The following is a 72089-nucleotide window of genomic DNA, read 5'->3' as shown; positions in this document are numbered from 1 at the left end:
AATAAAATTTAAACAAACGACAGGCTGATGAATAGACATCATGAATAAATATAGTCATACCTTGGTTATTGAACTTAATCCATTCCAGGAGTCTGTTCAACTCCCGAAACCTTTCAAAAACCAAGGCGCAACTTCCAATTGGCTTCAGGAGCTTCCTGCACTCAAGCGAAAGCCATGTCAGATGTTCAGCTTCCGAAAAATGTTCACAAACTGGAACACTTACTTTCGGGTTTGTGGCGTTCAGGAGCCGATTGGTTCGGCAACTAAGCCATTCGATAACCAAGGTACGACTGTACAGTATAGTAAAAGTAAGCAGGTCCTTAACAATTCATAACATCTAACTATAAAATACAAAAAGACAATAGTAATAATGCACCTCCAAAATCAAATCTTGACCCTTAACAAAAGTCCCTCACCCTGATAGTCTCTAAGCAACCCAAGCAGCATGCCCACTCCCCAATTCATAGTGAGATGATGCTTGCTACCTTCAATGGTAACAGTTTTTGAAGCTGGAATTTTGAGGATGGCATGTTCCCCACCTCGCCCCACCCCCACCCCCAGCTAGGTGGAGAACATGCCAGTGAAGCAAGGAAGCTTGCAACACTCACCTCACTTACTAAAGAGCACATCTATGTGTGGGTCTGGAACATGAGCCTTCTTGTACTTGTTCAGACCCCTTTGAGGACATGAGGGTGACAGTTAGGAATTGGGAAGAGAATGAACATAGTTGTTATTTCCACCTGAGGTCTCCCCTTGATATGCTATAGAGTGCTAGAGGGCTCAGGGTTGTGGTGGTTGAAGAGAGAGAGAGGGTTCCTGGAAAGTGGAAAAGGGAAACGAAATAGGTGGCTTTACCCCATCCTTTCTCCTGAAACAGCCCTGAACGGAGCGCAAATTGTGAGGTTCTTTTTTCATCTTCTGCCTAACACAGAGGTCCCAACTTGAATAAAATATTGCGGGCAGCATGGACAGGTAAGCCCTGCTCTGGATAATCAACCACAAGATAAACACACCATTTGAATGGCAATATCTATCAACTTGGGGGGCGGGAACGGGGCCCCTCAAATGTTTTATTGAGCGGGCCAAAAGGACTCCTTTTATTGGGTGGGCCCAGTTGACACCTATAAGAGTCCCCAAATCCTAATTCTCCCATTCAAGATACTTGTCAAAAGCTTGGGGGCGGGTGAAGAGGCCAACTACTTTCCTCTCCACCCTCCACCTCCTGTCTGCTTTCCCAATGCCGTTTGCAACTCAGTGTCCCATATACCACGGAAGCTCCTACCTCCTTGCCAGGCTAATTGTTTGTTTTTTTAAAAAAATTTACTTATCAACTTCTACCTACCTGGCACGTCGCTCACATATGCAGTCCTTTTATTTTGGGGTGGCCCCATTTTGGTTCTAAATGGATATACACTCAACCACTCAAGTTTGATATTAGAAGGGAACACTGATTCATACTGCTGAGATGCTTCACCAGAAGTAGAGCACAGAAAATTAAAAAAGCCACAGGCTATTGAGAGAATGGGAACATTTTTTTTTTCAAAAAACAACCACCAGCAACACAAAGTGCTTTCCACGTTCCAGAGAGTAAAGCAGTCACAAACCATTTGCATAGTAAAATAGATTCAGAGAGACAATGGTGTAGATTTGCCACAGCATGGGAGCAATGACTAAGTCACCTAACCTGGATAAAATTGGGGTTCTGCTGTGCATCATGAATCAGAGGTTGTGTGTGTGTGTGTGTGTGTGTGTGCGTGTGCGTGTTTAGGTTTGTTCAAAAGTCACACTCACCACATTTTTATGAACTAATTTTGCAGATTCTGATATGTTGTGCCAGATTTCAAGTAAAGTAATCTTTACCCTCGATGGCAGGTGGAGATGGGAACCTTTTCCTGTCAAACAGTAGCATTCCCTTGTAGGCAAACCTTCCAAGCTTCTGGTGGGCAGTACAGTGGTACCTCGGGTTACATACGCTTCAGGTTACATATGCTTCAGGTTACAGACTCCGCTAACCCAGAAATAGTACCTCGGGTTAAGAACTTTGCTTCAGGATGAGAACAGAAATTGTGCTCCGGCGGCGCGGCAGCAGCAGGAGGCCCCATTAGCTAAAGTGGTGCTTCAGGTTAAGAACAGTTTCAGGTTAAGAATGGACATCCGGAACGAATTAAATACTTAACCCGAGGTACCACTGTACCTGTAAGAAAAACACTAGGGCCTAATTTGAATAGTAGAGTGCTTGATATCTGGTGGGTGGGGCTTGTGTGTTCTTCTCTGGAATCAGCCTCTCCCTTCAGTGTGTTCCATTAAGAATGTCAGTTAAGAGGGACCAACGGTCTCTTCCTGTTTCTTGCCTCAGTCTTGACTTATGTTGTTGTATTTAGTTTCTCTCAGTCATTATGCTATTTTGTTACAGTTTTCTCTCAGTTTATTATTAAACATTGTTTACATTTACATGACCCACTTATTTTTCTCAAAGAAACTCTGCTCAAAGAATGGTGGAATATCCTAAACTTGGGTGCAAAAGCACTCAAAGGCATGGAGCAAGATTTGGGGAGGACATGACCTCAGGCGAGTCATGGTCTGGGGAGAGCCCTGAAGGCCAGAATAAGAGATCTGGGGGCTGCAGTTGGCTCCAAGGCTCCAGTTTCCCTATCTCTGTCCTGTGGTATGGTCTGCAGGCAGATGAGACTACCACCTTTCTGAAGCTAATCAGACCTGGGTCTGGTCAGTGGCTGGAAGGGTGTAAGGATGGAAGAATCTCTCATTTCCAGTTGTCCCTATTTCTCATTTTCCCAATCTTAAATGAAGTTCTGTATGATTCTGCAGCAATTTTCAGATTAAAAAAACCAAAACCAAATGAAAATTCTTCAGCATTTCAGTTTGAATTTTTCTCCTGAGAACATTTTTATCTGCAGTTTCGACTAATGTGTACATTTTTGCAAGCAATATCTCCTTATATAATGCATTTTTATGCTATTTCCATCCACTCATTCATTTTTTGTACACATTTCCCCTAATATGTGCATTTTTGTGTGTGTAAATACAGTTTGGTTGGAGAACTGTATTGTAAAATTTGGATGAGTTCAGATTTTGAAGGATGGATGTGTTTCAGTTTTCATATTGTTCCTTAAAATCTGGATTTCATAAACTCAGCTTTAAATCAATTGAATTTCTCCCACCAGGGAGATCATTTGGGTTCCTTGGTGAAAGAAAGGCAGGGTTATGAAGGACTATCTATTTGCAACCAAAAACTGTTCCTACCAATTTCAAGGTGTACCTGTGAATGAAATTATTTTCCTCTAGATATCATGTATTAATGAAACTTCAGCAGATTCCTCAGGGGATATTTAACGAGGTGGTAGATTGAGCTGTTAAAAATTCAGAATCTGAGACTTTGAAAAATATGGTTGTTGTTTTTAAAAAGTATTCAAATTGTTTACTCTGAAGCCCCCCTTTAATGTCTAATCAATTTTTGCCCTTTCTAGTTCACAGCTGTTTAGTGAGATACATGATAAAAGCACCAACAAAGGATTCTGCTGCTATTATTCTCCCTGTTGCATTTGCCTGCTATTTCCAGAGCCTTGTTTCAGGAGCTCGTATTGATCTTCTCATTGCTCAGAAAGTAAATGATGGGTGTGTGTATATAAACACACTCATTCACTCTTTTGTGCAATCGCTTCTTCACATTGTCCACACATTCAAAACAATGAAGAATCCATTCCTCCACGTTCGCTGCAAAGCAATACACCACCCACATTCTCTCCTGCTGATCTTTGGCTGATCAAACTGAACATTCATTTTACTCTTGGGCTTTCCCCAGGAACAGTGACATTTGTGGCTACATTCAAAAGGAACCACTATTCAGTGTGAAACCTGCTTGCAGTGTCAGTGCTCCATTCTGGAGCATGTGACAATGGAGCACTTCTGAGCTCAAGGCAGAGCGTGCCTTTGAGCATCCTTGACACTGTGCAAAACAGGAGCATGGGAAGCTACCTTATACTGAGTCAGACCATTGATCCCTCTATCCCAGTGTCCACACTCACTGGCAGTGGCTCGCCAAGCTTTCTGACAGTGGTCTCTCCAGTGTCTCTTCCAGGCAGTGGAGCCTGGTCCTGATAGGGCAAATGGGGCACTGCATTACCAACTTCACCCTCTACTTTCAGCCAGCCCAAACCTAACTGCCATAATGGTCATGTTCTACTGTCAGAGGCAACATGCCCAAATAAAAGCTGCTGGAAACTGCAGGGTGGAAGAGTACTGTTGTGCTCTTGTTCTGCTTGCAGGTTTTCCATGGGCATCTGGTTGGCCACTGTGAGAAAGGGATGCTGAGGCAGGTGGGTCATTGATCTGATCCAGCACGGCTCTTCTTTTCTTATGCAGGAGCTGTTAAGTGGTCCCTTGTTTTGTTTAATTGCTTTAGTAGCTAGATTTTGCTTTTGTCATCAGAGTTGGCCACATAACTGCTTGCCTATCAACCTGAAAAGCCTGTGCTCCTGAAATTGTAGGGTCAATGTGCCTGTTTCTGAGACCTTTGCTCCAATGCCGCTTCCTGAAAGAGCATGGATGAAAGAGTTCAAGCCCATGGCCCAAAGACACAAATTAGAGCATCACAGAACAACTCATTATCAGAAGAAGGCACAGGAGGGCATACACTCAATGTGATGGCTTCAACATATTTCCCCTTCCATCCGTTTAATTAGTTTACTTCTTTTGGAACAATTGAATTTATGTATTTATTCATGCATTTAACTCATGCCTCGCAGGGCTGGCTCAAGGATTTTGGTACATGATATCAAAAATCCAAATGCTATATTTTTAGGAACCCAACCCAAATTGTTTTAACTGTTTTTAATCTTGTGCTTTAATGTTGTAGCCCACTCTGGAACTGTAGGGTGGAGGGCAGGGAATAATAATAATAATAATAATAATAATAATAATAATAATAATACATATATAAACCCACTGCCAGGGCATGTACCTAGTCCTCCTCAAAAGGTATGGCACACATAAAACCATCCATTGCTCTAGGCACACTTTTCAGAAAATGTCTATGGAGAGATTAAGGTATCATCCCAACCAGCCCAACAACAACTGAAAAGTGAGCTTCAAATTATGTTGGTGCAATATATGGGGGGTGGCGGGAGATAGAATTCTTGGACGCCAACTCAAAGTTTGGGGCAACTACTCTTTGGTGAGAGAACCCCATCACAGATTTTAAAGTCACAAAATATGCAGCAAACTGAAGTGTGGAAATACAGGTTGTTAAACCTTTAAAATACACTCCATAAAGTGAGTTCCAAAATATCTCCTTAAAAAGTTTCTTTCCAAAGTTTCCCTCAGCATAGGAAAAGACCACGTTTGGTAAGTTTGCAAATTGTTTACTTACAAAGTCTCCAAAGTCAGGTTCATGTGCTTCAGAATAGTTGCGCAGACAGTAAAACTGAATTTAGTTACAAAATGATGAAAGTTCCTAAATTACTGCTTACGGAACTCAAGCTGAGAGCCATGAAGTTGTGCTGGAGCATCCTTTTTGTTGGGGATAATTCAGAGGGAAATTCCCAGGTGTCAAAAAAAGACTATTGATGTATCCTACTACTGTGGCCTGTGTTTTGTTAGCCCCAAAACGGAAAACGAGCAAGGTCCTAACCAAAGAAGAATGGCAACTTAAACTGAAGGAATATGCACAACTTGCAGATTTAAAATATAGAATAATAGAACAAAAGGAATATATGCTTAAAGAAGACTGGAAAATGTTTACTGAATATATGGGTGAAAATTGTGTTCATTTAAAAACGCTCTTAGCATTAAGATAAATTCAATGTAAATAAGTTTTGATGAATGTAACAATGGATTACTGAATGGTTTAGTTCATGTAAAATATGCAGGGATATAAGGTATGCAAAAGGAACCATGGAAAGAGAAGTCACTGATTTAAAGTTGTCTAAATGAATATTTTGAGATACACACACACACACACACACACACACCAGTCCAAACCTTTTCACATGCTGAGCTTCTTGGGTAGACAGGTGTAGAACAAAGACTTGGTTAGTTCCTTCCAACATGAGGCAAAGTTGACATAGTTAAGCCTAGTCGAACAGCTTACTCTATGGTATTAACCACTTCATGCATCAATAAGACTTAAGCATGTTGGTTATATGAGGCTGGTTATCCCACAAAACCAGCATGTATTTACTGATATTTGCAAGGAACCAATTTGACTGCTTGGCTTCACTCAGTAAATGATTCAATTATGCTGATAATACCAATATTCCTTTATTTATTTCAAGTTCTCCTTATCCTCCTACACTCAGAAGTACTCAAAGGATGGCAAACGCAAATAAATTAATAAGTACTACATGGGAAACACCTTTGATTGGCCATGAAAAACCCTCTGAGTTGAGGTGGGTGGGGATTGCCTAATATAATGCTTCATTATGAGGTGTTTTAGTTGTGACAGCTTTGTTTCGTACTGAAAAAAGTAAATTTAAAAATGGATCACACTCAAATGGGAAGTGGACTGTCAAAACGGTGGCAGGGGAGATTTTAGGGAAGTTTTTAATATTTAATACTGTATTGTTTTTAACACTCGATTGGGAACCGCCCAGAGTGGCTGGGGAAACTCAGCCAGATGGGCGGGGTATAAATAATAAATTATTATTATTATTATTATTATTATTATTATTATTATTATTATTATTATTTTCATGAAATCGGCAAAATGTCCAAGAAAACCCAGACCTATGGCATCTAGGGCGATTTTTAAATAAAAATGCTTTTAAAATCCTCCAGAGCCCAAAGACTGGATATGGATATCCTAAACGACCTCTTTGTCAAGACCTCTGGCACATCAAATATTGTACTGCTTCTGCAACCATTGGTTCACAATGTTTGTATATTATGTTTGTTATTTGCACTTCTGATCTTTTTAAAAAAAAATAATTTTGTTTATAAGTCACAAGCCTTGGAAAAAAATCTGTCCCTGATTGACTAAAGCATGGCTTGTGCTGGAAAGTTTCCTTTGTAGTCATGGTGATCTTATTTCTCTCTATGTTTTGTTACTTGTTTTTTCTGTCACCCGCAGATTGCATTAAAGCAAAGTTTAATTGAAAGGTTGAACTTGTAGGCTAAGCTTTATGCATTAAGCTAGTTGTTTAACAGTGTTCACAAATATAATCCCTGCTTGACATTTAAAAACCATTCAGGCAAAGATGTTTTTTCTTCCCCCCAGCCTTTCCCTCCCAAGAATCAGATGTTATGGCAAAAACCCATCCCAATCATATTGCAGCATAAATAATGTAGACACCTAGTTAGTCTCTCAAGCGCTAATTAAAGTAACACGTATTTAAAGAGAGCAGCAGAAGATCAATGGGAGTGAATTAAAAGGTTCCAAATGACGTCTTGAATGAGAGTGTGTTGAGTTGGCAACCTCTAACCCCAAAGAATCCATTGGTTCTTAACGCCAGTCATAGAGGATTACTGCCTTCACATCCTGCGTTGTACTTGTTGTGGCTAGAGGAAAAATCTGTTTTAAAAGGGATTGTACTTGAAATTTGGTGCTTCTGATCCAATTGAATGATTGCTTGCATCAGACCACCTACCTATTGTATCAAACAAAAGTCTCCTAGATCCTAATGTAAGCAGGACAATCCCTTACCACTCATTCATTGACTACTGAGAGCCCCGACCTCTTATGCAACCTTTCAGCTAGCACCAGCAAACATCAAGTGCACTTCTATTTAAAAAAGTACCTTCCATTCACCTCCTTTCGTTCACCTGGGGGAAAAAACAAAACCCTTTCAGTTACCACACATTTTGGGATTCTATAACTGACCAGTTCACTCTCAAAGGCAGTGTTCTTCATAGCTGCTCTCTCTGTGCTGCTGTTGTACTCTCCCTCCTGTGGGGGAGCCATGCATAGTTGTCATGGTGCTAGCCACTGATAACCTTATTCTTCATGAGGGGTAATGCGGGGTGCCTCCGCCTAGTGCATATTGCTCCTGACACACTGTGATATGGTTGACAATGGAACTGATCTGTGTGGTGCACAGAGGTTTTGGAGTATGGGAAGTGCAGTCTAGTGCATGCTCATCCTTTGAGGGTTGCAGTAGCAAGTGAGGATTGCCATGTAAATCAACATAGAGATTATCATTTATATCATGTCCTGTCATCTCAATGGATTGTCAGCCCACATGCGCAGCAAACTGCCCCCAGAATATCTATTTTGGGGTACGATTCAATAGCATACCAGCAAGTTAAAGTTGTGCAATTAAAATAGATTTGGAATTCTTGAGCAATGAACCTGCTTTCACTCCCCACCCCCAAACAAAAAAGCCAGAGCATTTGTCTGACACAACATCATCTAACCTCCCTGCAAACAGATCAGTATGAATACTCAATGAACAGGTCATCTGGAAGCCATCGGTAAAGCCCCCTCATTGTAGATTCCAATGTCTTCTTAGTGTATTTTTTAACACCACAACTTCAGTTGCATCCGGATTGCACTGCTCCAAAGGATGCAAACGATCTTTTCCCTGGTGTTTTCTTTTCATAAGCTAGTGTGCTTAAAAATATATATATATATCAAATTACTTGAGGAGATAGGATGTGTAGCTTGATTTGTCTCCACTGATGGAGTGAGCTTCCTGCAGGTAACAGGTAACAACTGCAGTATGTCTTCTGACGTTTCACCGCAACCATTAAAAAAATAAAATGGGTGCCTATTGCTTTCCCTAAACTTCCACATTGCAAAACTGCTCATCCCATTTAAAAAAAATAATTAGATCAAGCTGAGTCTTTTGTACCTGAATGGGTACAAAAATGATAGTAAGGATAGGACTCTGCATTTAGAGGATCTGCTTTCTGTTATGACATTATGTTCTGTGTTACACCAACATAGGCTGCAAAGAACATTTCACTGAAAACAGTGTCCTCCTTCTGTTTTCCAACCCACATTAATAGTCATATGCATACACAAATAGCATCAGATAAGGGCTGCCAACAGGATTTTCTGTATAATAAATTCTCAAATGTCTTTTTAGCCATATGGCACTCTAAGCAATATACGGGTCTATTCCTGTCCATCACCAAAAACAAATCTAAAGCATGGGGACAAAATGCTCTCTAGCATCTGAAGCAATAGGTGGCAGTCCCCCCCCCCTACCCACAATAACACCAGGTTCCTTTTTTAAAAAGCAAGTTTCTAGTATTTGTAGAAAGTGAGATATGAGGCCAAATGTGCAGGTTCTATTCTCAGCATTTGTTTTGTAAGGAACTAGCCTGCTCCAAATTTCCCATGTTTTTACCCAATGAATGAACTCATAACAACGCCTGACATTTAGGAAAGCAGATCTAGCCAATTAGACAAAGAGAAGACTAGAGGGGAACATCAGTCTAGACTTTTTGTTTGATTTAAAGCCATTCCGCTTGTCTTCCCTGTGGATGAGGAGTGGCGAGTGATTAGTTATTATATCAGAGATCTGAGATCCAGAGTGCATATGTTGATTTAATAATTTTTCAAATATTAATGGCATTTTACCTTCAGAAAGATAGAGTGCATCACTGAATAGTTTTTATGGTGTGCTTAAATTTTATAATATTTTATAACCCCTGTGTTCTCTAGGACATAAACAAGAAATTCTATCTAACCCTGAAAGTGGTACAATGGTCATTAAGGATGTTATTTTAGTTAACAGCAGAGTGTAAATCCAAAAATCTCCTTGAAGCTTCCTGAGAAGGCTCAGGGATGGAGGGAAGTGACATAGGAACAGGAATATCAACAACCCTGTCAAAGGCCTGGTTGATAAGGAAACAATGAAACCCAAATGGCCTAGGCAGTTAGCGGAACCCCAAGGTAATTGTGAGGGTGAAGTTACCAGTATGGAGCCATGCATGTTTTACTTCTCGTGGCCTGTAACCTTTCTTGATGTATGTAGGAGGACGTTCAGGCATGTTTTGATGTTTTATAACTCTTTGTGTTTGAGCTACTATGTAAGCTTTGTTCTTATTTTCCTCTGGGCAGACCTTCTTCTTAATTGGCAGTTCAGCTAGAACAACCATATTGAATTGAGCTCTGTCCTATTGCAATAGTATCTGATAACCTCTGGGTCCCTAACGGGGCACAGGACTTGTTTTACTTCCTTGGTTCTGCATTTTATTTAAAAGGTGGTCCCTCACTTGGGTAGAACAAGATAGTATAGAAGTAAATTCTTACTACAGTTGCTCACTGAATGATCTCAACTGTGCACTTCCAACAAATAATAAAACCAGGGAAGAGAAGGCATGGATTATGCACAGTTCCAAGAGTCAAATAGAGAGGTCCACTTTGATCCCTGGGCCTGAGGTTCCCCATGCCAAGTAGGAAGAAATTCAGATGATTTTCTGACCCTTGGCTCTGCGCACACCTATCCCACTGAGCTCCAAACTAATCTTCAGAATGGTTGCCTCTGCTCCCTTTTGCTATGTAAGAAGGCAGAGATGTCTAACCTGTATTCATCACAATCAGCACTGTTTCCATTCTACTGCAGTCTGATTTCCACCAAATACCAATTCATTTGCATCACTGTCTGCTATGTAACATAATTTGCATGTGTTGTGCAACTTTTTACATAACTTTCATAACTTACATTCATTTCCATGTAAAGAAAACATTAAAGCAATGTAAAAAAAAATACTTATGTTTTATTTGTGGACTTAAAAAAAGCAATTAAATGAACCAATGCTGACTGAATTTGCATGAATTATTTCCATTCTTGACCACAGGTAAGTGTGGGGAGTGCAGTGATTTCCCCTTCCTTTTTCATTGCTGTTGCAGTTCTCCAACATCTCCGACACCTAGTCTGTAACCTTGGAATGGGTCAGAAACTCTCTCGGTGCTGTGTGTGTTTGGTTAAAAAGCCTCCATCTGGGAGCTATTAATTTCTCCCCAAGGCTCAATTCCCCCATGAAGGTAGCCTAGCAGCCTTCATATGCTCTTAAAATTAATTAGCCTTTAAAAATCCACCTAATCATAAACCAGGGCAGAAACTGATATTGCTGAGACATCATTTCCATGGCAAACGGCTTCCTTCTCCAAGGGATCCCAAAGCTTTTTGTCTTTTTCTACAACAGGGGTATTTAACTGCTAATCAATGCAAAAGTCATCTGCCTTGGTTTAAATCCATAGTTGTAAAACTATTACAAGTTAGATAATGGATTATAGAACAGCGGAGTCTAATTTAATAGACTTGAGTAAGGAAAGGGGTCAGTCATTCTGAGAGAGAGAGAGAGAGAGAGAGAGAGAGAGAGAGAGAGAGAGAGAGAGGTGCTGTCTCAGAGGAAGAGATCCCATCTGTTATGGTCTGTACATGGTCTCCAGCCAAGAGGGGGTGCCTACAGTGGGAAATATATGCAGCACCAATGGCCAGTTGAAAAGCAGTCCATAGAGGTAGGCAAATCTGTCAATTTTCGTTTCTCTCAGTTTCCCATTTTTTCAGTCTTAAATTTAGTTTCTATACCACCTTGTGTGTGTGTTTTTAAAAGAACTCATCATGAAAAGTCATCAGCATATTTGTGTGAATTTCACCTAATAATGATATTTTTAGAAAGCAATTTTTCTAGTATAATGCATTTGTTTACATTAATGCCAGTCACACATGCATTTATATGCAGACTTTACCTTATCGTATGCATTTTTGTACACACAACTTGGCTGGAGAACTGCACTGCAAAATTCAGAGACGTGTGAATTATTCCCAGAGAAAAATCATCCAGATGCCCCAAACTCTACGGCCTCCCCAAGATACACAAAGAAGGAACACCACTCAGACCAATAGTCAGCTCCATAGGCTCACCTCTACAAAATCTCGCTAAATTTCTCGCTAAGCAACTTCAGCCCTATGCAGAATCCATCTCTTCACACGTTACAAACTCCTTCCAGTTCATAGAAACAATAAAGAAGCAAAACCTACATCCCGATGACCTACTTGTGAGCTTCGATGTTGTATCTCTCTTCACACAAGTGCCCATTAATGAAGCCTTGACAGCCATTCAAAACAAATACAATCCCCCCGAATACATCCTGGACCTGACCAACCACTGCCTAACCAACACGTACTTCATCCACAATGGACAAAGATACAAACAGATAGAAGGAGCACCTATGGGATCACCCCTCTCACCGGTCATCGCAAATCTGTACATGGAACACTTTGAAACCAATGCTTTAGACAAGTCAGAACACAAACCCAAACTTTGGCTCAGATATGTTGACGACACCTTTGTAATTTGGCCACACGGGAAAGAAAAACTAGATAGCTTCCTCACACATCTCAACAGCCTACACCCCAAAATACAATTCACTATGGAAATAGAAGCCAACAACCAGCTTCCCTTCCTTGACGTCCTAATCTACAAAAAACCTGATGGCTCCCTAGGACACACTATCTACCGGAAAAAAACACACACCAACCGCTACTTACATGCTCAATCACACCACCACCCTGCACAAATAAACTCCGTAGCCAAGACCCTCATCTCCAGAACCAAACGCCTGGCTGACAAAGACCACTTGACAACTGAGTTACAGAATCTCTCAAATGTGTTAATCGCCAATGGATACCAGCAAAACAGGGTTAAGAAGCTAATCCAAAAAGAAACACCCCCCAAAAACCAAGACACGGAAGAAAACAATGGCATGGCCCTCCTTCCTTATATCAAGGGCACTACAGATAAAATTAGCAAAATCCTCCATAAACACAATATCAAAACAGCCTTTTGCACCAACCAAAAAATAGCCAATATCCTCAGAAACCCCAAAGATAAAATCCAGTTGGAAAACCAAGGGGTCTATGAAATACCCTGCAAAGTCTGCCCAGCCACGTACATTGGACAAACAAACAGACGAATAAATGCACGTATCGCAGAACACAAGAATGCCGTCAAAAAAGAAGAAAAATCTTCCTCTCTTTTCCAACACATGAAAGAAACAGGACACGAAATTAATTTTGCAGATTCCAAATTGCTCTTTAACATGGAACATCACCACAAGAGAATAATCATGGAAGCCATCGAGATAGAGAAACACCCTCACAACATGAACAAGCGTGACGACACGTCCCGCCTGCCAGACATCTGGAAATTAGCCCTCCCCACAAAAACCGACACCAGATCCAGAGGCACACAGAACGCCACCACCAATCAACCACACCAGACCCAAACCCAGACCCTCTCCACAGATAAATTACAGACACCATCCAGTAACCAAACCATAGTGGCAACTCCGGATGCTGCACCCCCCTGCAATCCCTACACAGATCTGGCTGGCACAGGGCACAAAACCACAGCTCGCCCCTATACACGAAGCCAAGCCAAAGCACAACTAAGTGCAGTACAGCCACCTTCCCAGAAAAACTCTTCACAAATTCAAGAGGTCAAGACACGAAGGCTTTAGCAACTAATCCACACCTAATGACCCACCTAAGTGGTACTCAGAATATCACTCAAGAAATCACTCAAGATATCCCTCAAGTAATTAAGGAACAAAAGAAGAAAAGAACACTAGCCTGGGAACTTCCCCTCTGCCCAGAACTTTTGAGGCAATACACCACACCCCTCTACAGTATTTATAGGAACTCAAACACTGAGATCCCGCTCTGTTCCAGTAACAAGAAGCCGAAAGCACCAGCCTGAAGATGACGAGTGAGACCTCGTCGAAACGTCGCCTAGACACCCCAACCTTTACACGGGAAGACACCCGAGGACACCAAAACCTGCATTCCTGTACCCGTGAAAATCTACGAAAACAAATATATATATATATATATATATATATATATATTAATATATATATTATATTAATCTCTACAATCTAATACTTTATAATTGTGTTATTCTGCCACCGAGAATTGGATAAAGAGGTAAGGAATGTCAAGGAGTTGCATCATTATGAATAATAACACATATATCATAAACAGGAGTGACAAGATTAGACAATATGCAATTTGGTTTGGAGTGGTTTTTGCATGCATAAATAATATATAAGATGAATTCATCATACTTTGTTCAACAAGCATCAGATTTTTAAAAAGGGTTCTGCCAGGGACTTCATCTGAAAAATAATATGAAGAATTGAAGTTTGCATTTATCCCTGAGGGAGGTAGTGGGCAGAATACCGAGCCAATAACAGTTTCCCAGCACCAATTTGCATTCTCAGGACTGGGGTGAGAAAAACATTTGCATTTTTGTGCAGTAATTCAGAAAACACAGTGTTGGGTTAGGGCTGGAGAAGAGGAAGGTTGAACTCCCCGCTCAGCCTTCAATCCTATATACTTACCTGGGTGTAAGTCCCATTCAGCTTCTGAGTAGACATGCATTTATTTATTTATTTCATTCATGAATCTCTTCCCATGAAGCATTTTGAAGCAATTTCAGAATGAGGACAGTAAGCATATCTACAATAAAATAATTTCCTATTTAAAAATGATGTCAAATCCAATACAGATACCATCTCGAATAAAATCTCTGCTTAGAAGGCTTGTTGAAAGAGAAAGGCCTTCAACAGGTGCCAAAAAGAAACAGAGACATTACCTGTCTGATAGAGAACCACAGAATTGTAGAGTTGGAAGGGACCCTGAGGATCACCCAACCCCCTGCAATGCCGAAATATGCAACTGTCCCATATGGGAATTGAACCTGCAACCTTGGCATTATGAGCACCAAGCTCTAGCCAACTGAGCTATCCAGACTGTAATGGGAAGGAGTTCCAAGGGTAGATGCCATTACACTAAAGGCTCAATTTCAACACAGTGCAAAACATACCACCTGATAGGGTGGTATCTGCAAAAGGCCTATTCTGCATAGTGTTGGAATCCTGCAGGCCACCAGTTTCCAACTGGTTGGTCAGGACCCACAAGTAGGTTGCAGCCTGATCCAAGGTGGATCATGACAGGAGCACTACCAATGTAATGCAATGTTGTTGGCATCCGTCTGTCTCAGGAGATGATGGAGCAGTGCGCCTTTGAGGGTGAGGTCACGATGTTGGAAGGTTGCAGCTCCTGCTGTGGCTGTAGAGACTGATACAGGAGAGACATGTTTTGTTGCAGCTGGGACAGTTGAAGGTGTCCAGTTGGGCTGCTGCAGATGCACAATGATGCTGCTTCTCACTACGTTCCGCAATGCAAGAGATTCCCACATGTCAGGGTTGACGTTGCCAGCCTTCGTGTCACAATTGCAGACACAGAGTTGGCCTGGTGCTGGAAGCCAGCTGCCCGTAGAGTACTACCACCTTTCAAATATAAGGTAAAAGATTAGGACATGGGTCTCCAGATACATATTTGGGTTAAAATTGGAACCTGGGTCTGAAAAGGTTGAAGATACTCCCACAGACATGTAAATGGTGGGGTATCTTTTTCAGTTCAAGAGCCACATCCCCTCATGGGCAACTTCAGACACTCCAAGAGTCCCTATTTCCAGGGACAGTCCCGGAGTTACAGAAGCTGTCCTGGTTTCTGATTTGACCCCAGAATGTCCCACTTTTCCTTAGGACATCCCTATGTTCATCAGAGGGTATGAAGTTATGTGATCCTCGAGCCAAGGAAATAAGTAACTATACAACCTTTAGAAGACATATGGAGGCAGTTTTATAAATGTTTTTTAAAATGTTTAATGTTTTACTATGTTTTTATATATGTTAGAAGCTGCCCAGAGTGGCTGGGGCAACCCAATCAGATGGGTTGTGTGTGTGTGTGAATAAGATGTCCCTTTTTTCACTGGGATGCAGGTGGCGCTGTGGTCTAAACCACTGAGCCTCTTGGGCTTGCCGATCAGAAGGTCGGTGGTTCAAATCCCCATGACGGGGTGATTTCTCATTACTTGGTCTCAGCTCCTGCCAACCTAGCAGTTCGGAAGCACACCAAAAAGTGCAAGTAGATAAATAGGTACTGCTCCAGTGGGAAGGTAAATGGCATTTCCATAGGCTGCTCTGGTTTTGCCAGAAGTGGCTCAGTCATGCTGTCCACAAAAACTGTCTTTGGACAAACGGCGGCTCCATCAGCCTGTAAAGCAAGATGAGCACCACAACCCCAGAGTCTTCTGCAACTGGACTTAACCGTCAGGGGTCCTTTACCTTTTATTTTCATTGGAGAAATGTTGTAGGATATGCAACTTTCCAAAAGTGGGTGTGGCCGACTTCCGGGTTGACGCGATCTGGAAATGGCGGATTCCCTCCGAGCTCCGGAGGGAATCGGCTCCACTGAGGATGGGTCTTTGCCGCGCCGGCGACGCGGGGACCCTTAAAAACCGCAGGCGCGGAAGCCTGCGGACTGAAGACTCGGCGGGTGCCTTAAGCGCCCCCCCTGATTCGCAAAGAGCCTTTTTAAAGGCTGCGGAGGGGATACGGGGGTGGCGTGGCACTGAGAGTCGATCGCTACCTCGGTGGAGCGAAGCCGCGAGCCATGACCGGAGAGCGCTGACTTCCTTCCTTGAAAATTTGGACTGAAAGAATCACCCGTGAGTAAGACGGATTGGGACTTTATAAAAATTTTACCTTTAATTGGAGACGACCGGGGGGTGTGCTAAAAGGAAGTCCGCACCCCCCCCCCTTGCAGACCATCTAAGCAACGACACAAGAGATAAGCTGGAGAGCCTACCCTTGGTGGGGTGAGTTAAAAAGGACACTAACTTTCAAGATTTTGCTAAAGGAAATTCTGTGCAGGAGAGTGGAGTTTTGGAAACCTTCCTTTTGTTTTAAACAACCCCCCTCCTGGGCTCGGGAACGTCCTGCCTTTGTGCCTGCGTTAGAGCTGCGGAGTTTGACAGCTGTCAAAGCTGCCAAACGGGCGGTTTAAAGTGAGAAATTGCCATTTAAGATTTCTATGGACTAAGATGAGTTATAATTGAGCTGAAACTGTTGGAAACAAAGTAATAATAATCAGTTAAAGGATTGTTGGTGAAAAGGCAAATAAGTAACCAGATTCCCCCTAGGGGGAACTCTGTGAAACTACAATGGATACAACGGCTGTGGAAGGAAAGTTACTAGTGGAAATTGAAAGGATGTTTCAATTGGTGGGAATCTTACAGGAGCAGAGCTTGGCCATGAACAAACAACTTGAGACTATGACCTTGGGAACAGGCAACTCTGCTCTTTGTATTGAGGACCTTAATGAGAAAGAATCCACAGCCGATTGGGAAACAATATCTACAGAGCTGGAAGAGACTAAACAACAAGAAAAAGAAGAAGTAATCCTGGGAAGCAACAACCAAAAGTTGACATCTGTGGAATACAAGCAAGGAGACGCTGGGAACATATCCACCACAAGTCTGCGAGAGATACAGAAGAAGAAGGAGGAGGCCCCAAGACAAAATGGAGTACAGGAAATTAAAATAAAGAAATATGATTGGGGCCTCCGTTTGGACTTAGACTTGGAAGAGATAGACTTTGTGGAAATACTTCAGCAGCTATCTTTGAATCTTCTTGTCGGAAGAGGACATACTTTGATGGTGAAAGAACTTTTCCCAGATCTGACGACTGCTATAAAGGACTACCAACAGGACAGGCGGAGAGGAACGGAATTAGATTTGAAAGCCTCGGACGTGAGGAACCCAGGCTGAGAACTTCGAATTTGGATTTTTATTGGGAAGGGACAAAAACCGGGGATGGGAGGGAGGGAAGAAGAGACTCTTAAAAACTCTTAAGACTTTTAGGTCTGGTTAAGATGACTCTTAATTAAGATAAAATGAAAATCGATGGAAGAGAACTTAAGTCCAACTTATGAAAATTAATTTTTATTATAAAAAAGGAAATAAGATGAATAAGATTGTTAAGAGGAGAAATATCAACTTGCTGACATAATCTTGAAACTGGGATGCATGAGGGGGGATGGGGGGAAGTCAGGGAACAAGGTTATGAAATGGGGATTTGCTGATTTTATACATGTTTTTGTCTTTTGTTTTTTCTTTGTGTATGTGTTGTCTTTATAAAAGCAGAAAACCAAATAAAAATTTTATAAAAAAAAAAACAAAAGTGGGTGTGGCCAGAGGCAAAAAGCAGGAAGAGGCAGGCAGCGCATCGGACGTAATTCTTTCCTTTGCCTCCATGCACAGTTCAGATGTTCTTACACACACCTCTTTCTACTCAGCCAAGAAAGAGACATCATCCCTGTTCCAGCACAGCTTCCAGCATGGCAAAAACAGCATTCAACAAATGTGTGAAGCAAAGTGAGTGGGGAGATGTACACCCTAGGGAGAGTCCTGAGGGCTGTATAGAGATGCTGGAAAACCAGTTGTTGTTGTTCGTTTATATACCACCTTTATCTTCCAAGGAGCTCAAGGTGGTTCTCTCTCCCCTTCCCCCCAGATTTCATCCTCACAACAACCCTGTGAGGTAGATTAGGCTAAGAGATGGTGTCTGGCCCAAGGTCACTCAGTGAACTTCATGGCTCAGTGAGGATTCAAACCCTGGTCTCCTAGGTCATAGTCCAACACTCTAACCATGATGCCACACTTTGCCCCTGGGCTTGAGGTTCCCCACCCCTGGATTAGACACCCAGTTCACTTACGGACAGTAACTACCTATTGGTTTAACCGACCTCATGGTTTATTGTGAGGGTAAAATGGAAAAGCGGGATCAGGAACCTTGAGGTAAGATGTGAATCTAATTTTTAAAATATGTATAATCTAAGAGGCACAGCCTGGGTAGAGTCCCGACTTTCTAAATATGGTTGTGTTTATAGTTTCCAAATGAAACCTTAACTGAATCTGTGGCTTAATTGCGGCTCAACCCAAACAATTCCAAGAATAAAGAGTGCAGTGCATTCAACAGATTCGAGGTAATTATGTTTTCATCAGCCATGCGTAATCCTCTTTCCAATGTGCAAATGTCACATTGACCTGATGTATGCATCTGTTAGAGTGCTGCGCTGTGGTCATTTGACTCACCCACCTAACAAGCTCACCCCCCCCCCATTCCATGGATGTTTTCTTTTCTCTCCTAATATTATGATGATAAGGCTATTAATGGCTGCTAACTATGATGGCTTTGCTCTGCCTTCACGATCAGAAGCCATAATGCTTCTGAATACCAGTTGCTGGAAACCACAGGGGAGCAGAGTGCTCTTGTGAAGAGGCCATAGTTCAGTGGTAGAGCATCCATGTTGCATGCAAGGGGCCCCAGTTTCAGTCTCTGGCTTCTCTAGGAAGGGCTGGCAGACATCCCTATTTGAAACCCCACGGTCAGTCAGTATAGACAATACTGAGCAAGACAGACCAGTCATATGACTCCTATCCTTCCTATCAGGGGCAGATCTACCATGAACCGAATTGAAACTTAAGCTTCAGGGCCGCTACTCCCGGAGGGATCCCAGAAACATGACCAAATTGATTTATTTTTGTTGTATATATTTCAACAATCCCAAAGTTTGAGAGTCAATAGCACAACTGTTGTGAAGGTGTTGTGATCTGTCATGGAACAACTCCACTAAAGAGGATAATAGCAGTTACCCAGACCTCATTGCTGGCTACAAAGGGGCCTCCATAACAGTTCACCCCCCCCAAAAAAAAAATGTAGGACTGCCACTGCTTCCTATGCTTTGTACTATCCCAACCAAGGAAGAGTGGCAAGCAAAATTAATGGAATACACAGAAATTTAAATAATCATTGTAAATAACTAAATGCATTAGCAGGATTAATATAAAAGCAAGCAGTTAAAAGGTGAACTTGGGGAGAAAGTAGATAGAATTAAAAAAAAGAAACGTATCTAACTAAACCCTACATTCTAGCCTTATAAAACAGCAGGACAACACAATTACTTCTCTAATGTATTATTTATCTTTTTAAAATTTCATGATGGATTTATGAGAAAGAACACAGGGGCTTCTTGGTTTTATTAAGTAAGCTTTCAGTAATTTAACACAGTAGCATTTCATGTTTATGATGTGTCTTTAATCCTGCATAATCTTGTGTTGTTGGGCCATATCTGGATGAAGCTGCAGTTCCATAGCACAGGTAAACAAGGTGCAGCCCTCCAGATGGACTACAACTTCCATAATCACTGACCACTGGCTAGATTGGCTGCGGTTGATGGGAACTGTAGTCCACAACTTCTGGACAGACCATGTTGGCTATCCCTGTTCTATAGAGGAAACTAGAATTGGTCCAAGCAGGGGTGCCCAAACTTTTTTCAAAGAGGGCCAGATTTGATGAAGTGAACATGCGTGAGGGCCAACTGAAGATGTTGAGCTTTTTTTAGGATTGACGTTGCTGAGCTTTTTTTAGGATTTTACCCCCAGGGCATATACTGCCATGCTGGCCGGATTAGGCCCCTGAAATGGACTTTGGACTTGCCTGGTAGTGCATCAAGCTTGATCAATCTAGAGAGGGGATGAACAAGAAATTCAGTGCAGTGTGCACTTAAAATGAAATTATGCGTAAACAAAAAACATGTAAACTAGTGAAATTAAAACAGAAAAATGTATCACATTAGGGGAAACTGCTTTGCAAAAATAGATATATTAGCCAAAATTACATATTTTGACATAATTAAGAGAAGTTCACATTAAAACACTGATGGCTTTTTATGAGCACTTAAAAATAATAATAATCACAAACTGTCATGGAGATGTGGAGAACCGAATATGGGTGGAGGGGGGATGTGAATCTGAAAGAAACCAAAATTCACACATTTTTAATATAGACATGAGCAATTTCACTTGATTGGCCTCATTTTTTACTTCCAGTTGCCTCAGCTGTGTGTTCCAACTTCACTAAAGATTATGGCACAGTAAAAGAAATGCCCAGATGTTAAATCATCTGTCAGTGGTAGCATTTGGTACAAAGGATCACAGTTTTTTTCTCAAGAGCATAAGAATAGTCCAGCCTGATGCTTACAGGAAGACCACAAGCAGGACATGAGTCCACCACTCATGTTCCCTAGGCACTGGTATTCAGTGGCATGCATGCAATCTCTGATCATGGAGGTAACATGTAGCAATTGCCCACCCTGCTTTCTCCCAGGCAAAGGTGGTAGAACTGCTGTCCCTGGTAATGGCATAGGGTTGGAGCATGTTGATGATGCAAGCTCAGAGCTTTACAGAGAGGAGCAGGGGAGAAAGCTATTAATTTTCTGGAAATGTGGAAAAGGGGGGGGAGCAAGATTTCCACTGAGAGTGGTGAGTAATTTTAAAGAATCTGCTTGCCTTGAAAAGTGGGAGGAGTGAAGACTTGATATCTGATACACACTTTTAGCTGAAGATCCCTGAGATTGAGATTGAACCTCCTGCACCTACCGGTAAAGCGTGTTCTCACTAGCAGAGAGCACGTGTTGCGGTTGGGGAGCAGGCCACCATCATGACTAGGCAAGTTTGGGAACCCAAGATGAAAGGGTTAATTGGGTCGCTGGGGAAATTTGGGTGTTGCAAGATTGGAGGAGGGGTTTAGAGTCTATAAATTGAGGAGCTAGACTAGGGGACTTCCTCTTGGCCGTTTTGCATCGGATCACCCGCCCCCCTCCCTTTTATAGGGTGGTTCTTGGGTTCATTTTGACCTTGCTATTGCCTGTCATGGGGTCGTCCGCCTTGGTGCGGGGGCCTAGTAGGAATTTTGCCATCTGGCTGATTGGCTGGTGCCATTTGGTTTTTGCCTACTACGTAGCAAATCGTCACAACTTGTAAGGTTGGCGGTTAGGCATTGGTTAAATTGGTGCTTGGAGGGGTAAGGTGCCTACCCCTCCAAATGATGCGAATGGGAATTCCGTTAAAGGAATCCAGGGGCTTGCCATCCTTTCGTCCTTGTCCGTGGAGCCGGACTTGGGCCGGGCAAGACCCCACCGGAACATGAGGGTGAGAGGTGTTGGACTGCATTTTACCCAGCCTCATTTCTCCCCAATACTTGTTTCCCACGCTGGCTTCCGGTGGTGTCCGGAAGTGCCAGCGCTGTCCTTGGGGGGGCAAGGACATAGTCATAACCAATGCCTAAGCAACCACTCACATTTTCTGTATTTAAATAAAGTTGTGGCCAAAATTATGCCAAAAACCTTAAACAAAATTAACGTGTGCTGTGTGAATTTTTTGGGGGGTGGCACTGCGGAACTCAACACGCAAATCATGTGCTGTACCACTGAGCTTTGGCTACGTCTCTACCAAAAAGAAAATAAGGTTATAGGGTTCAATGGTGCAGTTAAGACTCTAGGCTGAAGTATCCTGTGGGCAGTCCCTCTTTCAATAATATGCATTCACTTATTTCATAATATGGCAATCATGCCCTGCTGCGTTTGGGAGCCCTCCTTCTCATTCTGCTGAGTGGAGGCATGGACACCACTGATGGCACCACTGGTTGGGTTTAACAAAAGCAGGATGCTGCACCAGACAGAACTCTGGTCAGATCCAGCATGGCAATTATTGTGTTCGTCTGGACATAGTGTTCCATCCCTAATCAAAGGCCCATCCTGGCAATTGGTTGGAGAAGGGAACAGTTTGGTTACAATTCTTTTTGTTAACTCAATTTTCCTTCATTTAACATTGACTCATTCGCCATTGTTCTGACTCAGATGCTGCATTGGCAGATGTGCTGGGGCCATCACTGTACTGCTGCTTTGCAAAGTGCAATGGATTGGCAACATCTGAGATTGGTATGCAGGAGAAGGAAGGAAGGAAGGAAGGAAGGAAGGAAGGAAGGAAGGAAGGAAGGAGAGAGAGAAAGAAAGAAAGAAAGAAAGAAAGAAAGAAAGAAAGAAAGAAAGAAAGAAAGAAAGAAAGACATGCTGTGCTGCAAACAAAAGCATTATGAGGACATTCTAAAGAGCAGGTATTAAATTTTACAGCATTTACCACGCAGTGGCAAATGGCTAAGACATAAAATCACAAGCTTGGCATAAACTTCACACTATGCTAATAGCTAAAACAAGAAAAAGAGCTCAGCACACAGAAGGGACAGTTACTGCAAGGTGCACAGAAAGAGCCTGCTTATTTCAATGGGAGCTCCATTAGCTTCCAAGAAAGTCAGCATCTTTCATGGCTTTGTGTAAACTGCTTGTGGAGATGGTGTAGTTTGTAGGAAAAGGGATTGCTGAAGTGATCAGACCAAGCTCTGTTAACTTAATGGCCCTGGCTGGGCCTGGAGTTAGTTAAGAACAGGTGTGTTGCCACAGACACAACTGGCTGCTGAAGCTCTTTCAGGAGCTGTGCAGGTCTCTTTCCCCGCTCACCTGGCTGGATGCCATGTCATCCCTTGGGTAGGAGAACAATAGGCCTGGAAACTAGGCCTTGTTTTAGTCTGGGCAAAAGTTGGGAATTGGAAAGGAGACATAGAAACCTGTCTTGCTCTGTGCTGAATCCCAAGCAACAGCTTTGGGAACCCCCTAGAAACCTAATGGAGAGGCAAGATCTGTTGGAATGCTGGTGCTGTTTGATGTTCAGGTTGTATATGTGTGTAACTAAAACCAAATACAGTGGTACCTCGGGTTGCAGACACTTCAGGTTACAGACTCTGCTAACCCAGAAATAGTACCTCAGGTTAAGAACTTTGCTTCAAGATGAGAACAGAAATAGTGCAGTGGCGGCGCAGCGGCAGCAGGAGGCCCCATTAGCTAAAGTGGTACCTCAGATTAAGAACAGTTTCAGGTTAAGAACGGACCTTCAGAACGAATTAAGTTCTTAACCTGAGGTACCACTGTATCCTAAAGGCAGTCTTCAAAGATCTTCATTCCAGAAAAACTGAGCCTCCAGTAAGTGCTGGAACCCCAGGACATTCTCACTACTTGGAGACTGGGGTGCACACAACACTGTTTTGAATTAAGAGATATGCATTGCCACCTAAAGAAGGGGACCTCCATAATACCACTCAGTGCTCACATTAAGATTATGCTACTGCCACCAGAGAGCACTTTGCCAAGCTCACAAGCACCACCACTAAAATGGAACCAGTTCTGGAAAATGCCTAATGCATCTGTTAGGGTACCTTTTCCCCTTGCCAAGTAAAATCTAAATAAAAAATTCCTTCCAGTAGCACCTTAAAGACCAACTAAGTTAGTTCTTGGTATGAGCTTTCGTGTGCATGCACACTTCTTCAGATACACTGAAATAGAAGTTGCCAGATCCTTCTATATAGTGAGAAGGTGGGGAGGGGTGTTACTCAGAAGGATGGTGGGAATGGGAGATAGGCAGATAGCTGGGAGAGCCTGTTGACGACTCTTAACGACTGTAATAGGTCTTACAGGAAAAGGCAAGGGGTGGGAAGGTGAGAAATGGTTTAGTTATGTATAGTGAGATAAGAATCCAATGTCTTTGTTAAGCCCAGGTCTTTTCATGGTTTTAAGTTTGGTAATGAGTTGTAATTCAGCAGCTTCTCTTTCCAGTCTATTTCTGAAATTCCTTTGTAGTAAAACAGCTACTTTGAGATCTTGTATAGAATGCCCTGGGAGATTGAAGTGTTCTCCTACTGGTTTCTCTGTTCTGTGATTCTTGATGTCAGATTTATGTCCGTTTATTCTTTGGCGTAAGGTTTGGCCTGTTTGTCCAATATAGAGAGCTGAAGGACACTGTTGGCATTTGATGGCATACACAATGTTAGACGATGAGCAATTAAATAGTCCCGAGATGGTATGTGTGATGTTGTTGGGGCCAGTAATGGTGTTGTCCGGGTGTATGTGGCAGCAAAGTTGGCATCTGGGTTTATTGCAGGCTCTGGTGCCAGTGTCTGTGTTAAGTCTGGTTGTAGTATTATTGTGGGTTAGGAGTTGTTTAAGATTGGGTGGCTGTCTGTAGGCAATGAAAGGTCTTCCTCCCAGAGCTTGAGAAAGAGAACTGTCATTGTCCAGGAGAGGTTGTAGATCTCTGATGATGCGTTGTACTGTTTTAACTTGGGAGCTGTATGTGATGACTAGAGGTGTTCTGTTATTTTCTTTTTTGGGTCTGTCTTGCAGCAAGTTCTCTCTGGGTATCAGTCTGGCTCTGTTGATCTGTTGTCTAACTTCATCTGCTGGGTATTTTAGTTCTGAGAAGGTTTGCTGTAGATCCCTTAGGTGAGAGTCTCTGTCTGTAGAATTGGAACAGATGCGGCTGTAACGTAGTGCCTGGCTATATACAATGGACTGTTTGGTATGTTTGGGATGGTAGCTAGAGGCATGTAGATATGTTTGTCGGTCAGTTGGTTTGCGGTATAAGGTGGTGTCTATGCGCCCATCCTGTATTTTTATAGTAGTGTCCAAAAAATGTATTTCTTGCATAGATTGATTCATTGTAAGGTTGATTGTGGGGTGAAAATCATTAAATTTCTGGTGAAAGGTGTCCAGGGTCTGTTGACCATGTGTCCAGATGATAAAAATATCATCAATGTATCGCAGGTACAAGAGAGGTTTGAGTGGGTAGGAGTTCAGGAAACGTTGTTCTAAATCTGCCATGAAGATGTTGGCATACTGTGGGGCCATGCGGGTGCCCATTGCTGTGCCGCTGATCTGAAGAAACAGGTCATCACCGAATTTGAAGTTGTTGTGGGTAAGGACAAATTGGCAGAGTTTGGTGGCAAGGTCCGCTGTGGTTTTATCTGATATGGTGTTCCTTATGGCTTGTAAACCATCGTTGTGTGGGATGTTGGTGTACAGCCAGGCACTACGTTACAGCCGCATCTGTTCCAATTCTACAGACAGAGACTCTCACCTAAGGGATCTACAGCAAACCTTCTCAGAACTAAAATACCCAGCAGATGAAGTTAGACAACAGATCAACAGAGCCAGACTGATACCCAGAGAGAACTTGCTGCAAGACAGACCCAAAAAAGAAAATAACAGAACACCTCTAGTCATCACATACAGCTCCCAAGTTAAAACAGTACAACGCATCATCAGAGATCTACAACCTCTCCTGGACAATGACAGTTCTCTTTCTCAAGCTCTGGGAGGAAGACCTTTCATTGCCTACAGACAGCCACCCAATCTTAAACAACTCCTAACCCACAATAATACTACAACCAGACTTAACACAGACACTGGCACCAGAGCCTGCAATAAACCCAGATGCCAACTTTGCTGCCACATACACCCGGACAACACCATTACTGGCCCCAACAACATCACACATACCATCTCGGGACTATTTAATTGCTCATCGTCTAACATTGTGTATGCCATCAAATGCCAACAGTGTCCTTCAGCTCTCTATATTGGACAAACAGGCCAAACCTTACGCCAAAGAATAAACGGACATAAATCTGACATCAAGAATCACAGAACAGAGAAACCAGTAGGAGAACACTTCAATCTCCCAGGGCATTCTATACAAGATCTCAAAGTAGCTGTTTTACTACAAAGGAATTTCAGAAATAGACTGGAAAGAGAAGCTGCTGAATTACAACTCATTACCAAACTTAAAACCATGAAAAGACCTGGGCTTAACAAAGACATTGGATTCTTATCTCACTATACATAACTAAACCATTTCTCACCTTCCCACCCCTTGCCTTTTCCTGTAAGACCTATTACAGTCGTTAAGAGTCGTCAACAGGCTCTCCCAGCTATCTGCCTATCTCCCATTCCCACCATCCTTCTGAGTAACACCCCTCCCCACCTTCTCACTATATAGAAGGATCTGGCAACTTCTATTTCAGTGTATCTGAAGAAGTGTGCATGCACACGAAAGCTCATACCAAGAACTAACTTAGTTGGTCTTTAAGGTGCTACTGGAAGGAATTTTTTATTTTGACTATGGCAGACCAACACGGCTACCTATCTACTACAAGTAAAATCTAGTAAGCATGATTATTTATCCAGAAACTGTTGAGCAAACAATATTTTTCCATTAGATAAATGATGAAAATCATCCCTACATCAGTTCTGCTGAGACTTATTCCTATTGTGATCATTCATTCTGAAAAACCAATCCGTTTCTTGTATTATAGGTTTGGTTTAGGTGCTGCTGTTTTTATCCTAGCAACATTTTAATATATCTGGTTTTTTAAAACTACTGCAGCAACATGCAGCCCTGGAATGGATTTGCTCTCCTTCTTAGCTATTGTCACTGTATATACCAGTTTACCATTGGCCTAGCATTTGTCACGGAGCCACCGACACACTTGAATCAAGTTCAGATTCAATCAATCAGTTTATTACAGTCATAGACCAGCAGTCAGAGAATAGAATATTAAGTGCATAAAAAACAAAACTGATAAAGACAGATAAAAATTAAAACAAATAAAAACATTCAGTTAAAACAACTGTAAGAGCGTAAAAACTAAAAGACTCGTAGTTAAAACAACTGTAAGAGGCTACAGAGTAGAAGCCTCTGAAATAGAGGGCACTCACAGTATTAGAAACTGATGTGCAAATATGGTTAAAACAGACAATTAAAACAATGTACAACAATAAATTTAGACACACTGTGCAACAATAGACTATCCCAGGGAATTGACTCAGTGTCACCCATGGAACCGGGTTTGGGGATTTTCATGCCGGACTATTTTGAGTTGGGCAATGGTCTGAGTCTACAGATTTGCACACAGAATCTGGCGACCATCCAGGTCTTCTTTTGGTCTTTGCCTAACAGCAAAAGGTCTAATTTTTTCTTTTGCGGGAGGTCGGCGAGCCTCACCAGTAGGGGATCAATGAACTTACTGCGTGCCTCTTCGTAAAAGGAACATTTAAAGAATAAGTGTTCTGGGCTTCCTATCTCTCCCAATGGACAGGTGCAAAGTCTCTGGGCATAGGGGACTTTTCTAAAGGCTCCATCCAGGACCGGCGAGAGAAGAGCTGAGCTTCTGGCTTGTGTAAAGGCCCTTCTTGCATTTCTAGATACGAGAAAGAAGAGATATGCTGCCAGTGCGGCTATATCTCTCTCGATTTCTCCAGTTCCATAGTCGGGGCACCTTGCGCAGTCCTGCTGTCTCTCGGTATCTAATATTCTTTGCCTGACCCTGGTTTTGCCTGGCCCAAGCCCAGACTTAGAAGGGTTTGAGGGGCAAAACCCAGTTTCTGGAGGGTGTTCAGAACTGCAGTCTGCCAGCCTGACTGGAATTGGTCACAGAGGATCAGTGGGGCTATCCCTCGGGGGAGCAGATTCAATGTCAGCCATTTGTATATTGATGTTAAGCAAATGCTAGCCTCCACTCTCATCATCCCTGTTTCCAATCTCACCCATGCGTTTGAGACACATCTGGGGACTTGGAGGAGAGCTCTAAGAAGTCTAGATTGAACTCTCTCAAGTGGGGAGAAAGCAGAGGTTCAGATTGAAAAATGCTTCCCACAAAACCACATATGAAGTAATTGCCAGGCTATGGAGTAAAACAATTGGGCTCAGTAGTGACATTAAAATATCGTATATACACTTAATGCTTAAGGACAAGCGTTCCTTCTACTGGAAGAAAAATGAAATCACAGACACCCTGACAGATTTTCTGAAACCTGCAGGCGGAAAGAACCCCATACAGTCACCATCTTGCTCTTGATAAAAAGGAAATTTGACTGCTTCATCAGCCTCATTGTCAATCAACTCCTTTGTCCAAATTCAAAAAGCCAACTAAGTAATGGATAAATTATAGGAGGTTCTGATCTTACCTCTCTGCAGAGGAATATATAGTTGCACTGTGCAGTGCCAAGTTTCCTGAGCGTGTAAGTATCAACAACACACTGTGTTTGAAGCCAGAAGAGCGCCAACACCTCACAGCTCTTATTGCCAATAATAATAATAATAATAATAATAATAATAATAATAATAATAATAATGGTTGAATCAGAACATAGGAGCCAACACAGGAATCTTTGCCCCGCACAAGAAAATATTTAAGGGGCCCAGCCGCCGCCCCCCAAGTTAATGGACATTGCCTTTCAAATTGTGTGTATGTATGTGCTGCATCATATGATCAGTTATGCGGGGTGGGGCTTACCTGCCCCCTCCATATTTTATTCACCCTGTATAAGAACAGTGTAAAGCAGAATGCTTCTTGCTTGCCTGGATGGAGGATAGAGCATGTGTGGGTGTGTAGGTGTGTGAGTGGGTGTGTAAATCAGCCTACTGCACAAAGGTAAAACTCACATTCATTGATCTGCCCACATTTTACTTCTGGCACGTTGTTTGTCCTGAAGGGAATGTGGTTCTTGGGCTGAAAAACGTTCCACAGCCTTACGTAAACAAAAGTCCAAATATTCCTAAAAATAATCACAGAACAACAGGTTCAAAACTCAACCCCAACCCAGGGAGGGGCGGGCACACTACAACAGATGCAGAATGATAAGATAGCCTTTACCACCCTCCCCCTGCAGGGAAGAGTTCAGAGGCTTGGTGGGCTCCAGAAGATGTCCCTGGCCCAGAGGGATGGGGCAAGACAGGCTGGAGCTGCTCCAGTCACTGCTTGCTCTACAGAGAAAGGAAAGGTGAGCAGGCAGCAGTAGCAAGAAGAAAGACATAGCAAAGTCAGGCGGTTCTGAAGGTTGGCAATGCACCCCGAGCTTAGAATGTGAACCTCCCAGTTAGTTTACAATGCCAGCCATTGCTGTCTTCATCACTCTTAGAAAAGTCAGTTTTAAAAGTGCAGATGGACTCAAGAGTAAAAAAATCCTGATAACCCCTTACTGAGGAAAGCAAACAAAAGCAGTGCATAACTGAGGAGAAAGGAACAGAGATTTTTCTACAGAGCAGGAAGAACGACAACTAAAAAGTACAGAAGAGCACTCCCTCAGAACAACAGCGCCAACCAGAGCATGTGTTACCTCAGTGAACATCATCACACCCTTGCCTGGTTGCTAAGCTATATCTCCACCATCACCCTCTTTTTTAGGTGATTTACTAACAACAGGATTAACCTTTAAGTCACCCACAGAAGGACCTTTGCTGATGAACTTCCAGTAACCATATGGAGTGGAAAAACTGACATGAAGATTTAATGCTAACCTCAAATGCCTCTGTGTCTGTATCAGATGGACCTTGTACAAATCCATATGCAGATAATACTTCTCTGCTTGCGTCCCTCTGAGTCAGGAAACATATCCTCTTGTTTTCCCTATGGCAGATGGCCCAGAGAAGTCTAAAACAGCAACAGTTTGGTTGGTGCCAAATTATTTGTCATCTCCTGCCTGAAACGAGCCTACATCTCAGCATCAATTCTCGCACATTTCAAGAGAAATTACTGCAATGGCTGTTCGTAGCAAGGGGAATTCTCATTATGTTTTTTGCCCCTGTTTTGTCCCCCCAGATTAACGTGAACACAAATCTCACCTCAAAGAAGACGTTGTTTCAGTAAACCAGCTCATTATGATAGTTGATAAGGTTTTGCAAAGTGTGGAGGCAGCAGAGAGAGACAAGTATTTCCTTCTCCCCAGACTCTCTCATGAGGCTAGAATTCATTAGTGCTTACTTATTTAGTTGTAGTATTTAGTAGTAGTAGTAGTAGTAGTAGTAGTAGTAGTTTAAAATGTTTTGCTGCGCTTCAGGCAAAACAATTTTCCAGAGCAGTTTATAGTCCTTGCCCTGAGAGTGCAATTTAAAATAGCACAGCACAAAATAAAAATGAATTGGGATGGAGGAGGAAATAAGAAAAGTCAGGCACCTGTTGTAAGGTACCAGTACTTAGTTACAACAAGTCATATATCCGCATAAGATCGGGATTAGGAAAGACCCTTGCCTGAAACTCTGGAAGGTTGCTGGCCAGTCTGTGTACAGCAACGTGACTAAACATTTTGGAATTGGGAGTCACATTGACAGTGGACCAACTCTCTAGTTATTGTGGATATGCTTAGAGGGAGTTTGGCTTTCTCCCTCCACACACACATAGCACACACACTCTCCATATGCACACATCCCATACACACATACGCAGAGCATGCACAAATGCGCACATTTCCCCCTGTTTTCCAGCCATACACCCAACTCATCCATTTTCCAGTCACTCAAGAAACAGGGGCAGTAAAGCATGTGACAAAGTGGTATGTGCTGCTTTACCGGGTGTGAAGCCTTTCTGCCATGTGCAGTGGTTGAGGGTGTAGCCACAGCACAGATCAGTAAGAGTGTGGCGACAGCTATGGCATGCTCCTTGAAGGCTGGATCTGCCAGCTACTTGGCAGGCCCCCCCCCCCTGCCCATGCCACTTCTACAGTGGCCTCTTGTTGAATAGGAGACCCTACTGGTCTCCACCTACACTCATTCCCAATGTAGATCTTTATTCAACCCTTGTTCCTGTTAGAAATCTTCACTTTCCCCTTCTTCCCTGGTGCGGAGGTGGCACCATTTTGAAGTTCGCCTCAGGTGTCAAAATGTCTTTGCTAACAAGAAATGTCTGATTCCATTCAGATGTAGCTAAGCCCAGAGTCATCTAGTGGCTTAACTGTATGACACTATCTACACAGTGAGTTGTTTTCTAGATTTTGACTTCTGCAGAATCAGGTAACAATAGGGGTGCTCAGCTGTTTGATTTGCTTCAGAACTTTCTGCATTCAGATTTAGATCTTTAAAATGCTAGCAATTGTGACACTGTGCTAGCATGATTGTCTTTTCCAGGAGACACAGGAACCAGCCAGGCAGATGGCAAACATTGCTATAAACTACAATAGATCTGGAGTGCAGTAGCTCTCAATAGCTCCTTCTGACGCATTCCAGTAGCTTTTCCTGATCCTTTGGTGCTCTGTGTGGGAGTCACGATGAATTCATTCTGAACATTGGGAAAGTTTCTCAGGCAGATGGAGGGAGAGATCTATTTCTGGCCTTTTCCTAAGTTACACACTTCAAAATCTAAACTTAAGAAGTCACGGGTTTAAGAGAAACACTTTGTAGTGCAAGAACTGGCCCAGTGCAATTTCAACTAAATTGGATATACAGTGGTACTTCAGGTTAGGAACTTAATTCGTTCTGGAGGTCCGTTTTTAACCTGAAACTGTTCTTAACCTGAAGCACCACTTTAGCTAATGGGGCCTCCCACTGTGGCTGCGCCGCCGGAGCACAATTTCTGTTCTCATCCTGAAACAAAGTTCTTAACCCGAGGTACTATTTTTGGTTTAGTGGAGTCTGTAACCTGAAGCGTATATAACCCGAGGTACCACTGTAAATATTTATTCCCAAAACTGAGTTATGCAATCCTTTAAAATGTTAAAGAAAATATCTCCAGATTCTTGGACAGAATACAAAGCTCATTACCTGGGATATTTTAAAAAAAAAATACTATTTACATTCTGTGCACCTGCTGTTACTTATTTTTCCACTCTCTGTATTTTGCTCTTTCCTGTGTTTTCCTTGTGCCTGGCATCTTCATTGTTCAACTCTCACCATCTGCTGAAGATACAACTCTTTTTATTGGCCTTTGACAGTCAAGGTATTTTGTTCTGTGCAGCCACATCTCTTTTTGCTAAATGTATACTGTTGTCACATGAACAGTTTTACTCATTTACCTTTTTTCAATAACTCTACCTATTTTCAGTTTTATAGCACCTGGTGTCTCTCTACTGGACTCCAAGGTCAGCTGACCACTTTCAGGCTATGACATCAGCTGGCAGATGATGATGATGATTAGGGCCATGTCATAGGCCTAGGAAGTGTTTTTGCCTTATGCAATTATATCTCAACATGAATTGTGGCAATTGTATATTCTACTTCCCCAGTGTTTACTAAAATATCACTTTTCATATGTGGTAGGGATAACTATTCTACAGACCTGCCTTAATTGTGCTCTCTTTGTAGGTACAGGCAAACCTGTCCATTTCAAATTATCTCCAGTTCTCATTTTTCCAGTCTTTCTTTTTCCCCCCAGGGGAAAACGTGAACACAGTCCCCCACTAGCAGAAATTATCCCATTGAGTTTCCTGCATTTGTGGAAATCACAGGGATCAGCACACCTGCAGTGCAATGGATGAGCCTCAACCTGGGAAAACCTCCTTCATGATAAAGGTGTCTCCCGTGCCAGGTAAGTATTCAGTTTTCATTTTGTGATATTTTTTTTAAGTCCTCAAGAAAATTCATCTGCAGTTTAGTATGAATTTCTCCTAATATATACATTTATAATGCATTTTCCCCCTAATATACCCATTATTGCAAGGAGTTTCCCTTAATATGATACATTTTAATTTCATCAATGTATGCACTTACATGTACAGTGGTACCCCGCAAGACGAACGCCTCGCAAGACGGAAAACCCGCTAGACGAAAGGGTTTTCCGTTTTGGAGGCGCTTCGCAAAACGAATTTCCCTATGGGCTTGCTTCGCAAGACGACAGCCCATAGGGAAATCTCAGGGACAGCGGGGAAGCGCAGCGCGTCTTCCCCACTGTCCTCGGACCTCCTCCCGCCGCCGGCTTCGGAACGAAGCTCCGATGCCCGGCGGCGGAGGGGGAAAGCCTCCTCCCGCCGCGCGGCATCGGGACGAAGCCCCGGTGCCGGGCGGCGGAGGGGGAAAGCCTCCCGCCGCTGCGCGGCATCGGGACGAAGCCCCGGTGCCGGGCGGCGGAGGGGGAACGTCTCCCCCCGCCGCGCGGCATCGGGACGAAGCCCAGATGCCGGGCGGCGGAGGGGGAAAGCCTCCCGCCGCCACGCGGCATCGGGACGAAGCCCCGGTGCCGGGCGGGGGAGGGGGAAAGCCTCCCGCCGCCGCGCGGCATCGGGACGAAGCCCCGGTGCCGGGCGGCGGAGGGGGAACGTCTCCCCCCGCCGCGCGGCATCGGGACGAAGCCCCGGTGCCGGGCGGGGGAGGGGGAAAGCCTCCCGCCGCCGCGCGGCATCGGGACGAAGCCCCGGTGCCGGGCGGCGGAGGGGGAACGTCTCCCCCCGCCGCGCGGCATCGGGACGAAGCCCCGGTGCCGGGCGGGGGAGGGGGAAAGCCTCCCGCCGCCGCGCGGCATCGGGACGAAGCCCCGGTGCCGGGCGGCGGAGGGGGAACGTCTCCCCCCGCCGCGCGGCATCGGGACGAAGCCCAGATGCCGGGCGGCGGAGGGGGAAAGCCTCCCGCCGCCGCGCGGCATCGGGACGAAGCCCCGGTGCCGGGCGGCGGAGGGGGAAAGCCTCCCGCCGCCGCGCGGCATCGGGACGAAGCCCCGGTGCCGGGCGGCGGAGGGGGAAAGCCTCCCGCCGCCGCGCGGCATCGGGACGAAGCCCAGATGCCGGGCGGCGGAGGGGGAAAGCCTCCCGCCGCCGCGCGGCATCGGGACGAAGCCCCGGTGCCGGGCGGCGGAGGGGGAAAGCCTCCCGCCGCCGCGCGGCATCGGGGCGAAGCCCCGGTGCCGGGCGGGGGAGGGGGAAAGCCTCCCGCCGCCGCGCGGCATCGGGACGAAGCCCCGGTGCCGGGCGGCGGAGGGGGAAAGCCTCCCGCCGCCGCGCGGCATCGGGACGAAGCCCCGGTGCCGGGCGGCGGAGGGGGAACGTCTCCCCCCGCCGCGCGGCATCGGGACGAAGCCCCGGTGCCGGGCGGCGGAGGGGGAAAGCCTCCCGCCGCCGCGCGGCATCGGGACGAAGCCCCGGTGCCGGGCGGGGGAGGGGGAAAGCCTCCCGGTGCCGGGCGGCAGAGGGGGAACGTCTCCCCCCGCCGCGCGGCATCGGGACGAAGCCCCGATGCCCGGCGGCGGAGGGGGAACGTCTCCCCCCGCCGCGCGGCATCTGGACGAAGCTCCGATGCCGGGAGGGGGAGGGGGAAAGCCTTCTCCCGCCGCCCGGCATCGGATGGCTTTCCTGAAGACTTGGGGTGGGAGGAGGGTTTTCCTTCCCACCGCCAACATTCAGAATGCTGTTCTGAATGTTGGCGGTGGGGAGGAAAAACCCTCCTCCCACGCAAGCCCCAGGAACAGAGGGAAAGCGCTGCGCCCCTTCCCCTCTGTTCCCGTACCTGTGCTGAAGGCTTGCGGTGCGGAGAAAAGCCCTTCTCCGCACCGCCAGCCTGGCAAGCGGTTTCCCTAGGAACGCATTAATTGATTTTCAATGCATTCCTATGGGAAACCGTGCTTCGCAAGACGAAAAACCCGCAAGAAGAAAAAACTTGCGGAACGAATTAATTTCGTCTTGCGAGGCACCACTGTACACTTTACCCTAGCAAACTGCATTGGAAAAAATCAGAGAAGTACGAATTTCATAAGGACGACTTTGCTCACGTATTGTTTTCAGAAGTGCAGATTAGCTGGGCTCATATTTAAGTGTAATCTGAACCAAATTTCTTCCTTATCTCTAGTCTTTAATGGTTTGTGGAAAGGCTAGGGCCACCTGCTGAATGCTGTTGTTGTCTTTTAATTCAAAGCAGCTCAGCTGTATTCTTCTCTGAAAGAAAGGAAAAAAATATTGAGGTTGCCTGCATGTATTTTTCCTGTACGTGCAAAACTCTTAGCAGAGTTTCAAGCATAGCTGTATAAAAAGAACATGCAGTCTTCAGAATTCACTTTGAGTAGGCTTTTGGGGGAACACTACAGCATGGCCCAGATTTATCCAAACTGTGACTTCCAAATAGTTTCACTGAAGTTACATTTGAGGCACAGCCCATTATTCAGGTAATTCAAAAGGCAGGGCCTGTACCTCCACGAGGAACATACACGCTGGCTCCATCAAAGAGCATGATTATTGTATTATTCTTCACACGTGGACACACACACACACACACACACACACACACACCCAAAAAAAAGGCGGCGCAGGGACTTCAGCAGTGAGTCAGAATGAATCAGGCTTTCCTGGCAGTGAATGGTAGCTGTCGCTGATTATAAATGGGAAAGGACCTAGTTGAACAGAAAGCCATTTTGCAAAACGCGGAGCACTAAATAGTGTGTGCTGTTCTAATTGCACACATCATATTCATCATCAACAGCTGCATACAGAATTGCTAATACTGAAATAGCTCCCCTTTTGCTTCCTTGACATTCGACTTTATCGGGAGTTTGAAAAAGCAATCTTCAGAGGCACCTCTTGCAGCAAAGGGGGGTTTTCCACCTGCTTCTCCTGGTCCCAGCTCTTGGGGAAAGTTTGCTACCAAGATTCCCATCTGCTTCGGACAATATGACTAAGGAACAGGAATGATGAGATGTAATCCAACAACTTCTAGTGTGCATCAGGTTTCCTTTTCCTGAGTTAAATCCTCATTCTCCTAGTTAGGGTCGCAATCTGGATCAGGCTGCTTGCACCTGCTGTTTACTTTTTAGAAATTTACTTTTTAGATATTTAACTTTTAGTGCAGCTTTCCTCAGCTCACCCTCAGATCATTTGACAAAGGATGAGTTTAAAATGCTATAAATAAATACCCTGTTGCCTTGCAGAAGTTGTTGGACTACAGCTCCCATAATGCCTGATCATTATCCACCCTGGCTGCAGCTGATGCAAGCTGGCATCATGTTGAGGACACTAGGTTGGTAGAAGGAAGGCTCTTCTGTAGATTCTGGGGAGGGAGTTGAACCAGGTCTGGCCCAGGATATTCTCCTCCCTGAAGCAGAGGGCAAGATGTTGATTGGGTTGGCACAGAAATCTTGATATAAGACTGGCAATGGGGCAATTCCTCCATTGCACTAGGATAGTGTACACAACAGGCCATGTGCCAACACACAGCTCTGATCTGAAGAGGAGAATTAATAGGAAGCTTAGGAGGAATGGTTGGAAGGCTGCCACTACAGCCACAAAGCATCTGCTGCCTGAGGCGGATGCCACAGTTTGTCTGATGGTAGAGCCGACTCAGAGTCAAACATTGAATAATGACAACTCCATTGAGTTGTATCTAACAAAATTTTAAGGAGGCATGTCTCCAACAGGGAGAAAATAGGAATAAGATGTATCAGGAACAAATGACAGAAAACAGGAGGTATCCCTCACAAGTAGGTTGTAGCCTTGTTTCCAAATTCCAAAAAGAAAAGGTTTTATTGCTAACATTATATCAGAGATGTTTCAGCTTGATGCAAAAGATCATAATCTATTTCGCTAAGTGACATTTTCCACTCCAAAATGTCATATTATTTGGATTTAATCAGAGGCCACTTGATCCTGTGCTTATTGAACAATACATTTTGGAGGAATATATATGAATTCAGTTATTTCTCCAGTTGTGTTCCAGTGTCAAGGTTAAAAACAGCTTTGTCAAGGCTGTGCTTGATTGGAAAGGCCTGGAAAGCATTCTTGGAGAGTGTCGTTATACTTAATGAAAATTTCTAATTAATTGTTTCCAGTCCTCTATACACGCACACATACATACACACACACACATGCAGTTTCAGCAAATATATTTACAGGTGAAACTCAAAAAATTAGAATATTGTGGAAAAGTTAATTTTCCTATTGGAAAATGAAATCAGCATCCCCATAAAGCTCGTCTGCAGAAGGAAGCATGAAGTGCTCCAAATTCTCTTGGTAGATGGCTGCGTTGAAAATGAAATCAGCATCCCCATAAAGCTTGTCTGCGGAAGGAAGCATGAAGTGCTCCAAAATCTCCTGGTTGATGGCTACGTTGACCCTGGACTTAATGAAGCACAGTGGACCAACACCAGCTGATGACATGGCTCCCCAAATCAACACAGACTGTGGAAACTTCACATTGGACTTCAAGCATCTGGCATTGTGTGCCTCCCCATTCTTCCTCCAGACTCTGGGTCCTTCATTTCCAAGTGAGATGCAAAAGCTGCTCTCATCAGAAAAGAGATTTGGGGAGCCATGTCATCAGCTGGTGTTGGTCCACTGTGCTTCATTAAGTCTAGGGTCAACGTAGCCATCAACCAGGAGATTTTGGAGCACTTCATGCTTCCTTCCGCAGACGAGCTTTATGGGGATGCTGATTTCATTTTCCAATAGGACTTTGTCACCTGCCCACACTGCCAAAAGTACCAAAACCTGGTTCAATGCCCATGGGATTACTGTGCTTGATTGGCCAGCAAACCCACCTGACCTGAACCCCATAGAGAATCTATGGGGCATTGCCAAGAGAAAGATGAGAGACATGAGACCAAGCAATGCAGAAGAGCTGAAGGCTGCTATTGAAGCTTCCTGTCTTCCATAACACCTCAGCAGTGCCACAAGCTGATAGCATCCATGCCACGCCGCATTGAGGCAGTAATTGATGCAAAAGGGGCCCAAACCAAGTACTGAGTACATGTGCATGCTTCTACGTCTCAGAGGTCCAATATTGCTCTATTTGCAGTCCTTGCTTTGCTGATTTCATTTAACATTCTAATTTTCTGAGATTGTTAATTTGGGGTTTTCATCAGCTGTAGGCCATAGACATCACAATTATAATAAATAAAGGCTTGACATATCTCACTTTGCATGTCATGAGTCTATCTCATATATTAGTTTCACCTTTTAAGTTGCATTACTGAAATAAATGAACTTTTCCACAATATTCTAATTTTTCGAGTTTCACCTGTATTTGAAAATGAGAAGTGTAGTTGAGATAATTAGAACCCACATTCAGATCTCAACTGAGCAATGAACTTGTTGCTCCTGTAACTTTAGCTGTGGCTAAAAAGTGGGTTGGGATGACACAGCCCCTCCACAAGTTAAAAGAAAGGTGAGGCAGTAGCAGAGCAAGGTGGGTGTGGTGGGTGCGGGCCGCCCCATGTGCCTTCCCTGAGGGGGGTGATATCACTGCGAGCTCTGCCCCCCGGGACACTTCCTGCCACCGGCGCACCCCACTGGGACATGTGCCAACAGGACATTTCCTGCCGCTAATGCACCCCCCTGGGACACAAGCCGATGCTGACGCATCCCCGGGGGCGGCTAGTCCCACCCCTGTGGGCTACACCATGTGTTGGAGCAGGTTTTTTTGGGGGGGATATATATGGAGTGGTGTATAATTGCAGACCACAAGGTTTTAATGAAACAAAGTGAAAATTTTCTAAAGGGAAAGAAAATAGTTCTTAGGGATATGATTTTTGCATAGGAAAATTACAGAAAACCAACATATCCCACCAATGGAGCGGGGGGGGGGGGACCAGTCAAATAAACATAGAGCTAAATGCAATCTGCTCTCCCTCTCCAGCACAGTCTGCAATGCTAACGACAAAGGTCCAATTAGCCATATCATACACCCTCCAGCATGTGTTTCCTTTGTTTCTTGAGACCATGTGTTGATCTCACTTTCAAAGCAAGCCCCAGATAGATAAAGCATCAGCCTCTGTGACCCCTGTGCTTCCCAACCCACAAAACCTCAATGAAGAACTGGGGCTTCTCCTCCAACAAGCAGCTGTGCCTGCATGTTCTGTTTGCTGTCCTGTTCCAGTCCTGAAGAGGCACACATGAGGCAGGAAGAGCTCTGAGCGACCAACTTGCTCAGATAATGCCTGGCACCAGACCGCAGCCTTTTACAACACATGCCCCTTTCCCCCACCTCCAATCCTGGTCTGCTTCCCAATCTGGGCCTGCTTCCCTCCAATGACACCTGCCTCTCCTTCCTGCCTGTTGCCTCAACCTAGTATCAGTGCAGAAATCTTGTGGGGTACAAGATGCTCGTTGGCAAGCAGCTTCTCCACAGGAGCATCCAGCAAAATGAAAACACCACCTCCCCATGCTTTGTCAGAAATGGGGGAAAGATATGTAATGTCTCACCCCAGCCATATGTTTTTAACCCTAATTAAACATAAGCCGCACTCTCCAAATTAATTTGGGACTGGATCTGAGGCAGGTTGAGTGGTCCCCAGATTGGGTAAAAGCAGGTTGGCCTGACTGGGGGGTCTCTGGGTTGGACCCATGGGGTGGATTGAGGAGGGTTGTGCTGAGCCCTACTCTCTTCCAGGCTTACCTGGTCTACCACTGAGCTATGGCCTGGATCTTGCTTCCTTATATCTCTTGACGTAAAAGTGGATTCTACTTCTTCTTTTGTAATAAAAACTGAAAATTCAGGAAAGGGGCTTGGAAAATCCTGGGGGAGGTCAAGCTTTTGAGTCCTCCCATGCCACACTTCCACAATGGCGCTTGTGTATGTGTTGTTTGTAGTTCTTGGCATCCAATTGCACTCTGAATCTGAATAACAGCAAAAGGACTTCTCCCCAAAGTGCCAAAGAAGTCCCAATCCAATAACACAGTCTGTTAAACAGATTAAATTGTGTTTTTCCTTTCATTGCCCTAAAAGCATGCAGTGCCCAGAATACCATCAGCATTTATTTATTATTATTATTATTATTATTCTGTAGTACAACCACAGGCCTTTTATGAAATTTAATTTGGGATTAAGTGGTTGAATGAAACAAAGCCCTGTTCTGCTGTGAAGTCCTGCTAGCCACTTGTCTGTGACTCTTGTCCTTCTATATTTCTCCTTTGTAACCTTTTTATAGCAGGAATGGGGAAATGTGGCCCGCCAAAGGTTGGGCTTCAACTCCCATGGCCAATGATAAGAGGTTCTGTAATATTGCCACAGTGGACAGTGAGAAGAATAACAGTTTTTAGCAGATGGTGAAATGCAGCAGGACAGAAACAGTGCTGCATGCAATTAATAGAGAGAGCTGAATGGGAAATGATGCCTTCTTCCATCCTTAGGCCTCCCTCAGTGCCTGTCTAGAAAAGACATGTCCACAAATGAAACTCTCTTTCAGGATGTGTTGATGTGGAAGAAAGGAATTAATCTCATCCATGCTTTGTTAATATTTGCAGCTGTTGCCCATCTGCCTCATGAGCAAGTTTTTCATCATTTTAGAAATCCTGAATGGAAGTCATTGTCCCCCACTTTGCAGCCTTTCCTGTTAGCATCACCTTATGGGCAGTGGAGATAATAGCTTCTCCTGGGATAACTTGGTTTCTTAGATTTCCTTTCTTCTTCTTCTTCTTCTTCTTTAGTCTTCAAGGCAATTCCAAAGGACAGTTGGATATCATCTCCTAACAAGCTGAATTATTAAAGGATCTATGTGGAATGACTCACCAAGACAGGCTGGACAGAGGAGATAATGTAACAAAGGCTAATGACATCCAAGCAGGGCTTTGAATGAAAGTGAAAGAATCATACCAAAAATATTGCGGCTCTCACAGACTTCAGCATGGAGTTATTAAAACGAGTCCTCCAGTACAGTCAGAACGAAAGTTCTTGGCTCTTTGAACACATCAGATGTGAGACCCATAGCTGAATGAGAAGGCAGGCATCTTGGGCAAGGAGGCTAACAGAGCTCCATAATTGGTGGATATACACCAAATTGGATGGCCACCATGCGCTCCACAGAAGGCTGCCCTTGAAAAAGGTTCAGCTAGTACAGAATTGCCATAATGTGCCTTTGAACAGTTTTCTTTTATATCTTTTCTTTTATATCATGAAGCAATTGAGCAATCAAAATGATCAAGAGGCTAGAGCATAAGAACATAAGACTTTCCTGCATAAGATTAGCCCAGTGGCCACTGCTATTTTTCTAGAAAAAGAAGTGTGGGACTCCCTTGTTCTCTTAGAATGGCAATGGCATTCACCTGAGAGGTACCGGAACTGAGTTCCAGCAAGTTCCCCATCTGGAAAGTTTACAACTTCTGGGACTTATTTTTTATGGTGGGGGGGGGAGTTGAGGATGATGATGATGATGATGATTTTATACCCCGCCCATCTGGCTGGGTTTCCCCAGCCACTCTGGGCAGCTCTTAACAGAATATTAAAAACATGATAAAATATCAAACATTAAAAACTTCCCTATACAGAGCTGCCTTCAGATGTCTTCTAGAAGTCAGATAGTTGCTTATTTTCTTGACATCTGAAGGGAGGGTGTTTCACAGGGCAGGCACCACTACCAAGAAGGCCCTCTGCTTGGTTCCCTGTAGCTTCACTTCTCACAGTGAAGGAACCGCCAGAAGGCCCTCAGAGCTGGACCTTAGTGTCCAGGCTGAATGATGGGGGTGGAGACCCTTCTTCAGGTACACTGGGCTAAGGCCGTTTAGGGTTTTATAAGTCAGCACCAACACTTTGAACTGCGCTCGGAAACGTACTGGGAACCAAGGTAGGTTTTTCAGGACCAGTGTTATGTGGTCTTTGATACTGGGCGATAGTTGGCCATATTGGCCAGGTCCAAAGATGGTTTTTTAAGAAGTGGTTTAATAACCACCTCTTTCAGCAGATCTGGGAAAGCTCCCTCACAGAGGGTAGCATTCACCACCCCGCAGAGCCCATTGCCCATCCCTTCTCAGATCACTTTTATGAGCCAGGATGGGCAAGGATCAAGGAGACATGTGGTTGGTTTCACTCATCCAAGCAGCCTGTCTACATCCTCGGAGGTAGGAGATTAGAATTGATCCCATGCAACTTGACTAGACAGGACTGGAGTACTCTCCCACCCCACCCCTGCTCCCATGGTGCAGTCTACCTCATTCCAAATCTGAGTGACTTTATCTGCAAAAATCTTTGCAAAATCATTGCAGGAGATCTTGGGGCCTGGTGGTGGAGGTGATTCCATTAGATTGCGAACCACCTGAAAGAGTCACCTGCTACTTTTTTCTGCAGATGTAATAGAGGCGATGAAGAAAGTCCTCTTCGCCGTCACTATCGCTACTTGGTAGGCTCGATGGGTCAAGGAGAAGTCCAGTTGTACCAGGAAGTAATCCAACCATGACGCTTCTTTTGTTTCACTTTTACTTAGTGTCAGATCACCAACGTCCATAGAGGTGAACACCAGGTCTAATGCATGTCTGTGACTATGAGTAGGGTGAAACTTATTCAGGGACAGCCCCATGGAGGCCATGCTTTCCACGAAGTCCTGAGCAGCCCTTTGTAGGGTCATGTTGGCATGGATGTTAAAGTCCCCTAGGACGACCAAACTAGGTATCTCCAGGAGAACATCCTCCCCGCCCATATGACCTAGTTTGCTGTGCGTAAGAGAAACCTGGTGGACAAGCAGCAGCAAGGACAGGCCCATCTGCTTCATCCAACCAAGTCTCTGTCACACATGCCAGATCAATTCTTCCACCTGCGATCAAATCGTGGATGACAGTGGTCTTGTGGATCATTGACTTGGCATTGCAAGCAGCACCTTACAGTCATGTGGGTCTCCCTTGTTGATTCCAGTATCCTTCTGGTCAAGACCAGACCCGGAGGCAGGGATAGTGTTCAAACGACGACTAAACCTGCCTCCTCGGTAATGACATGGTCTGGTCTTAGCGTAACTCCTCCTCCTACCCATGATCACTGAGATTGGGTGTCTCAGTGCATCCCAAACTGTGGAACCTACGCCAGCCATTCTGTTGGCTGAGGCCCCCTCCCAGGCAGCCCTGACCCTTACCCCTTCAGAACAGAATATGTTATACAGACTATACAATAAACCAATAAAACAGTAGAAACTAAAAAAAAAACCCCCACACAATTTACAGTTATACTAAAACTAAAATAATCCCCAGCCTCAACTAAACATTTACCCCATCCCCAAAAACAAAAAAATTAAAATGCCACAGATTAAAAACTATTTAAAAACATTTAAAACTTTTAAAAACACTTTTGACAGTTGCCCCAATCCCAGAGTTTGTTCCAGTGAGTCTGGGCTCTTCAGTACTTGCAGCAGGCAATGTCCCTCCCTCCCAGGAGTCTCTTAATGTTGAGCAGGGTGAGTCTGGGCCCCACCCTCTAGGCCAGGTGGAAAGGAGCAGGGAGCAGTCTTCAGCATTCACAGCAGGACAATCATAGAAGTGTGTAAAACTATGCATGGTATGCAGAATGTGGGTTTTCCCCTCTTTTCTCATCACACTAGACTGCAACAGGTTCATCTAATGCAGTTGAATGGAGAGAGATTATGGACAAACAACAGGTAGCACTTACAGTGGTACCTTGGTATGTGAACGGGATCCATTCCAGAGCCCTGTTCGCATCCTGAAGCAAATGCAACCCACGTCCACGCATGCACAGGTCGCGTTTTGCCGCTTCCGTGCATGCGTGTGACGTCATTTTGACTGTCCTTGCATGAGCGTGTGGTGAAACCCGGAAGTAACACATTCCGTTACTTCTGGGCCTCCGTGGAGCACAACCCGAAAATACTTAATTTGAAGCACATTTATCCCAAGGTATGACTGTATTCACACTGTGCATACTTAAATTTGCTCCACCAAGAAGTAGTGATGGCTACCAACCTGGATGGCTTTAAGAAGGATTAGGCAAATTGGTGGAGGATAAGGCTATCAGTGGCTAAATTCCCCCACCACTTCCTCCAGGATACAAAGATGTCCCTAGGGTCAACAATGACATTGCCTCCTCCCTGAGTCATATCTAAAACCCTAAGGTGGAATGGGATGACTGCTGCTGTTTAATTTTTGTTTGCTTCTTTATTTTAGGGCTACACACTGATTAAAGGAATGTCTCAATGAATCATCTCCCTTTTAATTAATACTGGTTTGCTGATTAAATTAAAGCAGATGAATTAATTAAATTATTCAGAGGTCAAGTAGGAAAAGGACAAAAGATTCCCCCAAGAGCTAAGTGGACAAATATCCAGGTCTGTGGTTAGAGTGAGAAATTATACACATCAAAGCCTGTTGACAAAGCAAAGCACAAGGGAAAGTAGTAACAAAAGCATTTTTCAGACATTCTGAAACTAAGTTGATATTTTTCTAGGTTTTATTGGGTACTTTCTGGCATTATTTTATAACTTCAAGAGTGAGGAATGTTGTTCAGGGGCCACATTCCCTTCTGGGCAACCTTCCAGGGGCCACATGCCAGTGGTGGGCAGGGCCACAGGCAAAAGTGGGTGAATTCACAAAACTTGGCTCATTCTGCAAAAACATAGCAGTCAATGTGAGAGAACTCTGCCTGAGATTCTGGGGAAGAACTGCTACCCATTGGAGTAGGCAAAACTCCACTGGATGGTCAAGCAGTATATTCCTGGTCCAGAGTATATTCCCATGTTCCTTTACATGCACAGAAAACTAGTGTATTACCAGCAGATTGATTTGTATATGCTTTGCTTTGTTTTTAACATGGAAATGCTCAAAGCTATGATCCTCCAGCTACAGTTTGATGCAGAAGTGTTCAGTGTGGCTGGCCGAGGTAACACATTCTGAGGAGAGACAAAAGGACAGGGGCAGCATATGCAACCTGGCCTACCCTGCATTCATCACTGAGAAGAGTCAACTGCTTTGGGTCAAGTTTGCTATGATACATGGAATTTGGGGAGCAGGGACCAGCTTGTCCTCTTCGTCAAGCAGCCCTGCAAGAACTGTGTCATTTGATTCTCCAGGGATCACCAGGGAGTTTGATCCAGAATTGCATATGCATTTTCTGCCTTTTATAGCCTGCCTTTCTTTCACTGTGGAAACCAAGCCAGTGTACAGGTGGTTCTCAGGCACTGACCAGATTCAGTACTGCTTAGCTTCAGCCTTAGACTATATCCTGGCACCAGATACAATGATGTGGGCAAGCTCTTTCACACAACTGTAACAAAAGACCAAGCTGCAGCATTTAAGATGGTGTTCTTCATTCCTAGATCTGTTTCAGATCAGGTGACTGGACCTGAGCTTCCCAGATAATTTAGCAAAGGCAGAGCATTGCATGCAGAAGGTCCCAGGTTAAATCTCTGGCATCTCCAGGTAGGGCGGGGAGATAACATTTCCTGAAAGCCTGGACAGCCACCGCCAGTCAATGTAGATGATGCACAGCATAATAATACAAAAAGCACAGATAAAATCAAAACAAAACCATGCAAAACTGTACAGATGCTGTACAGTACAAAAAGCATAGATAGATCACTGAAGATATTGGTATTGTTGCAAACCACCCCAGTCTCTGAGCAGTGTGAGGTTCCAGGGGTTGGCTTCCTCAGAATGAGGGACAGCAGAGACCGCAGTGTCTTTCAGATATGTGGTTTATTTACACATATATACAAGCTGAACCTTCAGTGGAGGGGCTCGCAACTTTAACATCCTAAGAGTGTCTTGTTTCTCCAATTGCCACAACCTTGGATTCTGGCAGAGATGCAGCATGGCTCTGTCTCTCAGTTGCCCAGCCTGCTTCTTGCTTCTACTACAAACACATCAACTCAACTCTGGGCTTTGCCCTTCTAATTACCTAATTGCCAGCAAGTTGAGGGAGTTGAGGGCCAACCATATGAGGCACTTCATTTGTGACCTTAATGAACCATACATAGGCCATTACCTCACTAGGAAGCAAGCTATTCCAGGAATTAAATTCATGTTTGATCCCGGAAGGGGGCTCAGGCACACATGCTACCCCCCACCCACCCAAAAAAGCCACCTTACAACAGTATTATAGGGAGAGAGAAATCGTGGTGCCTCTCATTTTTCAAATCAGATCTTATCCTTGAACTGCAGCAAGAATTGTCAAGCAGGACTCCCCATTCCACATTTGTTAAGTGAGTTAGGCAAATTTATTTCCCTTGGAGGTGTCTCTGTCGGAAGATTACATTACCAAATCATGATATGCTGTTCTAAATGTCAAGAAAGGATTTGAGAGTCTCCTGAAAAAAACAAAAACCCACCTTTCTTATAGTATTTATTCAGCTGAGAAGGCTGTCTCAATGAAATATACTCAGGGCTGCCAAGCCGGTTATAAATTCCCTGGACTGTTGAGCTTAATCCTTTTTAATATGGCTTCCTCCAGTGTGCCGAATTGTGTGTGTCCAATTTGTAAACAAGTTAATTTATATAGAAAAGCATTTCCACAGCATGAAGCTGCCTTTACAAAGTATGGAGTATTCACAGCTCTGTGGCCGCTACTCTCCTTCTGATAATGAGCCATTCCAAAGCCTTGTGGGCTACTTTTTATTACAATGAATAGTGCCTAGCGGGGAGGAAAAAAAAGGAAAAGTAACATAATCAGGAGAAATACATTTCACTCTGGTACAGTTGTGTGGGTTTTCCCCATACAAGGCAAACAGCCTGCTATGGAGGGAAAGGCTGTAAGCATGGATATGTGAGCATGATGGACATGCACTTGATACCTCCAATGCATGGGCCCATCTTTGCCCGCCAGGGAGCCAACTTTGGCCCACAAGTCCATTTTCTACCAACCACATCCACCTGTCCATCAGCAAACATCACTCAATAATGCCATCTGCTGAGGCAGATTTAGGGCAGTGCAACTGGTTTCCCCAGAGAGGGCGCAGGGGCCAAGTCTCCTTCCCAAAGGAGTGTAAGTGTTTGCTTCAGAAAGGAGATATGAGAGCTCTGACAAGGTCCTAGAGAGGACCTTCCTCGTTCCCAAACCCTAGTAGCACTTGCCCAGCTTTGGGAAGGAGGAAGGAAGACTCTTAGGACCCTGCCAGAGCTTCATGCCACCCTTCCCAAAGGGTGCCTCCCTTATGTGCCTTTGGGAAGGTGGCATGAGGGCTGGGTGTCAAATTTTGGCCTCACACAGGATGCCATATTACCAAGGTCTGCCCCTGCCAATTGATGGACAGGGGGTGGGAATCAATTCCGCATTGGCTGTGCAGGCCACATGGACTGTCATGAGAAAACAATACAGTAGCAGGCTTCAACAGATAGACACACTTGTCAGCTGATGAGAGGCTAAATCCTGCTCAGTTTGGCTGCATGAGCAGGTTCCCTGCATGCAGTAGGATTTGACATGCATACTCTGATTCAGTTCAGCAGGATTCAATGAATCAGGAAAGGGTTTGCATTGAAACCGCTGCTAAAACAAGTGGTCCCCCCCCCCTTTGCTATAGCAGCGCCTTGCTGCCTGTGAGATGTTTTGGGGACTTTGAAGCAGCAAATCACCTGATGCTGCTGGGACATTAGATTTGGTCCTTGGGGCTGATCCAGGTAAGGATCTGGCCCTTGGAGCGAACAAGGTTGTCTACCCCTGACATACACCAATGTGGTGAAGAGATGGTCAGGTCTTTGCAGGCATCAGGTCATGCAGATCGGGTTGGATTCAAGCAGCAATTCTCAGCTTAAGAATAGCAGTATTGCAAGATTTTCATTATTTTCACTTGTGAAATGTCGGAGGGTATGAAAGGAACTGTGCCTATCTGCAGCAAAACGAAAACAAAAAGCCTGAATCCTACAGCAAGGCAGCCTCAAATTCAGCACCAAAGGTAAGAGAATACTACGTGCTGAATATATTTTGCAAAACAGGTATATTTGACTATTTCAGCTCTAACTCTGCTTGGACATGGTGCTGTGGAGGAGTCTGAGGTGCCAGTCACAGGCTGTCTTGCATAACAGCTGCACTCCAACAACCCCTCCCTCCCCCGCCCCCGGAATCATTGCTTCTGTAATTTTACTAGGCTTCCCATTGCAGACATGAGGACTAGAATTTGGGGCCGGGCCAGGGAGTAAATGAAAGCTGATATTCTCCCCAGCTTGCTGAATGCATATCCAGTTCTTATGTTCTGTTCTTGCAGATCTGAGTTCACAGCGGCTTACACATACATACTAATTAAAACATCTCTGCATCCAAAGCAGAATCTGTTTATATTTATCAGGCACACGAACCCACCTACCATCTGTATTAGTATTATTATTAATACTGGGAGTTTAGCCTTGAGTGTCATATTAACATAGTGGACAGTGAAACACAGAAAAATTGCCTCTGGCTCTTTGCAGCTGTACTTCTCTGTCTTCAAGATAGCAGTGCTGTTTGAACCCTGTGCTCTGTAACAAACCTGTTTTAAAAAAGACATACTGGCATTCACTTGTCCAAACCTCAATTTCCACTCAGTCACCTTTTTCATATTTCCATTGGATTTCAGAGAGTTAGCATTAAGTGCTTGCATCTGAGGAAAACAATCATCTTTTTCATAACCTAAAACAATTTTGTTCGTTTTAAAAAAACAAACGGGCAAAATAAAAGTGAAATTGTTGGTATCCGTCTGTTTTCCTACATTCCTACATTCCACTTCACTGCGTGTCCTTGAGTTCTAGTGTTAAGAGAGCGAGAGAGAAACTTTCCTCCAATCACTTTCTCAAGGCCATGCATAATTTTATAAACTTCTATCATGTCGCCTCTCAGACACCTTTTCTGTAAACTAAAAATTCCCAAACATTATGGGATGCTGTTTTGTAAAACAGTATGGTCAGCTTCTACATGCTGAATGAGGATGTCATCTCAGACAGCAAAATGTCTCTGGTTGGCCCAGGCTGCAGAACACGCTCTCCTCTTAGTAAGCCTCCCCTCCCCAACCCTCCTGTTTACAGAGAGGGGCAATGCTGTGTAATGGTTAAAGTGACCTTGCCATGAAGCTCACTGGGTGACTTTGGGCTAGTCACGTTTTCTCGGCCTAACCTACCTCACAGGGTTGTTAAGGGGATAAAATGGAGAGGAGGAGCACTCTGTATGCCATCTTGAGCTCCTTGGAGGAGAAGCTGGATATTAAGTGCAATAATAAATGTATTAAAATATATGAATGTGCACCAACCGCAAAATTCTGTTCAGACCCCAATATGGCCCCTTGGGGGGGGTGGCTCTTTTTCATCCTGAAGTTCATTGGAAGCTGACCATCGGGACTGGGTCTGAATCTGAATCCCAGTTCAGAAAAACAAAACTTCATATCTCACCTATTCACGATTGTGCAGAAATACAAGGAAGGATTCTAACTTCACCTTTCCTCCCCACCCCCTTTTAAAGCAACAAATTTGTAGACAATTGAGTTGAATTATATTTTGGGGAAAGCCCTGGGATTGCTGACATTATGAAGGGTGGTGCATAAAACTGGTTAATAAGGAGGATAATAAATTTGCCGCTTCAGACTGCAGGTGGAGAAAACTATTTTAGACTCCTGGCAAGCACATAGGAAGCTGCCTTAAGACAGACCATTTGTCTGGTATTGTTTACACTGGCTGACAGCAGCTCTTCAGCATCTCAGGCAGAGAGAAAGGTCTTTTTCCATCACACACTGCTTGCTCATTTTTAAATTGGAGATGGCATGGAATGAACCAGGGACCTTCTGCAAGCAAGGCTTGTGCCCTGCCACTACCTATGGCTTTTCCTCTAAGCCCCCCTCCCCCCACACCTTATGAAAGTATGAAGACCTGCGTAATTGTGTAAGATGATTTTATACAAATTTATATACACATGCATATTAATACATATGTAATGTGCATGTATACAAGTACATAGATATATATATAGATATATTACATGCATGTACACATTGCCTTCTTATGTAAACATTAACACCCTTAATTCATACTGTAGGTTATTCCAAATTACACCAACCAGAAGACATTTAAAATCATAACTGAATGGAGCCAGGATGTAAAACACATGATCAATTTAAGCATCTAGGAAATAAAGCCAGTAACCAAACGATGTTTTTGGTTTTCTTCTTTGTTCCAAATGGTGCAATGACCTCGTCTTACAAGTGGGGCAGGGGGGGATCCCTTACTTTCTTTTTATGGGGATCAGGACCAGTACCATGGGCCACACACCCTAGCAGCAGGGCCCACTGAGAAGACCCTCCTGGTGAGGGGGGAGTCACTTGTCCAAGGGGCATCCACTGATGGTAATGCATTCTAACCATGGACACATCAGGAGAATTTGTGGCAACTCTGTTATGCAAAAAATGAGGAAGGAAGATGTTTTGGGGGGAGGGTGAATTATGGCAGTCTACAACTTTCTTTTGAACTATACATATTTCAGTAATCTCCAGTTTCACTGAAGCTAGACTTCAGCAGAGTTGAGAGATGCCACAGAACCTGTTTTCACAGTGCCAGCCCAAGAAAAGCGGAGCAAACTGCAAATGTGCAACCTCCACCAACCCCCACCCCAAGATAGGGCTAATACTCTTGATGCACTGATCCCTGCCTTCCTCTAATCCCCCTTCCTGGCAGGTCACTTAAGCCTCCTGCTGCATTACTGGGCTAGCCCTACATTTCCAAAGTCTCCATTTGGAACACAGAAAACATGGAAAAGAAGAGAGTGTTATGAGGATATGCAGAAGTACCTTCCTTTCAGATGCATTTGGGATTATGATTCAAGTGTTGTTCATCAGAAGATTTGGCCTCTGGGCTGGTTTGACCTCTACTGCCTTTCTGGGCTTTAACTCCTCTTAACTGGGAGACAGTAGAGCTGTTTGCGAAAGGACTGCGGCTTAGTGGTAGAGCACCTGCTTTGCATGCAGAAGGTCCCATCTTCAATCCCCAGCATCTCCAGATAGGACTGGGAAGGAACCCTGCCTGGAATCCTGGAGAGCCCCTGCCAGTCAACATAGACACTATGAAGCTAGATGGACCCATGGTCAAACTCAGTAGAAGACAGGTTTCTATGTTCCTACAGACATAGTTGAAGAAATGAACACCTTTTCATTGTTGTTGCATCAGCTTCACGTCATGCCTGTCTGCTTCCCTGAAGCATTCAGCTGTGCGGGGCTGGAGACAGGATGCTGGCCAGAAAAAGCATCCACAGCAGGCCTCTTTCCATGCTCTTAAGAACAGAACAAAAAAACTTGGCGAAATCCATAAGCAAAGGGGGGTGAAGATGCATTTAGTTGCCTTGCAAATGCTTCCATCCACCCCAAGCAACTATCCAGGACTGACCTGCAATGACATGCACATCCAATGTTCCAGAGTGCTATCATTAGTCACCAGTGGTAGCTGTTAAGTCTAGGAAAAAATGTCTGTGTGCCCACACTTCTTTATTCAGCTCATCACACTCGGAGTCGCCATACACGATAGGCATGTGCAGCAAGCGCAGAGGCCCAGCACCGCAGATAACGCAGCAGATAACCGTGACTGCCGCTCATATTTGAGGGCTTTCTTGACCTCCTCGTTCGACTGAGAGATGTAATCAAGGGTATGCAGGACATTGTACTCGATGCTGTTGATGGTCTCCTGCTGCTCTGCAACTAGGATCTCCAGGTGCAGGAAGAGAGCGTGCAACTCGCCAATCTGCGCTTCCAAGTCCAGCAGCTGCTGGTGGCGCACCTGCGCCAAGGCCAGATGCTGCTTGGCTCTGAGCACTTCCAAGTCTTGGCCAACAATGCGCGGCACCACAGGACTCTCCACCATCCGCTTGATGTCCTCTTCCTGGAGATCCAAGCCAGCCAGTTCCGTTTGCCTCCTGATCTGCTCCTTCAGCTTCTCCACATATTGTGTCTCCTTGGCGTAGTGGTGGGCAATGATGTCACGGTAGCGGCCAACAAGTGCTGAGAGCTGGATGTGGCGTATGCGGCTAATGGCCAGCCACTGCTTGCTGTCCCTGGCGAGAGCCTCTTGGATGCTGTTGAGCCTCGGCTGCAGGGTTTTGGCCTCCTGGGTGAAAGAGTCTTTGATTGCACTCAGCTCTTTTTTCTCCCTGCAAATGCTTTCCTCTGTAGTGCAGCAAAGCACCTGCTGCTGCTTCTTGTCGATGTTCTCAGATAACTCTTCCAGCTTATTCAGTGCCAAGGAGAGACTGGTTATCTCCTGGAAAACCTTGTTCATGGGATTGCCCTCTTCCTCTTGGAAAATAGGGTTGTCGAAGGAGAGAGTGTCATCTAGATCCAGAGAGTCCCCGTCTTCGTTCACTCTGTTCCTGAGCTCCTCTAACCTGTCCTTCATTTTCAGCTCTTCTCGAAGCCGGAAACATCTGTGGAAGAGGAGGTGAGTGAGGCACACCCATCAGCATTTACGGAGATTTTGAGGGGGCTTGGGGACTTTTGCGTCAGTCAAAGCTGTTTTAAAGAGAGAGAGATAGAGAGAGTAAAAGAAAACTTCCCTCCCTAAAGCGATTGCAAATATTGACTGAGGCAATAAGCTTCTAAACCAGAGTTTACTCTACATCACATGGCTAATGCAAACCGGCTAGACTAGATTCCATGCCAGGGGTGGGTGGCACATAGCCCAATGATACAGCGTCAGCTGTAGAAATGAACATTGCTGAGTGCAGTCATGGGGAAATGTGAAAGGGGGCAGGCAGGCAGGGGGAATGTTTCAAGCCAGACTCAGCTGACTTTGAAGGTGACCCTGCAGCAACTTTCAAACTACTGAGTCAAAACCAGATGCAAAGTGGACCAGAATTCAAATGAGTGCCATTAAAGAATGGAGGTTGTGCATGCATTCCATGGTTCTGCATTCTGCAGTCACAGAATCCTTCCTTCCTTCCTTCCTTCCTTCCTTCCTTCCTTCCTTCCTTCCTTCCTTCCTTCCTCTCTTCCCTGTTTCTTCTTCTGGCTACTAATCCTACTGGCTATGTTCTGCCTCCACTGTCAGGGGCAGCATACCTCTGAATACCAGTTCCTGTAAACCCCAGAAGGGGAGAGTGCTGTTGTGCTTAGGTCATTGCTTGTGGGAGTCCCAGAGGCATCTGGTTGGCCAATGTGAGAACAGGATGGTGGACAAGGTGGGCTACTGGCCCAAGCCAACAAGCTCTTATGTTCTTACAACTTTCTGTTCATAAATAAATTTGAAGGATTTTTTGTCATGCATAATAACAGCATAATTTGAGCTGAGTAACAAAAAATTAACAATAAACAAAAAATAATCTTACGGGGTTGAGGATGGGAGAATCAGTGATGGGGCTGACAAATCCTAAGCCTGAAGGTACTTTTATAGGCCCCATCCCTGCTTTCCCCCTTCCAATCCTGCCCCCCATCTAGTGTAGAGGCATCTCCCTGTTTATGTGGGGTTTGCATTCCAAGGCACTGTGTATTTACATGAAATATTTGAAACACCATTGAAAAAGCCTGCAAACACCCCATTCTGCTCCTGTCCCTTTTTGTGATGTTTTGGGTGCAGTTGTACACACACCTAAAACAGTCATTTCCTGTACTTTCTCCCCCAATTTTGGGGGACATGCTGGGAGAATGGGAAGGCTTTGGAGCTTGGAAGGGGGTTGGACTACATGATACTCAGGGTCTCTGCCAACTCTACCATTTTATGATCTAAAACCTCCCTCAGTCCATGCCCCCTCCCTTCATAACATCCCTTTTTCCTGTTGGCACCATCAGATCACAGACAGGGAAATGGCAAGTGCAGTCCAGATTTTTGCACTCACAGGGCGTAGGTCAACTAGGGGAACAGGACACTGCCCCACCAACCTCAGTCTGCCCTCAGCCAGCTCCCACCAGCCTAGAACTGCCTGCCAACCTCCTCTGTGTAGAACTTGTAGAACTCAGCAGGGAGGAGAATGAGCGGGAAAGATAGTATGAGTTGACTCCACCTGTCACCGGCTCTGGCTCAGTCTACTCTTGACCTCCCCACCTTCCACCCTACCAGTTCCAGTGGGCATCAGTCAGCTCTGCTCTCTGCATTCAGAGGAAGGTCCAGTCTATCCTATTGCCCCACAGATGCCCCTCCAATGACAGTAGGATTGTGTCCAACAAAATACCTTCTTTTAACACACAATCAGGAGGGGAAGGAGGAGATGCTGCACCTCCTTTTCCTCCCCTCCCAAAAAGAGTACACATGAAATGAGCAGCAACTGGAAACATGCATGATCAGAGATACCCAACTGGTAAGTGGGAGGATCTGATCTTGCCCAGTTCTGCTTCAGGGGTGGGAAGACCTGGGAGGAAAAAGGAGAGTTTGGAAGGTGAAGATATCCACCTATACCTACATCTATCTTCTCTTTGGGTGTATATTGTATTTAATTATGGAGTATCAGAGTTTTTAGGGGGCTAACCAGGCTGGGACAGCTGGGATAGCAGGCTTGTTGGCTTTTGAATGTCTGGTGTAGATTTTTTCAATTTCGTTGTTCTGCATGGGACAATGACAATAAAGATTATCATATCGTATGTGGCCACCAGGTAGATCCCTCCTTTTCTGGTTTCTCCTTCTTCATGCTTGACACCACACCTCCTGACTATCCCCAGATCGTTCTGAGCTACCCCAGCCCAACTCAACTGCAACCCACATTCCTCCAAATGAACCCAATATGGTCCAGGATTTGGACCTCATTTGAATCCAGTGCACAACCCAAATACATATACCATTTCCATTCTCCAAGCTTTGCAACTGATCTTTCAAGATCTCAGGAATACTCAATGAATGGATGGCAGGTAAAGAAGAACAGCCTCTGATAATAATGTGTGTAATCATACACATAAAAATGTGTGTGATAATGCACATGATATCCAATAATTGTTTCCATTCTTGGTAGAACTGGAACAAAAATTATTTGCTTCTTGCTGAGTTCAAGCAGTGAGAGAGAAATTAAAAAAGACCTGTAAAGAAAAGCTTGGAATTGAGATTTTCATAAGATTTGATTCCTCATTATAAAATGAGCTTCATGTGGTGGATCTGATCCTGACAGACATGGACTCAAGTGCCACCTCTGCTTGGTGGTGTTGGGCAAGTCAGCTTAGGGAACAGCTGGAGTTCAGTAGTCAAGCACCTGCTTTGCATGCAAAAGGTTCCAGATTCAATACCTGGTCTTGAAAGACTTGGTCTGAAAGCTTGGAGAGCCAATGCTATTCAGTGTAGATGAGGGATGGGGAACATGTGGCACACCATGTGTTGTTGGACTACAACTCACATCATCCCTTATGCTGGGAGAGGCTGATGGGAATTGTAGTCCAACATTCATCTGAAAGGCCACAGGTTGCCATCCCTGCTTGTAGGCAATACCAGGTTAGACAGACCAATGGTCTGTCTCAGTTTAAAGCAGCTTCCTGTGTCTGAGTTTCCTACTGTAGCTTGATGCCAAGGCTACTTTCAGAAATGTACCAGGGAGTAAGAACTAAGAAATGCCCCCAAACACTTGAGCCAGCTATTGTTGCTCCAAATCCCAGCCCACACAAGAAGAACTTTATAGCTCCTACATGGGGAGGGCTGTAGGTCAGTGGTAGAGCAGTGCTTTGAATGCAGAAGGTCATGAATAAATAAAATAAAAACAGCCCTCACAAAAATTCATCAGCCAGAAGATACATTAAAACACATAAAGCCCTGAGTCCAGTCAGAGAGCCAACTTACCTTTTCCATCTGAAATCATTCCATGTGGCAGGAGTTAAGTTATTCTTTTGAATATTTTGCATTTACCTATCTAAAAGTACACAATAGTCCCTCCCAAGTAACAATCAACACTCATGCATTTCCAGAGTACACACAAAAGCCCCAGAACAGAACGTTGGCGGATTTCCTGGTGCTTACTCTTTAACCAAGGAACTGCATTTTCTGTGGTCTACAGTTTATTTTCTTAAGCATTGTTGATGCTCAATTATCACAGCGCAAGATGTCATTTTCCTCTACAGGTTGTTGTTGTTAGGAAAGCATGTTGGGGTCATCACAAAGCACTATGGAGGTCAAAACTGAACTCAGTTGCATTGTATTCCAGATTTACCTCACTTCAGCAGATAATGTGCTGAAACATACAGTTGCATTCAACTGAGAGCTGTGCAGAGTAGACCCATTGAAATCAATGGGCAAATTAGTTGCAGCCAATGATTTCAGTGGGTCAATGCTTCATAAGACTTAGTTGGATAAAACCAAGTGTTATGAGGTGGGGGGGGGATAAATTGTTTTTAAAATTCTGGGTAAGAAGCAGCAGAACTCCCGCTACTTTTGTAATCGGATTTTAGCAGCGGTAACAAAACTGTAACTTGAAATAAAAACCTATTGATGCTAAATTATTGATATGATTATTTAAATGGTTCTAATGATAGGAAGTTTTTTTTAACAGTGAAAGATGATGAATTTATACAAAGGAAGAGTCTGAGTGCTTCAGATGAAACTGTAATGAGTACAGCCAAGATCCTTTTATAATGCTACCTCCTCCATTGAAATACTCTTCTCAGAGCTGCTAATGCATCTTGGAAAAACAGCTCCCAATAACCAGCTGATCACTCAGGAGTGACAGGGGATGAAATTACTATGTCATTTTTAGGGGGGAAGGATCAGGTGTGGGCAGAATTGTTTGCTTAAAACCAGTGCTTTTTTTCTTTAAAAAATGTTTAGGGGTACTCTCATTTTCCTACTCATATTGAGATACTGCCCCTCAATGAGGCCAAACTTAGATTCACAAAATGTTTGGGGGTATGCATACCCCTGCGTTCCCCCAGAAAAAAGGCACTGCTTAAAACTATGGAAAAGATGAAGAGAGCAAATGGATGGTGAGATGAGAGAGCAAATGGATGGTGAGATGAGAGTTGGCAATTTTGGGCAGAGTCAAACTGATCTTCCAGGTGAGATAGCGTGTAGACACTCCCCACTCCCACCCCTTCTACTCTGGGTATATTAGCAGAATTTACATACGGTGCTATGTAAATTCCACATAGCCTTTGTACAGAAAGGCTGCAGCTCAGTGGCAGAAGGTCCTAAATTCCATCTCAAGGTAGAGCTAGGAAAGACCTTTGCCCAAAATCATGGACAGCCACTGCCCATCACTGTAGACAATAGTGACCTAGATGGTCCAGTGGGCTGACTTGGCATAAATCACCTTCCTACATCCTACTCTGCAAGTGCAGAATCAGACAACAAATGTGAATTCTACAAGCCCTTATAATAGCCAAGAACCTTACTGTATATTGCAAGGCTGCATGTTGGTACATCCACCAACTACTACTCAAAGATTTGGGGACAAAACTGCCCTTTCTGTGCATGGCTTATTAGCATCAATCTCATTTAAAATACGTATTTGGCATATGGGAGTGTACACTTCCCTTGATAAAGATCTCTTTGTTACTCAAATGTAAGAGCTTCTGTGAGTGTTTTGAGTGGGAGCCAGGATACTTTCAAATAGAGGACCGTCTTCTGCAAAGTAGGATACATGGCTCTGTCCTCCAACACCTCACTGCCACCACCCAGCACCTGCCACCTGATGCAGCTGCCTCACTCTGCCTAATGTTAGGGCCAGCTGCAATTTCTGTCCGCTACATAACTGTTAAAGGCAAATGAACCCTCCATTCACCAAAGAAGGCAGCAATCCTAACTTAGCTTACCTTAGTTTTATCTTTTCGTGCCTTGCCTCTGATTCATGCATTCAAGCATTTGGGAGAAAACAAAGCTGGCAGTTCAAGTTCTACATCTGGAGTGAGAGCCAGGACAGCTGAGCTCACTCTTCTGAGGGATATTTTATACTTTGGTTTTGCTATGGCCATTTCCTTCTCACTAGCTTTCACTGCAATCTTTCATTGGACTTTTCTCTTGATCCGCATTTGTGCCCTGTAAGATCTGAAAGCAATTAAAATGGAATTGAGTCACCTGTGCCCAGGGAGGTACAGGTAAATCATTGACAGGTACCACAGAGCGGCTTTGCCAGCCACACATTGACATCACTGGGGAACCCATTGATCCGGAACTGAAGGAATCATTCCCACCTCTTCTGGAACGTGTTAAAAGGAAAGTGAACACCAAGGCACTCATTCATTGAACAGTAAAGTCCCTTCATTAACTCAGAGTTCATGCACGTGGACTGTATGTTCTAATTTTTATTGTTTCCAAAAGGCATATAAATTACTTTCAGCCCAGGTACCCAATGCATGGCCAGAATGTCTCTGGCAATAGAATTAGGTTATTATTTACCAGCCATGGTAGGTAACTATCAGAAGCAGTTTGCTGGATGTGGCAGAAGGTGGTAGCAGTAAACCTAGGATTCATTTCACTTAAAATAACCTATGATTAAGCCAAAGTAAAAGACTGGAATGCTGTTAAAATTAGTCTGGTCATTTCTCCCGAGAGGCTGTGCTTCTGTCTGAGCAACATATGAGTTGTGAATCAGGGCATTATCCTGTAGGAGGCAGACACCTTTGTCAGCATACCACACCTCTCAATTTTTATGGCCTTCCGCAATTTCTGCAGCAGTGAAACATAGTATGTCCTGGTAATTGTGGTACCCTTTGCCAGGAAAGCCAACATCACTACTCCGCAATGGTCCCAAAAGACCATGAACATGACCTTGCAGGCTGAAGTGCCTACTTTGGAGATGGTGAGGCAGAGTGCTTCCATTGTTTGGACTGAGATTTAGTCTCTGAGTCATAATGATGGACCCATATTTCCTCCTGAGTAATTAGTCTGGCGAAGAAGTTATCATGGTTTTCATGACACATGGCCAAAAGAGCATGTGACTCGTTCCTGCTTCTGGAAAGGTGTCAGCAGCTGGGGAGCCCACCATGCGGACACCTTTCCCATGTGCAAATGGTCATGGGTGATTTTTTCTACAGAGCCCACACTGATTTTGACATCTGCAGCTAGTTGGTGAACGGTTATGCAGCGATCCTCTAAAATGGCGGCCTCCACTTGCTGAATGGTGTCTTCATCAATAGTGGACTGTGGTCACCCAGGAATGGGAGCTATTCCACCGAAGTCTGACCACACTGATGATGCCAGTGCTTGACAACTGATGATGCCAGTGCTTGACAACGTCATACGATGGGGCATCCTCCCTATAAATCCCTTTCATCTCATCGAACGTCTCCCATGGTGTGCACCCTTTCAAGTACAGGAACTTAATGACCGCTCTGCATTCAACTGGTTCCATTATCAGACATTACTCCACGTTAGCACCCGTAGCAGAGAAAGCGTTAGGAGTTCAGGGCTACAAATTACCACGTTACCCATGGAGAGATGTATCATTACACAAGAGCAATTTCATCCTCCTACGATAACCGGAAGTGGGTCAGGAAAAATCTTTAATGAACGACCCTCATAACCACCTCAAGCTTTTGAAGGTGAGCATGCCCTTTTTTTTAGTGCACTCACTCTCACATTCTAGGTGTCTCCAATTGCTCATTTCTGTGGTAATATATTGCTCTAAGCTTACATTACAAAGGGGATAACAGACCTGTTCATGACTATTAACAAAGGAAGTTGGTATAGTCATTTTAACAGTCCTCTTCTTCAAAGCTCAATCTCATGACTATAACAGTGTTTCTCAAACTTGGGTCGGCAGCTGTTGTTGGACTACAACTCCCATCATCCCTATGTCGCAGGACCAATGGTCAGGGATGATGAGAGCTGTAGTGCAACAACAGCTGGAGATTCAATTGTGAGAAACTGTGCATAGAATCACAAGGTTTACGCACACGTACTGGATTAAATCACAGCCATCTCCAGGTAGATCTGGGAAAGTCTTCTAGATGAATCCCTGTAGTAAGAAGAATAATGTTATTATTTATACCCCGCCCATCTGGATGGGTTTCCCCAGGCACTCTGTAGAGGTGCCGCCACTCACTGTAAAAACAATACTGAATTAGATGGACCAAATGGCCTAACTTTGCATCCTATGTTATTGCAAACAGTTAATCACTGCATATGCAACAGCATAAAAATAACTACTGTACTTACACAACTGCCATTTCAAATTATGCTCCTTTAAGAAACTGTGCCAAAGCTTCCTGAGACTCCACTCTACTTCCTAATTCATGAATTCCTGATAAGGGCACGCAGAAGGATTTATAAATATTCAGAAAGCAATCATTTCTTTAGTGGTTAATTAAACAGAGCAGTTCATAGCTACCAAGACTATGTGTAATAATCTTTAAGACTCATTTACTGAATTTGCTGAAACCAAATGGTCATAATATCCATCTACCAATTTATTTACTTAATTAGACTTACAGCCTGCCTTTTTTCAAGGACTAGGGATGGGCAATGGTTCTAATGGCATTTTTTTCTGCCATGACCTGGTTTAATCTTGTTTGGTTCTCCCACATGCAGTTCCCAACTGTGGCCAGACATTTTAAGAATACCAAGACTTCCAGACCATAACAACGGTAAGGGAAGGGCCATAGCTCAGTGGTAACACATCTGGCTTGCATGTAGAAGGTCTTAGGTTCAATCCTCAAAGCAGAGATTGGAAAAACTCCTGGACAGCAGCTGCCAGTTAGTGTACACAGTTCTGAGCTAGATGATTCAATGGTATACGGCAGCTTCCTATGTTATGCCAAATTCAGATGACAAAAGAGAAATGGGTACCATCAACAGAGTGCTACATATCTACACAATTTTCCCCAGTGGTTTCATATATTGATTGATAGTTGGTTGAAGAACCATGGCTCAGCAGTGGAGTGCATACTCAACTTACAGAAAGTTCCAAGTTCAATCCCCAGCATCTCTTGTTTTAAAGGACCAGGGAGCAGGTGATTTGAAAAACCTCTGCCTGAGGGCATGGAGAGAAGTTGTCAATCAGAACAGACAACACTCAGCCAGGAAAGCTTTAAGGAAGCTTCCTATGTTCCTGTGTAATGGAGCGGGGCTGACCTTCTTAGAAACACTAGTAGCCCAAGATCATTTGTTACTTGAGCCCAAGCCAAAATTATTATTAATTGCACTTATTAAGTGCTTTTCCTTGCCTTGCCTTGCCTTGCCTTGCCTTGCCTTGCCTTGCCTTGCATGATTTTTTATTAAAGCATTTTTGAGACAACAAAATTAAAGGGGTGGTGGTGGAGAAAAGAAAGAAAAGAAGAAAAGAGGGCTTCCAATTCTCCATCTGTCAGTTACATAAAAAGAATTATTCAAAACTTTTGCTCCACGACAACATCCTATTATTCCACTTTCCACAAATCAGTATTTTTTCCAATCTTCAAACCCAAATATATGTTCATCTTCCTTTTTACACAGAAAGTCCAATTAATAATATTGTTAAATGTCAGCAATAGCTGACATTCTCCAATTAATTGTACCAGTGTTGCCTCCAGCCATTTCAGCAATTATGTCTCCATATTAAATAATGGCAAATCTTCCCCTTTCTGCATATATAGACAACTCCACATTTGTGCATGTTTGGCATGTGCGCAGCCACCGATGCACGTGTCGTTTTTGGCCTTGTAAGGGGGTGGGGCAGAATGGGGTGGGCTTCCGCATGCTTCGCCAATGCATGTAGTGCTTCAGAACAGAACTCCCGCACAAACAGGGAGTTGCCTGTATAAGAGTCTTTTTCTTTTCTTTACAAAAAAAATAAACTCAAATTGACTTACAATATAATACAAATTTTAAAACCAATATAAAACTAAAATGAAATAAAAACAGCTCACATCTATGCCAAACAACAAAGCTTTTATAATAAAGGAAATTGTAGCACAATATCATACTATCGGAGAGAAACTGAAACAACATGAGGCAAGAAGCAAGAATGACAGTTGGTCTTTTAACTGAACTGAACTAAACGCCTGAAGGGAAGGGCCGATTCTGGAGCACAACACAAAAGCCCCACCAGATACCAGACATTCTACTGTTCGAATTAGGCTCCAGTGTTTTTCTAACAAAACAAACTGGCGGCCAATGTAGGAAGGGCTGGGAAAGACTCCTTGGTCTGAAACCCTGGAGTGCTGCTGCCAGCATGTATAGACAATACTACACAAGATAGACCAAGAGTGAGTCCGCATAAGGCAGCTTCCCATGTGAAGTGTAGTTGGGTTTGAATATATGGCACTATGTACCAGGGTTGCCAGGTCAAAAGCATTCCAGACCCTAAGATTTCAGGGGCCAAACTCGAGACCTTATTTGCATATGTGGACCTGAGTGAAAACTATCTACAGTATCCCCCTGCTGGCCCAGGGTGAGAACTTCAGTACATAACATTGAGTGTTTGTGGAAACTAACACTTTGCCTCAAAGATAAAGTCAGGGCCAGATGTAAGATACAGAATGCAGAATATACCTGAAAACATCTGTGCTGTTTGTTCAGAAGGGCTCAAACTCTAGAGCAAAGCCTTGAGAGTGAATCATATTCAACAGACAGCTTCAGAAAAGAATATCCAATATAGACAAAACATTTAGACAAGCTAAAGTGAAATTGCTGAGTCCCTGGAGTCAGTACACAGACAAGAGTAAATAAAAAGGCACACAGATAGAGTGAATAAAAAGTGCCGGTACTCACCATGAAGTTGTTACAGTAAGTGCCACACTCTTAACCAGGGCTTGTCTTTTATGAAAAAAGAAGTGCCAGTACTGTGTACCCCAAAGTACTCCCCAGAAAAGAAAAGAAAAAGCAATGCAGGCAAGCAATAAGCATTAGTATAATTCGAGGACACATTCCAGGCAGGCAAAATTTAGGGAGGGTGACAGCAGGGCTGGTGAGGGGGTGTGACCTGGGGAGCATCTTGAGGGCCAGATACAGAGACGTGAAGGATTGCATTTGGTCCCCAGACCTGAGCTTCCCATCCATGTCTTACAGAATAGTGATATAAGTGACACCTGCCACAAAATGTTGCAGGGCATTCCCGGCCCCTAAGGGCTCTACCATTATAGACCAAGAAGAGCAGGAGGCAGAAGTCATCTTATTCCAAATTAAAGCCTCTGTCCATACAGTATTGTTTACTGTCTATTTCTATCCTGGACCTGTTGTTGTTCAATGTCTTTATAAATGACTTGAACAAAGGAGGGGACACTCATCAAATTTGCAGATGATAGCAAACTGAGAGGGGTAGCTAATGCTGTAGAAGACAGAATCAGAATTCAAAATGACCTTAACAGATTGGAGAACGAGGCCCAAACTAATGAATTTCAATATAGACAAATGTAAAGTTCCTGCACTTGGGCAGGAAGAACCAGATGCACAAATATAGGATGGGGAAAATGTGGCTTACTAGCAGTACATGTGAAAACAATCTAGGAGTATGTAAAGGTAAAGGGACCCCTGACCATTAGGTCCAGTCGTGGACGACTCTGGGGTTGCAGCGCTCATCTCGCTTTATTGGCCGAGGGAGCCAGTGTACAGCTTCCGGGTCATGTGGCCAGCATGACTAAGCCGCTTCTGGTGAACCAGAACAGCGCACGGAAACGCCGTTTACCTTCCCGCCAAAGCGGTACCTATTTATCTACTTACACTTTGATGTCCTTTTGAACTGCTAGGTTGGCAGGAGCAGGGACTGAGCAACGGGAGCTCGCCCCATCGCGGGGATTTGAACCACCAACCTTCTGATTGGCAAGTCCTAGGCTCTGTGGTTTAACCCACAGCATCACCCGTGTCCCGCCCGCAAGGTTAGGGTTACCATATTTCAAGAAGTAAAAATCCAGACATTTTGCTGATTTTTGAAAATTCCCCCCAATGGTAATTTCCTGGTCCATCAGCTCTTCAAGCTGCCCTGTCCCTCCTGCTTGCAGAAGGGACAGGGCAGTGGCGTGAACAGGCAGAGCAGATGTGCAGGGAAGAAGATTCTTTGCGCATCAGCTCTCCAGAAGCCCTGTCTCTCCTGCTTGCATGCTCAGGGAAGCAGTTTCCCTGACCATCAGCGCTGCTAGCTGTCCTGTCTTTCCTGCTTAAGTGTGTTGAGCTGCATGCACCCGAGCCAAAGCCAGAGCTGTCTGAGCCCAAGCCAGTGTGGTGTAGTGGTTAAGAGTAGTGGACTAGTAATCTGGTGAACTGGGTTCGCTTCCCCGCTCCTCCACATGCAGCTGCTGTGTGACCTTGGGCCAGTCACACTTCTCTGAAGTCTCTCAGCACCACTCACCTCACAGAGTGTTTGTTGTGGGGGAGGAAGGGAAAGGAGATTGTGAGCCGCTTTGAGACTGCTTCAGGTAGTGATAAAGCAGGATATCAAATCCAAAATCCAAATCCAAGCCTGGACCCGAACCACCAGCGCACAAACACAAAAAAAACCCTTAACCCCAAAACCCTGACATTCACTTCTAAATTTTAAAATTCCCCAGTAGGCCCTCCCAAAAGAGGGCATGTCCGGGATTTCCCAGACATATGGCAACCCTAAAAAAAAGTAGCAGAGGTTTAGGAGAATAGTTTTCCTTCTCCTAGATGGGCCACCTTCCCAGGTTGACGAGCCCCATCTGCCCCTCACTTCCCTCTACAGCACGTGCAGAAGCTGCTTTCTTGAGCGTTGTACCCACTATTGATCTTGTTTGCTCAATCAGCCAGAGCCTGACTCCACATGCCATAGGAGCCAACTCCTAGGGGCTATGGGGGCTTTGGCCCCCACAATATAATATTTGTGGTGGCTGGGCCCCCACAAAGTTGATGGGCATTCCCATTCAAATGGTGTGCATATGTACTGCATCATGTGATTGATTTTGCAGGGCGGGGCTTACCTGGGCCTCCACAATATTTTATTCAAGTTGGCACTCCTGCCACATGCAGGGGAAGTCCCTAACTCACCAAGGGATTGAGACCCACCAGCTACCCTCATCTGGCTTCACACAACATGTCCCCCATCAGAGGTACTACCCAACCCCTAACACCCCATGCACCCCAAATCCTTCAATTATCAGGTTGTTATAATTTTTGTCTGTTTGGTTTTTCAAAAAAGTCATAAGATCCACAGCTTTGTCACTCTGGCTGAGGCCAATCCTTCAGAAAAAACAAATCAATATTCCAATTATCACTGAGGTTAATCTGCACTCTGCAGGAAATTGGACTTACCGGTTGGTGACTAAGGATGGCTATAATGGCTCCAAGTACGCAAGACACTTCTGTGGTATCATGGTTATGCATAATCTCAAAGCATCAGAAAACCTGAAAGAACAGAAATGGAACTGAAGTCTCTGTTGATTAAGATACGCACAGAGGCAGTGGGGGCTGCTGCATTTGGGACAGCGGTTCTCAACCTGTGGGTCCCCAGATGTTGTTGGACTACAACTCCCATCATCCCTGAGCTCTGGCCTTGCTAGCTAGGGGTGATGGGAGTTGTAGTTCCACAACATCTGGGGACCCACAGGTTGAGAAAGGCTGGTTTGGGAGAACCGGGCACTGGCCCACCAACCTCATCTTAGCCCCCACTACAAAAAAAAGGGATACTCTTAACCTTATTTGCACAGTGGGTGGTATTTTTGGCAGGTATTCTACTTAGTCTCCTTAGTCTTAGTTTCCCTTTGTAAAGAGGAGAATAGGAGCAAAGCAATAATTAGCTAGATCTGCCTGTCATTGGCTGTGGCGCTACCTACCGTTGGCCTCCATGCCTTCTTCCCTACCAGTCCCAGTGTGCACTAGATCTGGAGTTAGATCTAAGCTGCTGCGCTCGGGGCTTTAGCTACAGGGACCTGTGAAAATCACAGCCCCTTTAAGTATAACCCAGTTTCCCCCTTTCCTCTTAATGTTCAGCTTTAATTGTTGGGGGGGGACCCACATTACTAGGACATTTGAATGCTCTAAATAATAAATGGATGTTGTTGGGACTTCAGCTTCCATGAATCCCAGTCAACATGGCCAGTGGTGAGAGATGATGAGAATCGGGTTGCAGCAAATCCTTGGAAGGTCACAGGTTTCCCTGTCCTTGTGCTAAAACATAAATTAAATGCTAAGTAAAATAATAACAGCACCAGGCAACATTTTGAAAGGCTATCACATGACCCAAGTTTATCTAATGATCTACAAGTCAGTAAACAGAGAAAAAAAACTTGGTCAGACAGCCTCCATCAAGTTGATCAGGTATAATCCAACAGAAAATGCATTGCAGAACAGTAGTAAACATGACGTACATTGTCTATTTCCAGACACATTTATGAGATTTTGTTTTAAAGGTGAGATTGCTTTGCTGCCCTTTGGGTACACAATGAGCTACCCAGAGCTGCTCTATTCAACCAGTTGCGTGGGCTGAAACCAAGGAGACAGGGAATGCTCCATTACTACTGCTGATGACATAGTCAAGTGCAACAGAAAACAGCTAGGGGGAAATATGGATAATTAATAAAATCAGCAACGCCTACGAGCACTTAGGCCAAACTTTTCCAGAGTCAAGCAGCTAGACAGGATAGCTGTGGACCTCAGAAGCATCCAGCCTCCATAGGCAGGGAGAACTGGCTGTGGCTCTACCCACCAGGAAGCCAAAAAACAAACTTCACATACTATTCTATAGGGGCAGCAAAACATATTGAGAAACCAGGGCCAGGATTAGGGATGGGGGAGAAGTTTTGTAATGTTTGCATTTAAAATGTGAGCCTACCTAATTTGTTCTTTCTGACACAATAAGCGAATCAAAACACAGCCATCTTTAGGAATTCACAGTTCTCTGATTTTTGCAATGCAGTTGTCCAGCCAAGTAGTGTGCATAATGCATATACTAGGGTAAAAGTGTGCATAAAAGTGCAACAATTCATTTCCTTAGGCCACAAGATCCCCATCAGTACTCAGTTGATTACTGTATTTTTTGCTCTATAAGACTCACTTTTTCTCTCCTAAAAAGTAAGGGGAAATGTGTGTGCGTCTTATGGAGCGAATGCAGGCTGCACAGCTATCCCAGAAGCCAGAACAACAAGAGGGATTGCTGCTTTCGCTGCGCAGCGATCCCTCTTGCTGTTCTGGCTTCTGGGATTCAGAGTATTTTTTTTCTTGTTTTCTTCCACCAAAAACTAGCTGCGTCTTATGGTCTGGTGCATCATATAAAGCGAAAAATACGGTATATTACTGCTAACAGTAATGAAACCTAACATTTTCAATAGTTTGTGCCCGGAGGCTGCTTTGAAGTGTCCCTAGTTGTCATAAACATCTGTGCTGTAACAAGCATTTTTGTGGATGGGGGCTTTGCTCTGAGGCTCCCCACCCCCGATTGTGGATGCCTTTGCGTTTCATGCTTATGGCAACAAATAAAATTAAATGGTAATTTCATTGCTATTGCTATTGTTATTGCTGTTTCGATCAAAACAACCATCTGAAGGCAATTTGCACGGGAAATAATTCAAAAGCGGCTAAAAACAGACACATCCAAAACAAGAATAAAACCATACAAAGTAGGCATTCATAGTAAAGGGCCCACTTATTCGGCTGACAAAGTCTTTCAGAGCAAACATGTCTTCAATTGTTCCCGAAAAGTGCAAATAGTAGGTCCTGTCATAGCCATCTCCTTTCTACCCCACCTTCAAGATCAAAAGCTCTTTTTAAGAAACGCTTCCTGTAACATGATGAGTTGAAAGCTATTTTGATCCAAGATTACTGCCTGGTGAGTATTTTGATGGAGAAAGATGGATAAGCCTTAGCTTGTTTTAAAAAAGGAGCCCTGGGAAATCTGCAAGCAAGCCTTACATAAGGTTGGTTTGTCTGCCCCCTCCGAAGCATCTTTGTCTGCCACTTTTTCCACACAGGTCATTCAACAGGCAAGTGTCTTAAACAGAGATAGTAGAAGGGCCAAAGGCATTGAAATTCTTTTGAGAATAGAGGGAGCACAAGAGACTACTCTTCGGTCTGGGATGCAGCTAATGCATAATGCTGTGGCTAGACGGATGATTAGAACAGATTGACACCAACACATGACAGTGGTTTTAAAACACCTGTGCCCAGCGCAAAGTTGTTGGGGGATGCAAAATTACAATACCTGGTGCTGCCTCAATACAGCTGCACACTTCCATCGCTGGGCTCCATTGAAAACAGCTTCTCCATGCAGCATGCCCAACCTATGTCTCCATCCTGAAACACCTGCACAAGATGAGTCAAATCCAGTTTCTCAATTTCTATGCAGTGGCAGCCAATTAAACACCGCCTCCTGCACCAAAATTGCTCCCTTATCCTTCCTGTGACACCTCTGTTGCTGCCACCAAGATGTTGCTCCTGAATGTCTCAATCAGAGACCACCAAGGCATCTCTAGGAGAGGAGCACCTCAAGCTGGGGCTTGCTGATGAAAACACATCTCAGAAGTATAGCTGCTTTTCATCTTGTTTCTGGAGGAGATTCTGCTCTTCACAGTTTAGGACCAAGAGGGATTTTTCAGTTGATGGCTGATCCACTGGCTGAGAGTCAAGAGCCCTTTAGCTCTCGACTTCCAGCTCACACCTCTGGGCAGTGGCTTCTAGCTACCCAAGGGCTGGGAGGAGCAAACAAGAAGCTCAGGAGACAGGCAGAAGACTTTTGGGCTGGGGTGCTGTTTGTGGGGTCTTGTGGAGAGGGGGTTGCTGCTGCTGGGTTTTTGTGTCTTTATTTTAGATCTTGTCGCGATATATGTGGAAATTGTTCAGTTTGGTTTCGGATATGGATATTGAAGATCCATTATTGGCTAAAGCTTATTTTCTTCACGGTTGGGCTGGCACCTTTAACCTTATTAGATACTTACCAATCCAAATGGAAAGCTACACTGCTGGAAAAGCTTAAAGGCTTGGGGATCCCACAGCAGACCCTGATAGCGACAGGCTTCGAGAAAGCTAGGACTACAATTCACCAGCGTATCTGGGAAGTAGAATTACAATGCCACATGAGTGAAATGATCAAACATCCAACAATAAGGGACCATGGGAGAGGTTTTTCTCCAGCTAACTATCTGTCAGGTCTTCAGGTACCCAAATACAGACGGTCTTTTACCCTCGCCAGATTCAACGTTCTCCCTTCTGCCTTACTTCAGGGCAGATTTGAGGGTAAACCATATACAGCACTGGTCTGCCCTTGTGGCTCGTTGGAAGTTGAAACTGCTTCACATGTACTATTACGTTGTCGTCTTTATGAGGATATATGTTTGACTTTTATCACACCTGTTTTGCAAAAGTCCAGGAAAGAATCGGAACACCATAGTTTAAAACTACTGCTAGAGGACAAGAATCCCAAGACTACATTAAATGTAGCCAAATTCTGTGCGTCTGCAATTAATCGCAGGAAGCAAGTGGTATCCCATAATGACCAAACCCCTAAATGTTAATTACAGGGGGCACGCTAATAATTAATTTTAATTTTTATATTTAAATCCTTGTTATATTCATATTGTCCTCTGTATTTCTGATATTTTTTTTATGATCTGTGATATTGTGTGTGTTGACGCTGGTCTGTGACCATATTAATAAACTCATTCATTCAGTTTGGTTTGTATTTTTTAATTGTTTAATTATTGTTTATGACTACTTTTGTTGTGTTGCAGTTATGTGCTGTATTTTTATTATTATTAGATTTTCCACAATGATAACACAAACTTATGTGCTGTATTTTTGTTTAAGCCACCTTGAGCATGGTTTGAACTGTGGAAAGGCAGCATACAAATAAAATTATGTATGTATATATGTATGTATGTACACATGTATGTATTTCCCTGGGCGTTTTACTCTGGGATTTAATTTCCTGGGAATGAGGTTACTGGAGAATGAATGGCATAGAGCAATATTTCTATTTATTTATCTAAAAACATTTAAATTCTGCTTAATGTTTCATAAATCTGCAAGTGGCGTACAGGCAAAAAGCAAATATACCATTAAAACAAAGGGTTGTAATCAACTAGAGTAAACCTACTGAAACCAATGGAACTACATTAGTCATTCACATTAACTTCAATGGGTCTACTCTGAGTTGGAATAGCATTGGCTGCCACCCAAAAACACAACCTAAAACCCAGTAAACAAGCAATATAAAAATGCATAAAAGCAAATCAACAAGAAATCCAGAGATTCAAATACATACACTTTATTTTATACAGTTATGCAGGTTGAGTAGAAGTGGAAATGAACAGCATTAGGCCTGCAATGGATGTCTCAAAGTTCTCTCTAAAATAATCCTTTTAGAGAGCCCAATTTGTCTCTCTTTTCAATCAATCAAAAACAGCCACTGGCTGCTTGCTCTGTTCTCTCTAACATTAGTACCATATTTGTTCCCTTTCAATGGCTAATTGGGGGAATAAGGATGAATCATTGCTGCTCATCACATGAGCCTTCCTGGGTCATGTTGGTTTCCATTGACTTTCAAATCAGCTGAAAGTCAAGGGCTGTACAAAATATTTTGTCTGTACTTTAGTGATATATTGCTGCAGGTCACCAAACCCACGCATATTAGATTTAAGAACCATTCTGGGAACCGCCCAGACCAAACACTCACACATGCTTCCATTAAATATATATATACATACCAGGAACCGTTCTAGTGCCATTTCATAAACAACAGTCACAAAACAGAAGGCAGAGAAGAGGACAATTAAAATGACCTTCCAAAAAAAGGTTGTGATGGCTACCAACTCAGATGGCTTTAAAAGGTTAGACAAATTAATGGAAGATAAAGTTACCAACCACAATAACTACGTCAGAAGCACCATCTTCCGAAGAACATTGAGGGGACCTAACGCGATGTGCTGATGTTATGTACTGAAGTTCTCACCCTGGGGCAGCAAGGGGATACTATAGATAGTTATGCAAACGAGGGATCGACAGTGACGTTCAGTGACTGGATAGTTTTAGAAAATTATTACCGTTACATTGTACTGGAGCTCTATATAAACAGGCTGACTGAACCCTTCAGTTCAGTTCTGTTCTGGCCTGTGAATAAACAAGAGCTGTTTGAAGAATCGCTGTGTCGTCTGATATGTTCACCCACAATCTAACACTGCCAAAGAGGGTGGGATGGATGGACGACAGAGCACAGCCAGATGCAGCCACCCTCTGAGCGAAGCTGAATCACTGAGCTGAAACACCGAGCGAAATCACTGAACAGAACCAATTCAGAACTGACTGTTCTGGCTAGAGCACGGTGTTCCATCCATCGCATCCACATTGGCATCGGAACCATGGCTTCACTTGTGCCTCTACCACCTTTTGCGCCAGCCTCTGAATCATGGGACTCCTACCTCGCTCGGTTCGACTGCTACCTCCAAGCCAATGAGCTGACGGAAGTATCACAGGAGCTTAAGCGGGGCCTATTCCTCAGCCTCTGTGGGCCTGAGGTGTTTGAGACGGCCCGAGCATTGGTTGCGCCTGTAGCAGTCCAGGCAGCACCGTGGGACACGATTAAAGAGAAGCTCTGCAACCACTACGCGCCAAAGCCATCCAAGATTGCTGCCCGCCATGCGTTCTACCACCGGAACCAGGCAGAGGGGGAGTCAATTAACAACTACACCGCCGCCCTCCGACAGGCTGCAATGCACTGCGAGTTCCGAGACTTAGATGATGCCCTGATGGATCGAATCGTCTGCGGGGTCCGGGACATCCATCTGCAACAGCGTCTCCTTGCCAAGCCAGACCTCACGCTACAGAAAGCCATTGAGGAGGCCGTGGCCTCGGAAGCTGCCGAACGCTCCGCCCAGGAGATCTGCAAGGCCAGCAGCCTGCATCTTGCTAGGAAGCCAGTTCCAGTGCATCATGAAGAGGCCAGCAGTGATGAGGCATCCTCCAGTGAAGACGATGACGTGCACCAGACAAAGCGGGAGTGCAGGAAGTTCCAAAAGAAGTCCAAGGGCCAATCGAAATGTGCCGGCTGTGGTGGCAGCCATTCCCGTGCCAAGTGTCGATTCAGAGATGCCATCTGTCGGATGTGTTCCAGAAGGGGCCACATCGCTAAGGTCTGCCGATCGGCTCCGTCTGACATCCCACCTCCACCGACTTGCAAGTCCAAGTCTTCACTCCAGTCTGCCAAGGAAAGCTGTTTTGCTCTCACCAACTGCCACTGCCCTTCTGGAACCACGATTGGCCAAACCGACTCGCCTATGCGATGCAAGTTGAACGTCACTGTGCTCATTGAAGGAGCTCCATGTGACATGGAGATCGACACAGGGTCTGCCCTGTCCATCGTGTCTTGGAGCACCATCAAGAGACTGGTACCCAGAGTGTCCAAAAGGCAACTCAACTCTCACCACATACAACTGAGAGACTACCAGGGAAACGACATTCCTATGGTAG

The 72089-nt window shown here is 44.3% G+C and overlaps 1 protein-coding gene across 4 annotated transcripts; it reads right to left on the bottom strand.

Moving 5' to 3' along the window:
• Positions 1–34942: 34942 nt before the first annotated feature.
• Positions 34943–57779, bottom strand: LOC310698691 (syntaxin-3-like). 4 transcript variants are annotated; one of them, XR_014521703.1, is made up of 3 exons: positions 57578–57779; positions 50669–52290; positions 34943–35174 (listed from the first exon to the last, which is right to left on the bottom strand). XR_014521703.1 is itself a non-coding variant. In XM_083486076.1 (2 exons), exon 2 carries the CDS (start codon positions 52260–52262, stop codon positions 51363–51365), a length of 900 nt encoding a protein of 299 aa, XP_083342202.1. In that variant the 5' UTR covers positions 52263–52375; positions 57578–57779; the 3' UTR covers positions 49760–51362. The 4 variants fall into 4 exon arrangements, 2 of the variants coding, with proteins under 2 accessions (XP_083342202.1, XP_083342201.1); XR_014521704.1 differs by lacking the exon at positions 34943–35174 and adding an exon at positions 45667–47752; XM_083486076.1 differs by lacking the exon at positions 34943–35174 and having other exon boundaries at positions 49760–52375.
• Positions 57780–72089: the final 14310 nt, after the last annotated feature.

The sequence above is a fragment of the Podarcis liolepis genome (genome assembly GCF_965112155.1).
Source record: "Podarcis liolepis genome assembly, chromosome: Z".
Taxonomy (NCBI): Eukaryota; Metazoa; Chordata; class Lepidosauria; order Squamata; family Lacertidae; genus Podarcis; species Podarcis liolepis.
This window is presented reverse-complemented; position numbering and strand designations above follow the sequence as displayed.

Coding starts and splice junctions, on each gene's coding strand:
- LOC310698691 (XM_083486075.1), bottom strand. CDS start 57,618: ATGCATGAATCAGAGGCAAGGCACGAAAAGATAAAACTAAG. Junction 52,291..57,577: donor CACGAAAAGATAAAACTAAG/GTAAGCTAAGTT, acceptor CCTCTTCCACAG/ATGTTTCCGGCTTCGAGAAG.